Raw genomic sequence first — 72,089 nt, 5'->3', positions numbered from 1 at the left:
AATATAGTTTTTGACCTTGAGTCGACGTTCATAAAATTAGTAAAGTTTATCACATAAAAAATGTCATCTCTTGTATTTTTGTAAGAATAGATAATTATGAATATTGCATTTTTAACTACTTCAGTAACATATGTGTTTACCAAAAAAGTTCACCGGGCTATGTCAGTTGAGTTATGTTCTGCCTTATGTAATTGGAGCCGTCTCAAAACCAAGAGGCAACCCGGTGGGGTTGAGCCTTGGCAGAGGAGCGGCGATCATTGAGCTTGCCTCAATGTGGACATAGCTAACCGGCAAGTCATCAAAGCATGGTATAAAAATTCTTGTCTCATGTGTGCATCACTTTCTAGTTTTGATTAGTTTGTTCTTCAATTAATAGGGTAGAACTATTAGGACTTGTCACCTTGGGCTCGTAAAACATAGCTAGGTGTAGAATTATTAGGGTCTTTTTTGGGTCTAACACAATTTGCCTAGTGTTTGTAAGAGCCTATAGAATTTTAATTTAGACTATATTCACCTTTCTATCAAGACATCCAAACATCTATATATCGTGCTCTTCCCGACGGCTCATCACCGCTGGCAAACCCCCTTCCACCTTCGCTATAGGGCTAGTAGGAGCTCCACCGTTTTAGCGAGCTTCTCTTCCGTGTGCGCTCTCTTTCCACTTTGGGTCACGCCACTGACACCTCGACAAAATATGCACACACACCGCTATTTATCACGCCACACTAGCACGCTCACACTATGCCCCTATCATACACCCACTTATCTAGTTTATAAAAAGTAAGGCATTGAAAACGATTATTTTTTATGTACAATTTTCTTATATATAATAAAGAGGTATCTGTAACTTCTTTAACCTTATTTAAGAAAAACATGGCACACCTGATGTCACCATAAACAGATCCTTTGGAGTGTTTTTATTGGAAGACCAATCCGAAATGTGAAAAAAATATTGTTTTTGACCTTGAGTCGACGTTCATAAAATTAGTAAAGTTTATCACATAAAAAATGCCGTCTCTAGTATTTTTGTAAGAATAGATAATTCTGAATATTACATTTTTAACAACTTCAGTAACATATGTGTTTACCAAAAAAGTTCACCGGGCTATGTCTAGACAAATACCAGTTGAGTTATGTTCCATCTAATCGATTGAACTATGCTCACTCCATTATATATGTGTCATTCACTGCTTAAATTTACACACAAAAGAACCACACCTATCACTACGAACTTGTTTGGTGTGGCTCCCACACTGGCACCAGAGCAGGTGAAACCACACAAACCAGATTGCTAGGAGGATGGCTTCTGTCCTCCCATGTGCGAAGCTGTTTTGGTGCCGGGAGCTAGAGCATAAAAACGGAGTTGTACCTAATGGGTCCCATACTGATCTAGGATCTTTGAAGTGTCATCTACAACGAATTTGTTGTATGCTATGATACAAAGTAGCGAGGATCACGTACTTAAAAAATAGATCTGAATCATGATTAAGACGAAAATATATCAAATAACGAAGATGAAACATATGCAAGAGAAACTATACATGCTTGGTTAATAAAATAAAAATAGACGAGGGCGAATCCAAGCACTACTCTATTCCTCCTACCGTCGTGCGGATAATGGAACTCATTTAAGCCAGCAGCGGATCCAAGAAAAATTTTAGAGGAGGGGGCTGAACAACACATACCTCCGACTACTGCTCGATCTTATGTCTCAGCCCCACCTACACTATAGAATTTTGCCTAAAAAATCATGGGGGCTCCAGGGGTTCCACTGCTCCGGTATGGGTAGGGAGGCTTGAGCCCCCCCCCCCCCCCCCCCCGCCCCACCGTTGGATCCACCCCTGCTTTAAGTTGTTGTTTCCAGCTTCATCCTATGTTTTCAAGAGTTTTTTTAGAATTGCACGGTATAACGTAGACACCTACAACATGCACGCACATTCACTCCTATGAACACACGTACGTAAATACTACCCCTATGAGCATCTTCAAAGGACTGAGCCGGCAATCTCGAGATTTAAGAAGTCACCATAGGCGCCTCCACTGAAAAGCACGACGCCGTTAAATCTTGGAATAAGGACGTTGTCGGTGCAGAAAGTGACCAACAAGTAAATATTTATAGTTTTATCATACGTTGTGATCGGAGGTGACCTAGCACTCAATGACACAGGGTTTATACTGGTTCAGGTAACGTGCCCTACATCCAGTTTGAGTCGATCGGTGACTTTATTCCAGAGCCCAGGTGCTCGAAGTTTGCAGTGGGGTTACAAACGAGAAGAAGAAGGATGGGGGTACGAGAGGTCCGGTCGGACTCCTGTCGGAAGGGCCGAGAGTGACGGGAGCCCCGCTATGAACTAAGTGCTCGAGCGTGTGCTCATAGTTCGAACCTGGCGATTCTGTATTAGTGAACTTGATCGATGTAATGAATCTAGAATAACTTGAATCTGGGCATGTTAGGAGAGAGCGCATCTCATTTTTATAGATGAAGGGGATGGCCTTACAAGTGAGAGGGAGATAGTACGTATGCTTCTAATCCTTGTCGCCCACGCCGTCGGGTACAGGATGATGGTAGACGCCCACAACACTGTTGGATGTCAGATGCACGTGGGAGGTTACGTTGTCTTGTTTAGGTATGGCAGATGTCGGTACCTGCTATACTGTTGATGTCCAGAGACATGTGTGGAGTCCTACCATGTTCTCCTGATATGGTAAAAGCCGGCGCGCACAACATTGTTGATGCCCAGAGGCATGGGGGCCTTACCGTATGGGAGTTAATGGCACCTACAATACTGTAGGGGAAAACGTCGACGCCTACAACACTGTTTTAGGCTCTGTCGTGTCAGGGAGGTTACAGAGTATTGTTTTCGCAGGTGCTCATGGTATGGACCCTAGTATTGCGGTTTGACTTGTGCACCCTGCCTTGCTTTCTCCGTTCGTTCCCTAGTCCTTACCGAGTAGGCATCCCCTGTCGGTTGGTTCCAATCGATTCTGATCGTGCCAGTCAGAGAAGAGCAATGAGCAGAGGTTTGCCGTATCCCCGGTCGGAGACACGGGTCGGAGTCGGAAGCGGCGTTGGGCCAGGCCCTCCTATCGGAGAGACCGTCCAGAGGTGGGCTGAATACCGGAGCGGGTGCTCCGGTAGGAGAGGTGGGCCGGAGTAGGAAGACAGGTGTCGTTCCTCCTCGGCCAGTCCTTCTGGTCGGTGATTGGATTGCCCTTCTGGCATATCGTTTAGAACTCATGGGCCGACTCATGAGTTGCGCGTTTGTCTGTTTGGGCCGAGCCTCTGTTGGGAAGCCGGTCCGTGAGGGACCCGGGGTTTATGAACCCGACAGACGTCTTTGGTAGGGCTCCTACCCCGGGTAGCTCCGGCTCCGGATGGACTGTGCAGCACTGTATGTTTCTGTAGCAATGGCAAAAGGGCTCCGGCTCCTTGTCTCTGGAGCAGCTGCCATTGCCTGGCTCCTCCGGCTTTGTGCTACAGGGCACTACAGGAAGAGAGCAGGAGCCGGAGGAAGCCAGGCCAAACAGGCCCTAAATTTATGAAAATACGAGCACCGGTTCCAAGTCGAGGACTTGAACTCGAGTAGACAAGTTCCACCACAAGGAATCGAACCTAACCAACTGATCTATGATTATCTGTAAAGTTATGTGAAAGATTTTGACACAAAACAATTTTTTAAGTTATTGGAAAAGTTGTGCTGAATGGGCCGAATTTTTTCTTACTAAGTAGTACTAGCAACATAGGCCCGAATGGGCCTAGTTGACAACAAACTAACACATCATTTAATAATCCATTAAAAGATACATGATTGAATGAATATGAATATTGATTTTAGTTTTAACTACATTTATTAGTAGGGTACCATTGTGGTGGGGTGGTTGCGGGCTCGGCTTGCACCCACGCATGCGCGTCTCCAGCAGTGCCACTTTAACTAGTGCATGGTAATTCATGTCAGCACTTTTTTTACGTGAAAGAGAGAAGATAGAAAAGAGAAGAGAATATCAGCCTGTTCATTGGTTGGTTTCTAGACTGATAAGTTCGGCTGGTGCTAGTTTGTGTTGACGAAATATGGTCGGCAGTCTACCTAGGGGTATGCCCAAGGTAGTAGATTGTCGGCAGACAGATGCGCAAGCCACAAACAAGATGGTGACGCAAGACAGACACGAGGTTTTATCCAGGTTCGGCCACCAAGAAGGCGTAAAACCTACGTCCTGCGTCTGATTTGTATTGCTGTATGTCAATGAGAGATGTTTTTTAAAGGGATCCCCTGTCCGCCTTATATAGTCCGGGGGGCAGGGTTACAGATCTAGAAACTAATCCTAGTCAGTTACAATTGCCATATGTGGCCGGATAAGGATTTCTATTCTAACCGACTGGGATCCTGCTTGATCGCCAAATCCGCCTTGACTCCTTGCGCAGGACTCCAACCAGGTTGGCTGGGCCACACGTCGTCTTTCGGATGGACCGGACCCATCGATCCGGGCCGGCCCAAGCTTAGCCGTAAGGGTATAGGGGTTAATACCTCCACAGCTAGTCCCCGAGCACCATGTATTATGCTGCGACAAGCCATTTCGACCTTCTCCGAGAAGTAAGGCTAGAGTCCTTGACATCTCTTGACCACCGTCGTCGCTGGAGAAATAGGTTGTCCAAAGAATGTATGGTGCTCTTAAGAAAAAAGAAAGAGACTTCTGTCCTGGGAAATGTGCCCACTTGTATTTCTGAAGAGAAATGTAAGTGGTCCTAAAGCGTAGCGTCCTTGAACATCAGAGGCGTAGAGGTCGAAAAACAAACACATTCACCGCAAGGTGAAGTGTGCCCACTTAGTCCCCAAGCCTGGTAGTAGGTGATGTAGGCACGTAGTGCCAGGGTCTAAAAAGAATTCCCAGTTAAGTTGAGAACCCGATTGCTGTACAGGCAATACGAGATGCACCGACAGGTGCATCGTACCGATGTAGTCCCCGAGCTTGCTGGAAGGCGAAATATGAGCCTTGTAGCAAGGTCTAAATAAATGTCTCTCAACTGTATGTGAGTACAAATCACATGTAGCCGAGGAGAACGATTCTCCGAGCAGTGGTCGGGACAGTCCCCGAGCACAATAGCAATCCTTACAATCACTCAAAGCATAGGGGTCGATTAAAACACATTCACTGCAAGGTGAAGTGTGCCCACTTAGTCCATGAGCCTGGTAGTAGGTGACGCAGGCACGTGGTGCCAGGGTCTAAAAAAGAATTTCCACCGAAGTTAAAAATCCAATTGTTGTACAGGCGATACAAGATGCACCGGCAGGTGCATCGTACCGACGTAGTCCCCGAGCTTACCGAAAGGCGAAATTTGAGCCTTGTAGCAAGGTCTAAATAAATATCTCTCAACTGTATGTGAGTACAAATCACATGTAGCCGAGGAGAACCATTCTCCGAGCAGTGGTCGGGATAGTCCCCGAGCACATCAGTTGTCGGAGCAGTCCCCGAGCACGACAGTGGTCGGAGCAGTCCCCGAGCACGACAGTGGTCGAAGCAGTCCCCGAGCACATTAGTGGTCGGAGCAGTCCCTGAGCACGTTAGTGGTCTAGACAGTCCCCGAGCACGACAGTGGTTGGAGCAGTCCTCGAGCACATTAGTGGTTGGAGCAGTCCCCGAGCACGTTAGTGGTCTGGGCAGTCCTCAAGCGTTGTAAGAGTCTGATCCATCCTTGAGCGCAAAACAGGCATCAAAAATACGAACGCCATTGATGTATTTATTTGGTGTATTTATTTATCTCCATTCTCTGCCAAGTCCAGTCTGACACGCCTGGTCAAAAAAAGCAGATGGGTATAGTATGTCATTCTATCTTCTTACTCTTTTCTGACAAACAGTCGCTTGGCACCTGTATGGAGGTGCGTCAGTGTGGGCCCTCTTACACTATCAACGAAGAGGCGCGTACACTGGTAACGAAGGTGCGCGTTTATTGGCATAGATCTCGAGGTTGTGTGAACAACCGTCTGTGGCTTGTGCGCACATCTCCCAATAATCTCGGGCGGATGAAACGACGGAGCTCTTTGTTATATATAATGTAGATCTGGTAAGTTACTCACGCCGTTCCCCATTGTCATTCGCCGCCGCAACCTTCTTCTTCCTCTTGCCAAACCCTATTCCTCCGAAAATCATCGCCAACCCCCTCGCCACCGCATCCACCCCCTTAGTAAGGACAGGCTAATGGCGAAGAGAGACACCCAGAAGAAAGGCGGGGTCATAGCGAAGGAGTGGTGGAAGTCGCGGAGCAATGAGCAGACCATCGAAGACCTCGTCGCCATGGGAGTGCTCCACAACAAGGCACTCGCGGGATGGCATGTGCCGGAAGGAGAAAGCTTCCCCGATCCACAACCAGGTAAGATTGTGGTTTTCGAAGACTTCTTCAAACGGGGTTTTGGGATTCCAGTGCACCCTTTCCTTCAGGGTCTCTGCTTGTATTACAAGATTGGGATTTGCAATCTGCATCCCAACTCGATTCTTCTTGTCTCCACCTTCATCCATCTCTGCGAGGCTTATGGTGGCTTCCAGCCCCATTTCAACCTCTTTTGCCACCTGTTCTGTCTTCGGAAGAAAGGGAGCGGTGGCTCGAAGATAGCCGGAGGCGTCTACCTGAATCTGCGTGATGGCATGAAAGCCCAATACTTGCACTACCCCTAGAACACCTCGCTGGATGAGTGGTACAAGAAGTGGTTCTACATCCGTGAAGAGCCGAACACCATCACCCTGTGCGACGTGGGGCTGATTCTGGAGAAAAAGAATAGCTGGACAGAGAAGCCCGAGAACCTGGAGCAGATCGCCGAACTGCTCAGGATGATCCCATGGGGAAAGCTAGATGGCCCAAGTGTGGTCGGGAACTTCATCAGCCGAAGGATCCAGCCCTGCCAGAAGAGGGTTCATCCTGGCTTCGAGTACCAGGGGAGCGTAGATCCAACAAGGACCAAGAAAGAGGCACTCGACAAGATGGAAATCAAGGCCAGGATTGGGGAGCTATTCAACCTGGTCGATCCCAATTATGTCAGGATGAACGACATCAAGCACGCCTTCAAGCTGGCTCGACCTCCCCCAAAGGTAAATGGTGCTTCCTTTTAACTGTAGAGTTATGTTGTAACAAGAAATTGACTGTTGTCCCCATTTTGTGTATCAGTGTAATGGTCATGACCAGGCAGCAGTGTTCGTGTTGCCTCCCCCCAGTGTGGATTGGCCACAAGCTGCCGGCCCAGCCACCTAGACCAGCGCCAGGACCGACGACGTCCACTGGGCAGCACTCGAGGCTATGGAGGATGCATCGACCAGAGCTGTTGGCAAGCGTCCGGCTGCCAACAAACGACGCCAAGCCATCTTTCCCCCTGTCGAACAATGAAGCAGAGGATGCGGACATCTTCCAGCTCGTCCCTCGAAAGAGGAGAAGACAAATGGGGTCGATGGAGCAGGGTGGCTCCTCTGTGCCAGCAGTGATCGCATCACCGATCACTGCAACACAGAGGACAAGCGAGGGAGACATTGAGCATCAAACCCCGACGCCTGTACTGGAGGTGGAAAAAGTTCCAGTGGAACCTGTTGAGCACACAGAGTAGGGGCGGTCGAGGAGACGTTCCTTCGCCACATCATTCCGCGCTTCGAAGCTGTAAGTATCTATATCTTTGATGTAAGCTTGTAATTTGCATTGGATACTATTATCTTCTGAACTTGTCTCTGATATATTAGGTCAGTGTCCACCGAGAACCCCGACCAGCTAGCCAGGTGCGGCACAACTTCGCCAGCAATGGCGGAAAAAAACTACCCGGTAGCCAGCCGTGGAGGAGCCTATAGAAGGAACTCTGTCGGGACCTCAGCAGGCAGATGACCAGACATTAGTCCCCGAGCGGTTGGTCGAGAAGACAGTCGAGCAGAGTACCAGTGCTCCAAGCACAAAACCTGCTGAGGCGGATACCTTGGCACCAAGGGAGCCGAATCAAGCCAAGGAGCAGCAGCCGGAAGTGGCAGAGAGCACTCTTGCAGATGCAACAACTCGTGGAAAAGCCCTGGTGGTCGTGGAGACTGCAAACTCCAGACCAGCGCCACCCCCCGAACAGGAGGCTAAAGAGGACGAAGTAGAAGAGGTCCTGGGCTGTCCCCAAGATAAGCAACAACATGTATATGTGTTGCGCCGGCGGAACGACGAATGGGTTATGCACGAAGAAATCCCAGAGGTCGAAGAGACCCTAAGAGTCGAATGGGTGGCAAAGCGTCTAGTGACAGAAGTCCAGGTATGTTCGGCTTGACCACTTGACCCTGTTATGTAGTCGATCTATCTGACTTAGCTTATTTATGTGCAGGACTTGATGAAGACCGCGAGGTACCGAAAGAGGTGCTTCGATCAGATTGAGGGAATCATGGCGAATAATAAAGAACTGGTGGCCGAGGTGGAACACTTGCACCGCCAACTTGAAGCCGCCGACCAGAAGATGGCAGGGCTAGAGGCACAGAACCAGAACCTGGTCGGGGAGCTTAATAACAAAGAGCGGGAAAGAATAAGTAAGTTGTCACTTTATCACAGCAAGTGTGTAACACGTATTGTTGTGTTGTTGGTAGTGACAGCTGTAATGCAGGCTTAGAAGCTGAAGTAACCTGCCTCCAAGAGGGGAATAGCCACATGACCACAGAGTGTGGTCATCTGAAGGAAGGAAACGAGAAACTGGCACGCAGCCAGTCTCAACTCCAGGACCACACCACCAAAATGAAGGAGGAACTGAAAAGTAAGTATTCCAGACCACCTTTTGCATTCTGTTGTCCACCTTGTCTTGTCATGCAATAACATTTTGATGTCTCATATGGTGTTCAGTTTTGAAAGTCAATGCCAAGAAGCATTTGGAGGCAGTGATCAAAGAGCGTGACGGCTGGAAAGCACGATGCCTCGAGGCCACCGAGGAGCGGGGCACGTGGAAGAACCGGTGCCAAGAAGTGGCAACTGGCATTGTCCCCGTCCTCGACCTTATTGACCCGGCGCTCGCAGAGGAAGAGCCAAAGACGCCCCAGCTCAGGCTGGTCGAGAGATGCCGACAAGCGTGGGGATGGTTCCAAGAGTTTGTGAAGGAGGCGGGTGAGTACACGGGTGCCCATGTACTAAGTATGGTACATGCTCACTACCCCCTGATTGATCTCAAGCACCTGGAGGCTGGGTACCCGAAGGAGGTAGACCCAGACAAGGTGGAGGAGCTTTGGACGGCCTAGCTAGACTTGTCGTCAAAGATAATTGGCGACATTAACCTATGTGGAGGTGGGACAGCACCTGTATAGGGTACGCCATTGACAAGTCAGCTGGAAATGCCATTAGTTGCAAACCAACCAACGAAGCCTGCGGTCTCGACCAGCTACGCATCGACAGGGCCATCCCCTTCAGCTCGACCAGCACAAGAGTCCCCGAGACTCGAGTAGGATGTCGGAATCGGCGAGCAGTAAGTGCCACGTGCCCCGACCAGCCAATGTAATAGGCTTAGAGCTGTAGAAGGAGGACATAGTTGTGTTATTGTAAACTTGAGCCTCTTCAGCCAAGCTTGTAATAACGTAACTGTATATCACTATAAGCTTGTTTGCTTTGTATAAAACGTATTTAAGCTTGAAACTTTATGTTGGTGTAACTAAGTGAGAACATGTTAATGTTCTGTTTAGTTGTACCATTTTGCTCGACACATCATCCTAGAAGGTTTGTGCGGCCTTAATTTGCCATGTGGTTGGAGTGTGAGGTACGATGACCTATGCACACGTTGACGCGGACAAGTCAAACCAAGGGGGACCTACCGATCACCCGTAACGTAGAGAGCGGATCCCATGCACATGTTGGGAGGAACCGGAGACAAGGACTACTTCGAAAACCATAGAAGGAGTGGTGGTCGGCTTGTATTGGCTAAGTTAGAATAACCATAAAATTCGGAGTGACACATTAGAGTGGTCGGAGAAATCATAATTGCTTTATTGAAGTAAATCGAAAGTACAAGAGGAGTACATATCTCAGTAGTTAAGCGTAGAAACGTCTAAGCTTGTCAATGTGCCATGAGTTTGGTACGTCTATACCGTCCAGGTGAGCTAACCTATAAGACGTTGGTCGTGTGACTTCTTTGATCATGAAGGGTCCCTCCCATGGGGTTGCGAGTTTATGGACGCCAGCCTGGTTCGTCTTCCACTTTAGGACCAGGTCCCCGACCACGAAGAAACGCTCTTTAACGTTCTTGTTATAATACCTGCGCAAAACAGCAAGGTACTTGGTCGTACATACACAAGAGTCGAGCCTTTTCTCTTCTGCGTTGTTCACTTCTAGCTCCCGTACTTCATTGATTTTGCCTTCATCGAAGTTCTCTACCCGTGCTGATCTGAAAGCTATATCTGGTGGGAGGACTGCCTTAGCGCCGTAAACCATGAAGTATGGTGAGACGCCGGTGTTTTGACTGGGCTGAGTTCTGAGGCCCCAGACCACGGCTGGTAACTCTTTGAGCCATCTTCCGGGAGCTTTGTCATTTTCTCTGTACATCCTCTTCTTCAGTGCGTCCAAGATCATGCCATTTGCCTGCTCGACTTGTCCATTAGCTCTAGGGTGCGCCACCGAGACGTATTTTACTACTATACTCCTTTCATCGCAGAAGTCCCAAAAAGCGTTCCCGGTGAACTGAGTACCCAGATCGGTGATGATGCTGTTGGGTATGCCGAAACGGTGGATGACCTGGTCGAGGAACGTGACAGCCTTCTCTGAGGATGCCTGTACCAGAGGCATGTATTCTATCCACTTAGAAAATTTGTCAATCAGCACGAAGACACATGTAAATTTCCTAGGATTCGGTTTGAAAGGCTCGATCATATCCAGTCCCCAGCATGCAAAGGGCCAAGAGGCTGGAATCGTCTAGATCTCATGTGCTGGTATGTGGATTCTCTTGGTGAAGAACTGACAATCGTCACAGTGGTGGACTAGCTTCTCTGCGTCGGCTACTGCTGATGGCCAATAGAACCCTGCTCGGAAAGCCTTACCGACCAGTGTTCTTGAGGCCGCGTGGTTGCCACAGGAGGCAGAGTGGATTTGGTCTAGGAGATGTTCGCCTTCCTCCTGGGTTATACACTTCATCAAGATTTCCTCCTTTGTGTTTTTGCACCATAACTTGGCATCGACAAGCAGATATTGCTTACTACGATGCATAAGGCGCTCGTTTTCTGTCCGATCAGTATAACCGCTGCCGTCTATTAAGTACTTGATGAAAGGTACTCTCCAGTCAGGCTCATAAGTGGTCGGAGGCGGCTCAGTTGTGCTCGGCGCTGGAACCGTAGCCACCAATTGCTGGTCCGGAGCCTTGTCGACCGTGGAATCTTCCTCTGTGATGGAAGGCGTGAGCAGGTCTTGGACGAATACGCCATGCGGGATTTTGGCTCGGGATGATCCTAACTTTGACAATGCATCTGCTGCTTGGTTCTTGTCCTGGACCACGTGTATGTACATGATGCCGTAGAACCTGCCTTCCAGCTTTCTTATCGATTTGCAGTATGCGTCCATCTTTTCGCTGGTCGTGTCCTAGTCCTTGTTGAGTTGGTTAATGACTAGAGCCGAGTCTCCGTAGACATAGAGACATTTAACACCAAGCTCAACCGCAATGCGTAAACCATGCAGGCATGCTTCATATTCGACGGCGTTATTAGATGCCGGGAAATAAATCCTGAGGACGTATCGGAGCTGCTCCTTGGATGGTGATACGAAAAGAACCCCTGCTCCCGCACCGTCAATGTTGAGAGAGCCGTCGAAGTACATTGTCTAATATTCGTCGGATCCCACTGTTCGCCTAAACAGTCGTTTAGCCCGTTTAAACACCGTGTAAACGCTACACGGTGGTGCGCCGTTTCCGTTTAATCACCCGTTTATCCCGTTTAATTGGCCGTTTAGCCTGTTTAATGGGACGTTTTGCCTGAATAATGGCTAAACGGTAGGTGACCGACTGTTTACCGTTTAGCGTTTAGAAAAACACGGGATCCCGGAGAAGCAGGCGTGCTTAAGTCTGTCCACTCGACGATGAAATCGATGAGTGCCTGAGACTTGATTGTAGTACGGCTTGCAAATTCCAAGGAGAAGGGGCATAGCTCCATTGCCCATTTGACGATGCGCCCGTTCGCATCTTTATTGTGAATGATGTCCCCCAAAGGGTACTCTGTCATGACCACCACACGATATCCGTCGAAGTAATGTCTCAACTTTTGGGATGTTATCAGTATGGCGTAGAGTAATTTATGAATCTGTGGGTACCTGGTCTTGGATTCATTAAGTACCTCACTAATGAAATAAATTGGCCGATGTACCTTATAGGCGTGGCCTGGCTTGTCACGCTCGACCACCATGGTAGTGGAGACCACCCGATTGGTTGCTGCAATGTAAAGTAGGAGAGTTTCATCTTCTCTGGGAGCAGTGAGGACCGGAGGTGATGTAAGGTATTGTTTTAGCTATGTGAAGGCAGCGTCTGCTTCCTCCAACCACTCAAACTTCTTGGATGCTTTGAGCAGTTTGAAAAATGGTAGCCCTTTTTCTCCTAATCTTGATATGAAACGGCTGAGAGCAGCCATGCATCCGGTAAGTTTCTGGACATCCTTCACCTTTTTGGGGGGCTTCATGTCTAAGACAGCTTTGACTTTCTCTAGATTAGGGCGTATGCCATCGTAACTGACGACGTTGCCTAGCAATATACCAGAAGGAACACCGAAGATGCACTTCTTTGGGTTTAACTTCCATTGGAATGTATTGAGGGCCGCAAAGGTGCGTTTTAGGTTGTCAACAAGGGTATGTGCTTCCTTGGTTTTGACAACTACATCATCCACATAGGCCTCTACAAGGTCATCTTTTATCTTATCTGTGAGGCAGGCCTGAATGGCGCATTGGTATATAGCCCCGGCGTTCTTGAGCCCGAACGACATAGTCGTGTAGCAGTAGGCACCGAAAGGCGTGATGAAAGACGTCTTGATCTGATCGTCCTTTTTGAGAGCGATCTGGTGATAACCAGAGTAGCAATCGAGAAAAGAAAGGAGCTCGCAACCGGCGGTTGAATCTATGACCTTGTCTATACGAGGTAAGCCGAAGGGGTCCTTAGGGCAGTGTTTGTTGAGATCAGTGTAATCAACGCACATTCTCCATTCATTATTCTTTTTGCGTACAAGAACCGGGTTGGCTAACCACTCCGGACGATACACTTATTTGATAAATCCGGCTGCCAAAAGCCATGTCACTTCTACCCTAGTCGCCTCCTTTTTGTCGCGAGCGAACCGTCGTAGCTTCTGCTTGATAGGTTTAGCCTTGCTATTGACATTCAAGGAGTGCTCGATCAAGTTCCGAGGTACACCGGGCATGTCGGTAGGTTTCCATGCGAACACATCCACGTTGCTCCTCAAGAACCCGACGAGCGCATCTTCCTATTTGGGATCCAGGTTGGCCCTGATAAGGGCCATTTTGCTGGAGTCACCGTCGACCAGCTGGATCACCTTGTGCTCCTTTGACTTGATGTTCTTGCATGGAGCCTCGAGGTCTGGGATCTCCAGGTGGTCGGCTAAGGTCTTCTTAGCGTCGAGCACGGTCTGGGCCATGCGAATAGAGAGGTCGTGGGCCTCTGCTATTTTGAAACTATTGTCTTCGCAGGTGTAAGCAGTGTACATGTTACCTCGGAGGGTTAGGACTCCTTTCTCGGTAGGCATCTTGAGCACCAGATACCTGTAATGAGGTATGGCCATGAACTTGGTGAGTGACGATCGACCAAGAATAGCATGATAGGTGCCATCGAAGTCAGCGACCACAAAGTTGACGTAGTCGGTGCGGAAGTGGTCCGGGGTCCCAAACTGCACAGGTAGCGTGATCTGCCCAAGAGGTGTAGAGCTCTGTCTAGGGAGAACACCCTAGAACTGTGCCTCGTATGGCTTAAGATCCGCCTGAGCTATCTTTAGGGCAGGCAGACTATTCTTGAACAGTATATCGATGGAGCTGCCGCCGTCGATTAGTACTTTGTCAAACTGGACCTTGTTGATACAAGGATCGAGGACCAGGGGAAAATGTCCTGGCTCTGGTATTGCGGCCCATTGGTCCTTCCTACTGAAAGAGATTTCACGGTGAGACCACGGAGGGAGCCGCGGATCGGTGAGAAGGTTGTCGGTGTTTGCCACGTTTAAGCAAGCGCGAGCAAGCAGCTTGCATTCTTGTTTGGTCTCAATGGACACCTTGTCGCCGATGATGGTGTGCACGTGATCAGTTGGCTTGACGTATTTATGACGAGGGTCTGCATCGTCGTTATCCTCATTGCGCTGTTCCCCTGCGTCGTTAGGCTTGGCGGACGTATCCGGAGCCTGTTGACGCGTGTAGATAGTCTTGAGGATGCGGCAATTCTCTATGGTATGGTTTGACTTAGGATGGAGCTGGCAGGGCCCCTTCAATGCTTTGGCATAGTCGTCTTCATAGTTACAACGTTCGCCGCCCTTTTTAACAGTATTGACCTCACCGTCGTCTTCCCGAGCACGTTTGCTCCTGTAATCGTCATGGCGGTTACGCCGCTGATTACGTTGGTCACGGTGGTCGTGGCAGTCATTGCGCTGGTTGCGGCGGTCAAAATTGTTGTTTCGACCATGATTGCCGCGGTAATCGTCGCGGTGTGGGGGGTGGTCGAAACGTGGAACCCTTGCTGCTTCTTCAACAATTATCTTTTTAGCGTCGTCGGCATCCGCATATTTCTTAGCGGTGGCCAAGAGCGCTGTGACTGATTCAGGTCTCTTGCGGAGGAGCTTGTCCCTTAGGGCGTCGTGGAAGCAGAGGCCAGTGACGAAGGCCTCGATTGCCTCGTTGTCGGAGATTGATGGGACCTTGATGCGCATCTCCGAGAAGCGCCGGACGTACTCGCGTAGTGGCTCATCCTTTCGATCTCGAATCCGTTGCAGATCATATTTGTTGCCTGGCTATTCACAAGTAGCAATGAAGTTGTCGATGAAGGCTTGCTTGAGCTCCTGCCAAGAGTCAAAGTAGTTCACCGGCAAGCTGACCAGCCATTGGTGACCTGCATGGCCAACAGCGACTGGGAAATAGTTAGACATGACATGCTCATCAGCCATGGCTGATCTGCATGTAGTCTCGTAGAGCATGACCCATAATTCAGGGTTTTCCTTACCGTCGTACTTCTGAAGTTTTTCGAGCTTGAAATTTTTGGGCCATATGACTTGGCGAAGGTGTGGAGTAAACTGCTTCAAACTCGGTGGGCCGTGGGCAGTGTCATATTCCATACGGCGATAGCTTTCATGGGATGCATGATCGTTGGCTCTCTGGTTGATGCGAGCGCGTAGATCACATCAACCAAGGTAATGGCGGAGATCGTTATTGCCATCACGGCGATCTCGATTGCCATCTGGATTAGCCCTACGACCGTGGTTATCACGGCGATTGTCGCGGTTATCTCGGTGGTTCTCATCTCGAACGTCGTGGCGGTTATCCTCCCGGCGGCGGTTGTCGTCCCGACCACCATGACCACCGTTTCTGCCTTGACGGTTGTCCGATGGGTCTTTGTTGTGCGAGCCACGTTGGTTGAGTGGCTGTGAGAGACTTGAGTACTGGCGGCTGTGGCTTGATTCGACTGAAACGGATGGAGCCCGGGCTTGATTCACCATCTCTGCGGTCTAAGCCATAGCAGCCGTCAGATAAGCTTGTATGTCATCGCGAACTGCCTGGGTCTCGGGAGTGTTGGGTAGCCGCTGCATTGTCGCCATGGTGACGGCTACATTGGCGCTTGGAGTCTTGAAGACTTGTTTGTCCCCCACCCTGTCGAAAGCATTGTTGAGGTCACGTGGCTGGACCCCCTTATGCGTCGTGCCTCCTGGTCTGCTTTAGCTTCGATTTGTCGGCGATTAAACCGGTCAATATTGCGTGCTTCGCATGCAGTCCTTTCTTGTTCTGTTTTGCCAACTGCTGGCGGCTCGTCATTGCTGACAACATGGATCAAATCCCCTTGTCTTGGCGAGAAAGACGGAAATTGGGGGAAACCCGGGGCATGGTCTAGGAGATCCAGATCATATTTGACGCCTTTATCTTCGTGACGCTGAAGCTCGGTGTGGACAGATGCATTAGATGCGATGCCAGACGAGGAGCTAGAGTCACCCTCTCGGACTGTGTGGACGGATCCTTCTTGATAATCTTCAATCCGGACCATGTTGACGATGTTGCATGGCTTCGGCCGAGGTCGGTGTATAGGACACAGATCCAAGCGGCGTTGTAAGTTATACGCGTAGCCGGAGGCAGCGTTTCGTAGGCCGTAGGGCTGGGCCTAGTGGTTCTCCGTCGAGGCTTCGTACTCGGAGAGTCGAAGACCCATCGCGAAGACTGGCCGGCGACGAGCGGAGCGCCCCTCAGGAGTAGATATGACCATGAGGTCTGTACCAAGTCGTGTAGGACGACTGGCCCGAGCTGGTCGGGTAGACCTGTTGTGGGAAACGGTTACCTGCTCATTAGGTTGACTTTGAATCGTACTTACCAGAGATAGGGTTTCAGCGAGTTTGATGCCGACCCGATCGAGGGAATCGAGCAGGTCGGTGTTGTCGATCTGCTTCCCTTTGTAGCGGAGAAGAGGATGACGGGTTGTCAGCGTGGCTGAAGGCGATGTAGGCGTGGTCGGAGCCAGATGTACCATGGTCGGAGCCAGATGCATCGTGGTCAGAGCCAGATCCATCGTGGTCGGAGCCGTATCTGTCGTGGTCGGAGCCGTAGCCGATGCAGGGGAAGTAGTGGTCGGCGTAGACTGAATCCACACCTTCTCCGTGGTCATGGCGACGAAGTCGTCGGAGCCGGTGGTCCATGTGATCTGGCCGACGATGAACGTGAGGCCGCTTGGCGTAGCCATGGAGCCAGAGGAGATGACCATCTTGTTTGCTTGGAGAGCAGTACGCACACCTCCTACCTGGCGCGCCACTGTTGACGAAATATGGTCGGCAGTCTACCTAGGGGTATGCCCAAGGTAGTAGATTGTCGGCAGACAGATGCGCAAGCCACAAACAAAACGGTGACGCAAGACAGACATGAGGTTTTATCCAGGTTCGGCCGCCAAGAAGGCGTAAGACCTATGTCCTGCGTCTGATTTGTATTGTTGTATGTCAATGAGAGATGTTTTTTAGAGGGATCCCCTGCCCGCCTTATATAGTCCCGGGGGCAGGGTTACAGATCTGGAAACTAATTCTAGTCAGTTACAATTGCCATATGTGGCCGGATAAGGATTCCTATTCTAACCGACCGGGATCCTGCTTGATCGCCAAATCCGCCTTGACTCCTTGCGCGGGACTCCAACCAGGTTGGCTAGGGCCGCACGTCGTCTTTCGGATGGACCGGACCCATCGATCCGGGCCGGCCCAAGCATAGCCGTAAGGGTATAGGGGTTAATACCCCCACAGTTTGTTATGAGAGAAAAATAATGTACCATGGTTGATAAACCCTGGCTAAAACCATTAAACGAACATGCTGTATATCTCTTATCTCCACAACTATCTCGCTCAGAATACGAGCCCATTTGTGCTTGCTCATAAAGAAAGAGAGGAGGAAAGAAGACCAAAATAGTTGTGCAAGCATGCAAAGGCCACGAAAGTTCATTTGTTAGTTTTCTTTTTATCTCGGTAACAATAGCTTTCGGTGAACAAAATCTGCTCTGGGCATGTCGCCAGATGAGTTACAAAATCTAGTGCATGATCAATATACATACATGCATACCTCTACACCCTCCATACATGCATCATAAGCAACTAGACAGTCTGCAACCTAATTACAAATTCTATTGTAAGCAAAGATTACACATTTGTTAAATTCATGCATCATCAAATCTCTAATTTAACTAAACAAGCACCCATATGGGCCAATTTGTTGATTTGAGCATCTCCAAGGTTTGCTTCATCCATCTTCAAGATGATATGGTTCATGTCAGTTGAGTTTGAGCAGCCCTTTCAGTACTCTGCAACTTCACAGCTAGCATATAGAGGACTGAAGATTCTTTCAAGATTTCCTGCTCCGGGTTTCAACACAACTCCTTCATTGTTACAAATAATAACAAATCACCGACCATCTTGTTGGCTTGCATTACCATGGAAGGAGGCATACGTAGAGTTCTTTAGGTGGTGGGGTCCGACTAATCTTAAAATGATGTATTGTGGGGGTTTTTAGATTCTAAAGCTTCTCACAAACCTTCAAGTGATATATGTTAGAGCTGCAAATGTTAACTTCAGAGACCATTTTCTCCCATGTATTAACTTACTTCTCATTGACCATCGATGCCATACGAGATTTGCATTGTACAGGGAATTGGCGTATATCCTCAATATTTAGCGCCTGTCAGAGCAACCTCTTATTTTGCTGCACTTAAAAAAAAAGGTGGCCACAACCTTTGTTGCAGCGATTACATAATAGAAAAAATTGTATCTAGTTCAACACCCCTCGTTGCAAGATTTTGACGCAGTAGGAGGCTGCTCTGAGGTAGCCTCCAGGCGAACGTTCTGATCTTATTTGAAAGCTTATGTTGCCAAATCTGATGCCACTTGAACTCTCCGTTTGAATAAGAAAGACCCTGATGATTTTCGGGAGAAAATTGCCCCTGACTTGCACAATTAATTTATATTCCGCTTAACGGAGAACATGCCCTTGGAGCATTCATACAAAACTTTATTATCGGCGCTGATCAGTGTATGCAAACGCACCCAGACAGTTGTTCGGCTCATTGGTAATGCTAAGATCCTGTTGAAAAAATGTGCCTAAAATGTGTTTCAGATTTTATTTGGAGGAAAAACTCATAGATAAAGAATGATGCAAGCATATAAAACATGTAAACAGACAACATACTGACTAGAACAAGATTGTGCAAGGAAATTACTCAATGATCCCGTGCAAAACGTAGTCGAACGTGTTGAAGTAGATGTTGCAGATCACCAAGTGGTCGCGTATAGACGCTGCCTAAAAACCCGATTGCTGCCCCATGCAGAGTCTCGCGGCAATGGTTTCGGAGATCCCGCTATCTTCAAGTCCGGTGCACGCCGAACTCAAAGGTCGACGAGGCGCAGCAGCGAGAAGCTAAGCACAACGAGTGGGAAGGTGAACGTGTAATAGCGTACCATTCAACCAGAATGTCTCCTAGTTTTATAGGCCTTCATAGTGCAAAATGCGCGTGCATGTAGCAATAGTCTCTTTCTCTCTTATTTGCACATATTTTGCATAGAGATGAGACTCCCATATTTAAGCAAGGCAACCTCTCCTTGAATTAGCAATATAGGACTAAAGGTTGTGCATGCTTTAGAATTTTTCCGATTGGGCCAATCATGGGCCTAAATCCAATAGATCCTTGGCAGTTGCGGGCTAAAAATCAAACAGATTTGGAGTGTGCTAGGAAGTAAGGATGGCTAAATACCCCAAGATCAAGGAGACAATGATTCATTGCTATGTTTTTTAATGTAAACTAATGGCAAGCTATGTCTTGCTATTTGATCCAGTGGGGTTGGGAATCAGGGGCGTCTCAATAATTTTAAAGGCTCGTTCGGTTGGGGCATTAGGACGCCAGGAATTAATCTGGTCAGTGAATGCTTCTGTAAATTAAGTAAAGATACCTGTCTGGAATTCTTCCTGGGCTCATTCCCGGTCAAACGAACGGGGCCTAAGGGTTCTTAGGCAAGCAGTAAGGGTCTAGTAATATAACTTTTTTCGTATGAACTAATTGACTGTTCTTTTCGTCCTCCAGTAGCGCCACTGCGTTAGAGCAAGTATAATAGCAGGCTGTAAGCCGACTAAATGCTGAGATGGAGGAGAGAGAGGAGAAGCGGTCTATAAGCTTACAGCCGGCTTGGGCACAAAAACCAAGAAAGTCTGTGAGAGAGATAAGTAGGCCATGTATTAACTATAAAGATCTAACTACTATATGAGTGGGCTGAGAGAAGGCTATAAGAAACCTTACAGCCAGCAAGACAGCTGTATTATTAGCCTTGCTCTTAGCCCGTTAGCCCCTGCCGGCGATGACAAATACGGCAATGAAGATCATGCAACGAACAACCACAACAGATCACGCTCGAAGTCTGGAAGTTGTGAATACGAAGGGCCGCGAAGGGCGCACGCAGAGCCACAGACTCGTCGCCATGCGATCTGGACTAGACAGGGCCCTCGGCCGTCGCACTGCTTGTCGTCGGGAATGAATGTCTTGATGGGAGAGGTGAAGCTATACTAATATGGAGGCGGTGCTGATGTGCGAACTTAAAAAAATTGAAACCAATGATTAAGACTAAAATTTGACCATACATGATATAGGAGGTATGTATTTCTTTTGTCACATGCCCGCTCATCCGATTCAATTTACTCACAGTTTATCGAACCTACGAGACCTAGTGTCGGTGTTTCGAGTAAACACCTATGAGTAAATTTGTTTATTACGCGTCTGACTCAGATGGTGTGCTAAAAAAGACACAAGGTTTATACTGGTTCGGGCAGAATGTCCCTACGTCCAGTTGCTGACAGCTACTCATGTTATTAGCACTGAAAAGTTCATAGTATCGGTTACAAACGGGCGAGAGAGGGACATGTCCCAAGTCTCTAATGTAAAGGTCGAATGGATGCTGAGAGCTTGGTTGCTGCTCAGCTATGCGTGATGTGATGCGTCGTGTGTTTTTTCGATCCCTTAGTGGGGTGCCCTGACATCTCTTTTATAGGCTAAGGGAGAGCAGGAATTACAGATGGGAGAAAAAAGAAAAATCAGAGGCAAAGAAGGTCCTTTAAAGATATTGGGTCTTCCTTTTCCTTTGTGCGAGCCCCGCTGACATGGCAGGTGGTGCCAGAGATAGCCCCACGCTAGGAGCACGTCCGCTGGTCCTATGATGTCCTGGCGTGGTCAGCAAGTTGTCACGTCCCATCCCGCCCTGGCCGGCGACGCGATGGACCAGGGTGCTGATCCGCGGCTATACAGGGAGCAGACAGTGTAGAGACTGCACGTCCGTTACTATAGGTGATGCGAGTTTCCTCCTGGACCGTAGTGGTTGTTGTGAGCTTCCATCAGGATCCGCGCCCGAGGGCAAATGGCGGCGCCCACAACACTATAAGACAAATGTCGGCACCTACAACATTGTTCAGACTCTGACATGCCTAGAAGTGCTTAAAGTGCCAGTCTTATCACATCTTGACCGTACTTTCTTGCAGACGTGTAGGGTATGGTCCTCGGTATTGCGGTTGACTTGAGTGCCTTGCCTTATCTACGTGCGTAGGTATGAAGGAGCAGCGTGCAGACGTCGGGTGAGGCGGAGCCTACCCTCGGACATCGGGCGAGGCGGAGCCAACCCTCAGACGTTGGGCGAGGCGGAGTCAGTCCTCGAGGGTGCATTGAGACGGAGTTTGCCCTCAAACGTTGGGTGAGGTAGAGCCAGCCCTCAGACATCGGGTGAGGCAGAGCCAGCCCTCAAGGGTCAGGCGAGATGGAGTTTGCCCTTAGACATCGGGCGAGGCGGAGCCAGCCCTTGAACATCAGGCAAAACGGAGTCTGCAGCCTTGGTGGTTTGGGCGAGGCGGGACCTATTAGGAAATGTAGTTGTGTTCTTGATTGCTCTGATGAATTATTGTAGATGGGTATCAAGTCCTCTTCTTTGGGTACCCTACTTTTGGTCCTCAACAGTAGTCCTCGAAGCCCTCGAGCGATTCAAGTAGAATTGTCTAGGGGATGTTTTGACACACGAGCGCACCCGGTGGGTGTAGCCCCCGAGTCTGTGGAGGAGTAGAATACTTCTTTGGAGGTTTTTTTAACTTGCCAGTGGGTGCGCATAAGTGCACCCGGTGGGTGTAGCCCCTGAGCCTATGATGGAGTAGAATACTCCTTTAGAGGTTTTTTCAAAAGGGAGGACTCTACGGGCCTTGGCTTTCTCTTGTCACCCACGGCGTGCTCTGGGGATGGTGGTTCCCCTTTTGTTGAGGTCGGACCCTTCGTGGGTGTGATCGTGAGGTTTGATGGTTGTTTAGTTGGATAGTTCAATTGGGATCCTAGCATCCCATTCGCGGGGATTCGGCCAGGGTAAGCTTTACTGAGACTCAATCGTGAGCCGATATGCCCATGGCGCTCGTGCGCTTGGGTGCTGGCGGTTTACGGGGCTCATCTCTTTCCACCTTTGTAGGGGTGTTTAGAGCGGCTGTTGGACCTGCTGATAGGCCAACCATCGAACTCCTAGGCCTAGACGGGCCATAGATGCGCTTTTGATCTATATCCTTTTACTCGTAACGAGTCTCGGTCCGCCCGGGGAGGCGAAACATCCGGCCATTTTCCCGCAGGAAAGGATCGGGATTGCATGTGCATATCCCACGGTGTGACGTTGCGGCAAATCATGGTAGGCGCAGAGATCCAGGCGGATGGTTGGTTTCCTCGCATCCGTCGCCCCTATAAAACCAAAGGGTTCGCCCCTAGGGTTTCGTACTTTGCCTCCTTGTCTTCGCATCTACAACCTCCGCCGCCAATTGCCTAAGCCCCCCGCATCCACATCTTTGCCGCCATCGAGTTCGAATCCTCCCACCTCCATCTTACAATGGAGCCATGGTGCCGCTCTAACATCACCCTCTAGCGCATGGAAGGCCTTGTCCGCCACGGTCTTCTCTACGCGTGGACCTCCATCGAGGAGTGGCGGTTGCTCGGTGAGGAGGACATGCCATCGCCGCTCGATGGCTATGTCATGTCCTTCGCTCACTTCCATGAGCGGGGATTCACCACCCCCGCCCACAAGTTCGTTCGGGGGCTGCTGCACTACTACAAGGTAGAGCTACAGCACCTTAATCCCAACAGAATATAGCACATTATGATGTTCGTCGCCCTATGTGAGGGATTCCTGGGGATTAGTCCCCACTTCAACCCATGGCGGTACTTCTTTGCCGTCACCCTCCTAAAGAAGGGAGAGAAGAAGCAGGAGCTGAACACGCACGATGGGATGCATTGGCATCTAGCTCTACAACAACTAGGTCAATGAGTACCCACCGATGCGTCTGCCGACCTCCAACAAGGGGTGTCATTCGTATTGGTTCTACATCAAGAACGACACAGTCGCCCACTTGCCAAAGTTTATCGGGCGCCTCATCGAAGAGGTCCTGAACTCATGGAGGAAGTGGGGAGTCCTGGAGAAAGACAAGAAGAGAATCCGGGACCATCTCACCACCATCCGAATCCTAAAGGAGAAGGGCATGAAGGGGTTAGGGATCATTGGCACCTACCACATGAGGAGGGTGGTGCCACTAATGAGGCACGTGCTTCCCCTATATGCGATGGTGCCCGAGGCATCATTCGATGGGACGACGCTCGCTGAGGGAGCAATCTCCCCCTCTGAAGTAGCACAACACATCAAGGAGGCGATGGAGCCTCCATGGGACGACGCCGGTGCTCTCCTTGAGTTTGTGTATCCGGTGCTGGGGCACCCTCCGATGCGGCCAGAGCTAGGGTACATCGTCTTTGTAAGTTTCCTTTCCTCATGCCACATTTTTTACTGAACTCCCAACCCCTTAATGCTGATATTAAGATAGGGGGACTAACCGAGGAAACTCATCCTCATGGACCACCCGGCTCTGCTGCTGAAGGACCCATCCATGACAGCAGCAGAGGAAGGCGAAGGAGGATGAGAGGAGGAAGAAGCAACAGAAGCTGTGGGCGCGGGAGTGGGGGGAGGACATAGACAGTGATGATGACAAAAATGAGGTAGTTGCCGACATCGAGTGGGGTGACCTAGAGAGCGAGAATACGCTGACAGGTACCTACTCGTCCTTGTAGGGACCCTTCCTGTTTCATGCAGGGGGAGGCACGTCTATGAGGCCGGAGGATGCGGTTGGACCGTTGGCCCATCCTCACAACTAGCAGGGGCTGGCAGATCTACCGCCGGACCTGAGGTGCCAGCAGAGGGGGGTGGCCCCACTGCCGCACCTCAAGAGCCAGTAGGGGCAGGCGGATCTTCCACCACACCTGAGGTGCCGGTGGAGGGGGGTGGCATCGCTGCTACACCCCAAGAGCCAACCGGGGTGGTGGATTTGTCGCCGTGCTTGAGGTGCCAATGGAGCGCGATGGCTCTGCCGCCGTACCCCTAGATGCAAGGGAGGCGAGCCCCTCTACCCGAGAGCAGGGGCAGGCTCAAAATGCCTCGCCCCGATGAGGTGGAGCGAGGACCTGGGGGTTCATCCCCCAAACATATCCTCCACCCAATAGCACCGATGTAAGTCATTGGCTCCTCTGTTTTCTCTATTTTCAGCGTGACTTATGTCTTTTATTTCTTGCAGCATTTTGAGATGGGGGCAACTTTTTGGCGCTGGCGCCCAAGAAGAGCGTCGCCCTCCAAGCGAGGCGGCGACCGTCAGTCGACGTCGCACCTATTTTGGGCAGAAGCGGCGTCGACGTTACTACCTCATTGGGCGGTCAAGTGCCTCCCATGGTGACCCCCGTGCCCTTGGTGGGATAGGCAGACACGAGGGCTCGAAGGGCGCCCTCGGAAGTAGCTAAAGAACCGACGATAGTGGCGATGCAGCTACCGATGATGGGCCAATCAGAGCTTCCATGGCGGGCACCGACATAGGTAGATGAGGCCCTGCCGACGTAGGTAGAGGTGGCGGCGCCCGTGACAGGCGGGCCACAGTCGGATGCCTCTGTGGTGGCGCGTGAGGCCCAAATGACAGCGCTTGACATGGGCCGGATGGAGGGGGACATGGCTGAGGGGTCCTCGGGCATCGTGGCGGTGGTGGAGAGGACCAGTGGGGAGTCACCCCTAGCCCTGACATCAGGAGGCAGCCACTCACCCACGCGAGGCTAGCCTCTACTCTAGTCGATAGATCCGCAAGACCCAACATCGACACTCTTCTCCCTCGATGACGTCGTTGAGAGCATGGAGCGGGAGAGTCTCAATGAGGGGATTTAAGCTGTGCTGGAAGCTCTGAACTAGGCCAGGGGTGCCCTGCGCGATGTCATTGTTCCCACCAGCCGGGTATTCACTTAATCTTGCTTTTTTCTCTCTTCTTTCTTCATGTATTTTTGTGTTCTAACCATCATCTTTTTTAGTTCCTTATCGCTCATAGCAGGGAGAAATCCCAGTTCCTTCACGAGCAGAAGGAGAGCTAAGACTGCCCCCATCGAAGAGGCCCAGCTGCGTGGGGATGTGACCATCCAACTGGTTGCCGCCCAATAGAGGGTGGCAGAGCTAACTCCCCTGGCCAAGGAGGCGGCTAGTCTCCAGCTACGGGAGGCTGGGGCCTGTCGGCATGAGGAGGAAACCAAGAAGGCCTTCTAGGACCTATCACCGAGGGCACGGCAAGATGAGGAGGAGGCCGCTAGAGTCAGGAGGGAGCAGGACGAGCTTGAAAGCTCTAGTTTGGTTTTGGTTAATTGATGAAACCCTAAGTGCTAACCTAGTTTATCAAGATGATTATGAGATAGGTAGCACTACTCCAAGTGATGAAGCAATGGTGAAGATCATGACAATGGTGATGGCATGGTGATGATCAAATGCCTAAACTTGGAAAAGAAGAAAGAAAAAAAAGGCTCAAGGCAAAGGTATAAAATGTAGGAGTCATTTTGTTTTAGTGATCAAGACACTTAGTGAGTATGATCATATTTAAGATAGATAGCCATACTATTAAGAGGAGTGAAACTCATATCAAAATGTAGTTATCAAAGTGCCACTAGATGCTCTAATTCATTGCATGTGCATTTAGGATCTTGTGGAGTGCTAACACCCTTGAAAATATTTGTGAAAATATGCTAACACATGTGCACAAGGTGATACACTTGGTGGTTGGCACATTTGAGCAAGGGTGAAGAAGATAGAGTCAAAAGGGAGTTAGTTGCGCTGGTTACAGAGTGACCGGACGCGTCCGGTATTTTGGCGGCAGACTCAGCGACCGGACGTGTCCGGTCGCCACACCGGGTGCGTCCGGTGTGAATCAGAAAAGGCAGTAGATGGAAGAGCAGCCGATCGGACACTGGTAGCGTCCGGTCTGGTACCACCGGACATGTCTGGTCAAGCGTGGTTGCTTATTGTACTCCACCGGACACTACGGCTCAGCGTCTGGTCATTTGTGACTCTGCGTCCAGTGTGAGCGTCTGGTTGTTAGCAGGAGGGGCAGCAACGGCTAAGTTTAATTTGAACTAGACACATGGTAGTCTGGGGCTACCGGATACGTCTAATATGCCGACCAGACATGTTCGATATTCACGACCGGAGCGTCCGATGCTACGTCCAGTGCACTGTGACCGGAGCGTCCGGTCAATGCGTAGTCAGCCTGTTTTTTGAGCCAATGGCTCTATTTGATGGAGGCTTCTATTTAAAGCCCCTTGGCCGGCTCAAGCCACAACTCTTGCACATTTTCATTGACATAGCAACCTTGTGAGCTTAGCCAAAGCCCTCCCACTCATCTCCATCATTGATTCATCATCTTTGTGAGATTGGGAGAGAATCCAAGTGCATTGCTTGAGTGGTTGCATCTAGAGGCACTTGGCATTCGTGTTGCGCTACGGATTTCGCTTGTTACTCTTGGTGGTTGCCACCACCTAGACGGTTGGAGCAGCGGTGGAGGATTGGCACGAGTTGGTGATTGTTCGTGGCCATCTCCGGTGATTGTGAGGGGAGTTGTACCTTCCCCGGCGGAGTGTCAAAAGGTAACTCTAGTAAATTGCTCGTATCATTGAGTTACCTCACTTGTGGGTAGGTTCTTGCAGTGTCCAATCATGTGGACGAGGTTTGTGAAACACCTCTTAACCACCGAACTACCAAGTATTGGTCGACACAACAGGGACTAGCGTGTTGGCAAGCACGTGAACCTCGGGAGAAAAATCGATTGTATCTTGTCATTTGCATTCTCACGGTGATTGGCTTAATCTTCATCTTGTGATTGGTTCATCCCCTACACGGCGGTATAATCACCCTACTCACTTATTTACATTCTTGCAAACTAGTTGATACAAGCTCTTTAGTGTAATTAGAATTGAGAGCTTGCTTTACTATTTACATTTATCTAGTTGAGCTCTTTAGAGTTGCAAAATTGAGAGCTCTTAGTGAATAGTTACATAGCAAGTTTGGGTGCCTAAGTAATCATTACAACTAGAATTGTTGGATAGATAGCTTGCAACCCTTGTGGAGCTAGAGCAAGTTTACATTACGCTATTTGTCATACTAATCAAATTGCTCTAGTTGATTTGTAGATTTTTAAAAAGGCTATTCACCCCTCCTCTAGCCATATTAGGACCTTTCAAGTGGTATCAGAGCCGTGGTCACCATTTGATTGAAGGCTTAACAACCTCGGTGACAAATTATGGCTCAAGTTGTGTTCAACCATGTGGGGGGCAAACCACCGTTCTTTGATGGCACATGCTATGATTATTGGAAGAGAAAGATGAGGATATATCTTGGTTCAATCAATGATCAAGTATGGGAAGTGACCGAGAATGACTATGCTATCATTAATCCCGATGATCCAACCAACAAAGATAAGATCAACAAGCAATGCAATACAATGGCTCTCAACACCATATACAATGTCATTGATTCCAAGGTGTTTGAGCAAATCAAGGATTGTGAAAGAGCAAATGATGCGTGGAAGAGATTGGAGGAAACATATGAGGGCACACCGGCGGTGAAGAGTGCCAAGTTGTACATCCTCAAGGACAAGTTGACAAGTTTCAAGATGAAGGATGATGAGAGCATTCCAGAGATGTTCCATCGGCTACAAGTAATTGTCAATGACTTGAAGGCTTTGGGAGAAAAGATCAAGGATGATGATGTCTCCCATCGATTCTTGATGTGTTTACCTCCAAGATTTGAGATGTTGAGATTGCTCATTATAAGAGGAGGATTGAAGGATATTACCCCTAACCAAGTACTAGGTGATGTCATGACACAAGAGACATACCGTGTGGAAAGGGAGGGGATGACAAGGATGACAAGAAGGAAGAAGAAGACAACAAGAAGAAAATCATAGCATTCAAGGCTAGCTCATCATCATCAAAGAACAAGGGCAAGTCCAAGAAAGAATCAAGTGATGATGATGATATTAGTGATATTGATGATGAAGCTATGGCTCTCTTTGTGCGTAAGATGGGAAAATTCATGAAGAAGAAGGGCTATGGTGCAAGAAAGAGAAAAGATCACACCAAGAAGAAAGAGTATGTGAGAAGATGCTACAATTGCAAAAGCCTCGATCATGTAGTAGCAAATTGTCCATACAATAATGACAATGATGAGGATGAGAAGAAGAAGCACAAAGAGGATAAGAAAGAAAAGAAGGAGAAGAAGGAGAAGAGAATGACCTTCCAAAAGAAGAAGAAGGGTGGAGGCTATGTGGTCACATGGGATAGTGATGGCTCTTTGGATAGTGATAGCTCTAGTGATGATGACAAGAAATCTATCAAGAGAGCACTAGCAAGCATTGCCATCAACAACATGCCCTCCATCTTCGACACTCCATCGACATGCCTCATGGCAAAACCTACCAAGGTAAAATATGATGTGAGTGATGAATGTGAAAATGATGCTTGTAGGAGTGATGATGATGGTGATGAGTACTCCAAGGAGGAGCTCATGGACATGTGTGAGCTAGTGCATACTTGCTTTGAGATGAAGGGAAAGGAGTGCAAGGAATTGAACAAGAAAGTCAAATTTCTTAAGTAATCCCTTGATGAGCTCAATGCCACTCATGAGAGGCTAATGAAAGCCCATGAGAAGCTTGGTAAAGCTCACTTTAAGCTTGAAAAGGCTCACTCCTCTCTCATTGAGCAAGTCAAAGTGGAGGAAGCCAAGAAGGAGCAAGTGATCATATCATGTGATGTGGGACTAACATGTGATCTTATTGATGAATCTATTATTGTTGCTCCTACTAACACTTCTTGTAGCACAACCATTACCACTCCACCTATGAATAATACATCACTAATGGTGGAAAATGAAACCCTCAAGAAGGAGGTGAATGAGCTCACTCGTACCTTAGGCAATGCCTATGGTGGAGAATCCCACTTGCTAAAGTGCTTGGGTAGCTAAAGATTTTCTCTCAACAAAGAGGGATTAGGCTATACCCCCAAGAAGGGCAAAGTGGCTTTTGTCACTCTCAAAGCTAGCTTTGTGAAGGGCAATGGTCGGTTTTGCAATAGATGCAAGCAAGTTGGGCATATAGAGCAAATTTGCAAGACTAACAAGAACAAGCTACCTAATGTATCCTCAATCAAATTTGATTCTTGTTACATGCTTTATAAGGATGTCAATGGTGTGAAGGCTAAGTTTATTGGTACACCAATTATGGGCCCAAAGAAGAAGGCCATTTGGATACCAAAGTCCTTGGTGACTAACTTATAAAGACCCAAGCAAGTTTGGGTACCTAAAAAGATTTGATCTTCTTTTGTAGGTAAATTATAAAGCCGGAGAAATACATTGGGTGCTTGATAGTGGGTGCACACAACACATGACCGGTGATTCAAGAATGTTCAATTCAATCAATGAAAGCAAGAGCAATGGGATTGATAGTATCACATTTGGTGACAATAGCGAAGGCAAGGTCAAAGGGCTTGGTAAAATTATAATATCCAATGATTTGAGCATTTCCAATGTGCTACTTGTAGAGAGCTTGAACTTCAACCTATTGTCGATAGCTCAATTGTGTGATCTTGGTTTCAAGTGCATATTTTGTGTGGATGATGTAGAGATCATAAGTGTAGATGGCTCTAACTTGATATTCAAAGGATTTAGATATGAGAATCTATACTTAGTTGATTTCAATACTAAAGAAGCTCAATTGTCAACATATTTGATCGCTAAGTCTAGCATGGGTTGGTTATGGAATAGAAGGCTTGATCATGTTGGAATAAAACAATTGAACAAGTTGATTAAGCATGACTTAGTTAGAGGATTGAAAGATGTCACATTTGAGAAGGACAAACTATGTAGTACATGCCAAGCCAGAAAGCAAGATGGTAATACACATCCTAAGAAGAGCATGATGAGCACATCTAAGGCATTTGAGTTGATGCACATAGACTTGTTTGGACCAACCACATACACTAGCATTGGTGGAAACAAATATGGATTTATGATTGTGGATGATTTCACTAGATACACATGGGTATTCTTTCTTGGTGACAAGAGTGATGTGTTTGAAACATTCAAATCATTTGTCAAAGGCATTCACAATGAGTTTGAAACAACAATCAAGAAAGTTAGAAGTGACAATGGAAGCAAGTTCAAGAACACTAGAATTAATGAGTTATGTGATGAATTTGGAATTAAACATCAATTCTCGGCCAAGTATACTCCTCAATCAAATGGGTTAGTTGAAAGAAAGAATAGAACCTTGATTGATATGGCAAGATCAATGTTGAGTGAGTATAATGTGAGTCATTCATTTTGGACCGAAGCAATCAACACGGCTTGCTACTATAGCAACTGACTTTATTGTCACCCCATGATAGAAAAGACACCTTATGAGCTATTGAATGAAAGAAAGCCCAACATAGCATACTTTTGGGTTTTTGGTTGTAAATGCTATATATTAAAGAAAGGCACTAGATTGAGCAAGTTTGAAAAGAAATGTGATGAAGGTTTCTTGCTTGGTTACTCCACTACTAGCAAAGCTTATAGAGTTTGGAATTTGGCTAGTGGTACTCTTGAAGAGGTTCATGATATGGAGTTTGATGAAACAAATGATTCCCAAGAGGAAGATGAGAATCTAGATGATGTAAGATGCACTTAATTGGTCAATACAATGAAGAACATGGATATTGGTGAGTTAAGGCCTAGAGAGGTGATTGATGTTGAAGATGACAAGAATCAAGTGCTCTCTAACTCAAATGTACAAACTAATGGTTCTCATGATCAAATCCAAGTAAGCACTAGTAATGGCAATGTGCAAGATCAACAAATGGCTAGTTCATCATCTCAACCAAGTGATCAATCAAATGCTAGCAATCAAGTGCAAGTGCTTCAACCAACAAATGTTGCAAGAGATCATCTATTGGACACTATCATTGATGATATTTCAAGAGGTGTGCAAACAAGATCAAGATTGGCTTCATTTTGTGAGCATTACTCATTTGTGTCATCCATTGAACCTAAGAAGATAGATAAAGCTTTGAGGGATATTGATTGGATCAATGCTATGCATGAAGAGCTAAACAACTTCATAAGAAATCATGTATGGGATTTAGTTGAGAGGCCTAAGGATCATAATGTGATTGGAACTAAGTGGGTCTTTCGGAACAAGCAAGATCAAGATGGGATATTAATAAGGAATAAAGCAAGATTAGTGGCTCAAGGTTACACTCAAGTTGAAGGTCTTGACTTTGGGGAAACATATGCCCCAGTTGTAAGATTGGAAGCAATTAGGATCTTGCTAGCTTATGCTTGTGCCAACAACATTAAGTTATACCAAATGGATGTGAAAAGTGCATTTCTCAATGGGTACATAAATGAGCTTGTGTATGTTGAGCAACCTTCCGGTTTTGAGGATGAAAAGAAACCCAACCATATCTACAAGTTGAGAAAGGCTTTGTATGGATTGAAGCAAGCACCTAGAGCATGGTATGAGAGATTGAGGAATTTCTTACTCTCTAAGGGATTCAAGATGGAAAAGGTTGACACCACTCTCTTCACCAAGAAGCTTGGAAATGACTTGTTTGTAATGCAAATCTATATTGATGATATCATCTTTGGATCAATAAATCAAGAATTTTATGAGGAGTTTGGCAAGATGATGGCAAATGAGTTTGAGATGTCTATAATTGGAGAGCTTAGTTACTTCCTTGGTCTTCAAATCAAGCAAATGAAGAATAGCACATTTGTGAGTCAAGGCAAGTATATCAAGGACATGCTCAAGAAGTTTGAAATGGATGAGAGTAAAGCTATTAGTACACCAATGGGGACAAGTGGAAGCTTAGATAGTGATGCTAGTGGCAACATGGTGGATCAAAAGATGTATCGATCTATGATTAGAAGCCTACTCTATGTGACCGCATCAAGACCGGATGTGATGTTTAGTGTATGCATGTGTGCTAGATTTCAAGCCTCACCAAGAGAAAGTCATTTGAAGGCAACTAAGAGAATATTGAGGTACTTGAAGCATACACAACATGTTGGATTATGGTATCCCAAAGGAGCAAGATTTGAGTTGATTAGATATTTGAATTCTGATTATGCAGGATGCAAAGTTGAAAGAAAGAGCACATCGGGCACATGTCAACTATTGGGAAGATCACTTATATCTTGGTCATCAAAGAAGCAAAATAGTGTAGCACTTTCAACCGCCGAAGCGAAGTACATTTTGGCTGGTAGTTGTTGTGCTCAATTACTTTGGATGAAGGCTACCTTGAGTGACTTTGGAATCAAGTTCAAACAAGTGCCATTGCTATGTGATAATGAAAGTGCCGTAAAGCTCACCAACAATCCAGTTCAACACTCAAGAACAAAGCATATTGATGTCCGTCATCACTTCATAAGAGATCACTAACAAAAAGGGGACATTTGCATAGAGAGTGTGGGCATCGAAGATCAACTTGCCGACATATTCACCAAGCCACTTGATGAGAAGAGATTTTGCAAGCTAAGGAATGAATTGAACATACTTGACTTCTCAAATATGTGTTGATGCACCCCCACTATATGACATGCCTCTCCTTCAAGCAAAGCAAGGTAAAGTTGATTGACATGTCATCCATCCATTGCTAAGGACTTGTTTAGTGCATCTAGTCATTCATGTCATGTCCTAGGCTCATTCATGAAAATCAAATGAATTTGATGCTTGTATGGTACCACTATTGCTTGTATGTTTGAAATGATCTAGTGGTAGCATACGACATGTTTGTGGGCTTGTAAACCTAGTGTTTGATTTAGAAAATGAGCTATAAGTGTTTAACTCAACATGGTACAAGATAACCCTTATTTGGAGGTGTGAAGAAGCTTGTCCTTGGATCAAACTGAGTTAAATATCTTTTGCAAGTAATCTAGATTGAACCAAATTGGAAAATAATCCTTATTTCACATGGTTTCACCCCAACATATCTATAATTTGAGGCCACCTTTTGTGCAAATTGTTGACATTAATAATCCTACCCTATCTATACTTTAAGCCTTTATGGTCATTGATGACAAAGGGGGAGAAATAGTGTACAAAGATAGTGAAACAAAGGGGGAGAGATAATATATGACAAAGGAAGGGAATCAATTAAAATTTTGAGCATACAAATAGGGGGAGCAAGCTCATGAACTTATATGGTAAATTTGTATGTGCATTACATATGGTTGCTTGTATGGCATAAATCTTTAATATCCATGCTTGTGTGGTGTATGCTAGTTGTAGGTTTGAATGTTGAAATGAAAAACTAGCATGCATAGGCTAAAGTAACTAGACCTATGTTAATTCTATGGAAACTAGACCCTTATTTGTAATATTAATCTCATGGGGTATTCTAGTCTTTGTGTATGTCTAGTTACTAATGGTGCTAAGGATGGTATAATGGCGCACTCCAATTGGTATCACACTTTAAAGGTCCATCTCTTATACCTTAGCATCATTTGGTAGAAATTGACTCCTATATTTTCTATCTAAGCATATGTGCAAGCTTCAATCTAAACTCTTAGCACATATGTAGGAGGAGCAATTGCTATCATATGGAGTTCATGAAACTTGCCTATATCCTTTACATATGGTAAATATGCTTGGGCAAGCAACATGGATTCAAATGTACTTTAATTCATATCTTTGTATAAGGGTTATCATCAATTACCAAAAATGGGGAGATTGAAAGCTCTAGTTTGGTTTTGGTTAATTGATGAAACCCTAAGTGCTAACCTAGTTTATCAAGATGATTATGAGATAGGTAGCACTACTCCAAGTGATGAAACAATGGCAAAGATCATGACAATGGTGATGGCATGGTGATGATCAAAAGCCTAAACTTGAAAAAGAAAAAAGAGAAAAATAAAAGGCTCAAGGCAAAGGTATAAAATGTAGGAGCCATTTTGTTTTAGTGATCAAGACACTTAGTGAGTGTGATCACATTTAGGATAGATAGCCATACTATTAAGAGGAGTAAAACTCATATCGAAATGCGGTTATCAAAGTGCCACTAGATGCTCTAATTCATTGCATATGCATTTAGGATCTTATGGAGTGCTAACACCCTTGAAAATGTTTGTGAAAATATGCTAACACATGTGCATAAGGTGATACACTTGGTGGTTGGCACATATGAGCAAGGGTGAAGGAGATAGAGTCAAAAAGGAATTAGTTGCGCTGGTTACATAGTGACCGGACGTGTCCGGTATTTTGGCGACAGACTCAGCGATCAGACACGTCCGGTCGCCACACCGGACACGTCCGGTGTGAATCAGAAAAGGCAGCAGACGAAAGAGCAGCCGATCGGACGCTGGCAGCGTCCGGTCCGGTACCACCAGATGCATCCGGTCGGGCGTGGTTGCTTACTATACTCCATCGGACGCTACGGCTTAGCATTCGGTCATTTGTGACTCTACGTCCGGTGTGAGCGTTCGGTTATCAGCAGGAGGGGCAGCAATGGCTAAGTTTGATTTGAACTGGACACGTGGCAGTTTGGGGCTACCGGACATGTCTGGTATGCTCACCAAATGAGTCCGGTATTCACGACCGAAGCGTCCGGTGCTGCGTCCGGTGCAGTGTGACCGGAGCGTCCGGTCGACGCGCAGTCAGCCCGTTTTTTGAGCCAACGGCTCTATTTGATGGGGGCTTCTATTTAAAGCCCCTTGGCCGGCTCAAGCCACAACTCTTGCACATTTTCATTGACATAGCAACCTTGTGAGCTTAGCCAAAGCCCTCCCACTCATCTCCATCACTGATTCATCATCTTTGTGAGATTGGGAGAGAATCCAAGTGCATTGCTTGAGTGGTTGCATCTAGAGGCACTTGGTATTCGTGTTGCGCTGCGGATTTCACTTGTTACTCTTGGTGGTTGCCACCACCTAGACGGTTGGAGCAACGGTGGAGGATTGGCATGAGTTGGTGATTGTTCGTTGCCATCTCTGGTGATTGTGAGGGGAGTTGTACCTTCCCCGGTGGAGTGCCGAAAGGTAACTCTAGTAAATTGCTCATGTCATTGAGTTACCTCACTTGTGGGTAGGTTCTTGCGGTGTCCAATCGTGTGGACGAGGTTTGTGAAACACCTCTTAGCCACCGAACTACCAAGTGTTGGTCGACACAACGGGGACTAGCGTGTTGACAAGCACGTGAACCTCGGGAGAAAAATCGATTGTCTCTTGTCATTTGCATTCTCCCGGTGATTGGCTTAATCTTCATCTTGTGATTGGTTCATCCCCTACACGGCGGTATAATCACCCTACTCACTTATTTACATTCTTGCAAACTAGTTGATACAAGCTCTTTAGTATAATTAGAATTGAGAGCTTGCTTTACTATTTACATTCATCTAGTTGAGCTCTTTAGAGTTGCAAGATTGAGAGCTCTTAGTGAGTAGTTACATAGCAAGTTTGGGTGCCTAAGTAATCATTGCAACTAGAATTGTTGGATAGGTGGCTTGCAACCCTTGTAGAGCTAGAGCAAGTTCGCATTACGCTATTTGTAATACTAATCAAATTGCTCTAGTTGATTTGTAGATTTTTAAATAGGCTATTCACCCCCTCTAGCCATATTAGGACCTTTAAGAGCTGCTTCAAAGGGATGCTGTGGCTCACCAACGGATCTTCAACCTCCTAGCCGAGGCTGAGAAGGAGCAAGACCTAAAGTTAGTAGCCGAGGAGAAGCTCGCAGCCCTAGAGCGGAGGGCGAGTCAGGATGCTGAGATGGTTGCCCGGCTGCACAAGGAGCGAGATGAGCTGCTCCAGACCATGAGAAGGCTCTGCTCAGAGCATGGCATGGCCCACGAGGAGCGTGGCCAGATGGTCCAAGAGCGTGATGAGGCACAGTAAAGGATCGGCTCCTTCCAGGCCGAGCTCGGAACCACGATGACCCAAAGGGTGGAGGCCGAGGGTGTTTCTATTGGGCTAGCCACGGAGCTCGCCGAGGCATGGAGGAGCCTTTAGGCAGAGAGTGACGAGCATGGTCTCCTACGTGCTGCCCTCGGAGTGGTCTACGATGACCTAGAGCGGTTGGAGGGGACCAGCTCGCTTGCGGCCCATGCCATAGGTATCATGGCGCAGGTGCGCCAGCTCGAGAGGAAAGCTCTTTGCACTAAAATCACCTAAGCTTTTGCGATTGCTCGTTCGCATTATGCGGACAGCATCGACTTGGAGACGATGAGCCTCCGAGCTAGACGAGATAGAGACGACGGTGGCTCCTCTTGCGTGGGACCTGGTAGACAGAGTCAAAGACATAGTTCTTCCCCCTCCGAGGGGCTAGTTAGTCAAATAGATCGGATGAACACTTATTGTAATCTGTGTACAAGTGTCGATCCTTATGTATCATAAAAATAATTTCATTATTTTGTTTTGTTTGATTGAACTTGTTTTCTTCCCTTTTTGTATGTGAAAAGAAAAAGCTCATGTATTCCGACCCTTCTGTTTGTTTAGACTATAGGGCCCAAGGTGTAAAAGGAGAACTTCGATCCCACTGGTGAGCAAAGACACCGTAGCTATTGAGGCATAGGTTTTTTGCAATCCAACTAGACATGATCAATTATTCATTTCCACAAATCTTGCCGCTAGGCTTAGTGTGAAGAAGAGGTCTAACACGATGGCTGTTTTAGAAAAAGTGTACTTGTGCCTTTATCAGCCCCCGAGTGAGATCCGACCGTTTGCTGTTGCTGGGTCGGATGTCACTAAAAATCGAGGAAAGGATAGCAAAACTTAGTAGGAGAAAACATCTCTTGTATTTGTACGTACCCACTCCCTAGGATCTTAGCTATCATTCTGCGACCATACGTTTGGTCTCCTTGTAAGTCCAACCTTCCTCGAGCCCCCACGCGTAGCAGGGATTTGGTCGAGGGTCGGCTCATTTTTATGACTGATGCCCCATTCATAGTTTCCACAACCGAAGGGGTTGAGTTAACGTCACTTGCCTCGATGGCTCGAGTGACGCGCTCGGTGAGCTCGCTAACGGGCATGTTCAAACGGAATCCGGTTTCGTTGCTTGTGATGGGGTCAGCAAAGCCCTTGTGAGGCATTCCATTGCTCCTTAACCCGCCTTCCAACAGATTCCCCCTCAATGGGGATTCTATGGGCTCGGCTAGAGGTTTGGATTGAATCGAGAAGGTTGAGATGACCTTGTCCGCTTCTAGGTGGGACAGGCAAAGGCCACTAGGGCTCATCTGCATTTTCCCTTATGTGGCATTCCATTACTTCTTAACTCGCCTCCTGGCAGATGACCGAGCCATTCGATAGGCTCAGGTGTCCTGTTGGCCTCTCCTCGATGGAGATTCTATGGGCTTGGCTCGAGGTTATAATCGAACGAGAAAGGTCGAGATGTCCCTATCCACTTCTGAGCGGGGTCAGGCAAGGCCACTGGGGCTGATCTCGGTTTTTCTCCCCTGGCTCTGTTTGACATGAGGTGGCCTCGGGCCCTTCGTGGGCTAGCCTTCGAACCTCGGTCGGTTGCCACTCAAATCGAATGAGACAACTACCGCTCTGTGATGCGATGCGAAGTGTTGTGATGCATCAATCGCATATGCGATGCTTGGATGTGTGAGATGAATGTATGAATGATCATATAAAGAAATAGTGGGGGTCGGTAATGTTACCTCAAAGACACGAGTGATGGGTTCTGGGAGTTCTTATCGGATGTGTCCATGCGAGGTTCGGGTCCGACGTTCGTGACAGGGCCGGTGTAACCTGCATGAGCCTCCCATTCTTTCATATCTATCATTCGGTAGCGGCTCAAGCCGTTTGATTGACTTGGGCGACCTGGCAGCCTCTCCTTGATGGAGATTTCATAGGTAGGCCCCTCCATACCCTTGCCGAGAAGGTGGAGGTTAAGGTTTGGAGTGCGGAGACAAGGACTCTAATCGTGCTAGTGGGTAAAAACACCATAGCCAACGGGGCGTAGGGTCCTAGCGGTTCGACCAGGTTTACTCAAAGTTTTACGCCCGCACATCGTGCCTCTAGTTTTTAAATGTAAGGAGGGGTTGGGCAAAGAGAATGTCTAGTGAATAGACACTCTCGTCAGCCCCGAGCGATGTCTGACCCCCTGCCATTGCTGGGTCAGAGGCTCGGTATCGAAATTTAATACGTAAAGTAAGTAAGGGTGCTTGTCTCTCGGCGGTGGCTTGGAGCCGTTCGATCAACCTGGGCACCGGGTTTACCTCAATGGTAAGAGTGATGGGTTTGGAAAACCTCCACCGGATATGAGCGTGATCCAGTCTGCTCCATACCCGTTTCTTGTTAGTGGCCATGTCGTCCAATCGACTCGTGTTACCTGTTGAGACAAGTTATTCCTACGAAAAATGTTTTCCGGATAGATATGCTCATATCAGCCCCTGAGTGAGATCTAACCCCTCGCCATTGCTGGGGTCAGACATCATCAAAAAAATTAGGGAGTTGGATAACAAAACTGATAAGAGAAAATGTGTGTTTATGAAGAGTAAAAGCAACGTAGTTGCTCAATGTTCTAGGCATTGGTGAAGACCTCACTGTTGATGGCCTTCAGCTTATAGGTGCCTGGCCAGAGCACCTCCATGACAACGTATGGTCCCTCCCATGGTGGGGAGAGCTTGTGGTAGTCCTTGTTGCTCTATACGAGGTGGAGGACCAGGTCCCCTATGTTGAAGGCTCGACCCCGCACTCATCGGTTGTGGTACTGTCGTAACGCCTGTTGGTACTTGGCTGAGCAGAGGAGGGCGACGTTGCGCGCTTCATCCAGCTGGTCCATGGCGTCCTCGTGGGACGCCTTCCCTGTTTGTCGTGTGCCCTGATCCTTGGCGCTCCATAGTCAAGGTCGATTGGGTGGATGGCCTCAGAACCATAGACCATGAAGAAGGGTGTGTTGCCGGTGGCTTGACTAGGGGTTGTCCTTACACTCCAGAGTACTGAAGGAAGCTCGACGACCCAGCGCGCGCCAAATTTGTTCAACCAGTTGAAGATCCTAGGCTTGAGGTCTTTTAGGACCATGTCGTTTGCATGTTTGACCTGCTGAAAGGTCCTAATAGCTAGAGGGGGGTGAATAGCCTATCAAAAAATTTCTACAACAACACTTAACAAACCGGTTAGATAATTATGAGGCAAAACAAGTATTGCGCTGGCCTACTAAAATAGCAATCCACCTACCATAATTCTAGTTTATATAGTTTCTATCCACACAAAAGCTATGACACTACACTAAGTTAATGTGCTCTCAAAGGCAAACTAAAAAGTCACACTAACCAAACTAATAAGCTCTCACAACTAGCTACACTAAAGAGCTTGACAACTAGTTTGTGGTAAAGTAAAGAGAGTGAGCAATTTATTTATACCACCGTATCGAGGAAGGAGCCAATCAATCACAAGAATGAATACCAATGAAGACCAATCACCTCGGAATCAAATGATGAACACAATGATTTTTATCGAGGTTCACTTGCTAGCCGGCAAGCTACTCCTCGTTGTGGCGATTCACTCACTTGGAGGTTCACGCGCTAATTGGCTTCACACGCCAAACCCTCAATAGGGTGCCGCACAACCAACACAAGATGAGGATCACACAAGCCATGAGCAATCCACCAGATTACCTTTTGGCTTTCCACCGAGGAAAGGTCAAGAACCCCTCATAATCACCATGATCGGAGCCAGAGACAATCATCACCCTTCGCTCGATGATCCTCGCTGCTCCAAGCCATCTAGGTGACGGCAACCACTAAGAGTAACAAGCAAATCCTGCAGTGAAACACGAACATCAGATGCCTCTAGATGCAAACACTTAAGCAATGCACTTGGATTCTCTTCCAATCTTACAAAGATGATGAATCAATGATGGAGATGAGTGGGAGGGCTTTGGCTAAGCTCACAAGATTGCTATGTTAATGCAAATAGCCAAGAGAGTGAGCTTGAGTCGACCATAGGGCTTAAATAAAAGCCCCCACGAAATAAAGCCATTGCACCCCTTCACTGGGCACAACAGGGAGTGACTGGACGCTCCGGTCATATCGACCGGACGCTGAACCACAACATCCGGTCACGTGATGCGTGCCACGTGTCTCCTCTCTTCAAATACTGAGCGCTCGATCTCAACGGTCATGTGATGACCGGACGCAGCAGCTCAAAGTGACCGGACGCTGAACCCCAACGTTTGGTCGTTTTCAGTAAGCATCTAGAAACGATTTTCACGATCGGATGTGTCCGGTCATGCTCGACCGGACTCACCCAGTGTCCGGTCACTTGGCATTTCCCTGTGCATGACCATGTCAGTGTGACCGGACGTAGCCAGCCAACGTCCGGTCGTTTCAGCGCCAGCGTTCGGTCGACGACCGATGCTGCGCTTCTTTTGCTGCTACTGACTAGACGGGCCGGTCCTTTAGAGACCAGCGTCCGGTCACTTACAGTGACCATGTTCACCTGAGTTTAGGGCGCCGGTGGCACCGTCGGACTGTCCGCACTCTACGGGCGGACACTCTGCCGGTGAAGTTTCTAACCCTTGCTCAAATGTGCCAACCACCAAGGTTTATACTGGTTCTAGCATAATGTCCCTACATCCAGTTGGTGGCTGTTGCTCGTGTTATTAGCACTGAAAAAGTTTGTAGTATGGGTTACAAACAGGCGAGAGAGGGATATGTCCCAAGTCTCTAATGTAAAGGTCGAATGGATGCTGAGAGCTTGGTTGCTGCTCAGCTATGCGTGATGTGATGCGTCGTGTGTTTTTTCGATCCCTTAGTGGGGTGCCCTGACATCCCTTTTACAGGCTAAGGGAGAGCAGGAATTACAGATGGGAGAAAAAAGAAAAATCAGAGGCAAAGAAGGTCCTTCAAAGATATTGGGTCTTCCTTTCCCTTTGTGCGAGCCCCGTTGACATGGCAGGTGGTGCCAGAGATAGCCCCACGCTGGGAGCACGTCCGCTGATCCTGTGATGTCCTGGCGTGGTCAGCAAGTTGTCACGTCCCATCCCGCCCCGGCCGGCGGCGCGACGGATTAGGGTGCTGATCCACGGCTATACAGGGAGCAGATAGCGTAGAGACCGCACGTCCGTTACTATAGGTGATGCGAGTTTCCTCCTAGACCGTAGTGGTTGTTGTGAGCTTCCGTCAGGATCCGCGCCCGAGGGCAAATGGCGGCGCCCACAACACTGTAAGACAAATATCGGCACCTACAACACTGTTCGGACTCTGACATGCCTAGAAGGGCTTAAAGTGCCCGTCTTGTCACATCATGATGGTACTTTCTTGCAGACGTGTAGGGTATGGTTCTCGGTATTGCGGTTGACTTGAGTGCCATGCCTTATCTACGCGTTTAGTTATGAAGGAGCAGCGCGCAGACGTCGAGCGAGGCGGAGCCTGCCCTCGGACGTCGGGCGAGGCAGAGCTAGCCCTCAAACGTCAGGCGAGGTGGAGCCAGCCCTCGGGGGTCGGTCGAGACGGAGTTTGTCCTCAGACGTTGGGCGAGGCAGAGCCATCCCTCGGGGGTCGGGCGAGGCGAAGTTTGTCGTTAGATGTCGGGCGAGGCGGAGCCCGCAACCTTGGCGGTTTGGACGAGGCGGGACCTACTGGGAAATGTAGTTGCGTTTTTTATCGCTCTGATGAATTAGCGTTGATGGGTATCAATTTCTCTTCTTTGGGTACCCTACTTTTGGTCCCCGACACCTAGTTTACTCACCAAACACTTGCTCCTTCCTTGAACAAGCTTACGAGGGTTTAGATCCGCCAAGAAAGTGTAACGCCTGCATCGGCAAGGAAATTGGCCTGCTTGGTTGACGTCCAAGATTTGCCTTGCCAAAGATTCGACAAGCCAAAAGTTTGGCAAACAATTACCGTAGATTTGGCAAGGCCAAATGTGAGAATTTAATAAGTTTTAGTAGAAAAAAAAATACTAGCTAAAATGCCAAATCTTTAGCGTGACCCGTTTCAGAAGCGAACCAGCAGGCCTTGTTTCTCCTCGGAGGCCTTCAATAGAGACGGGTGGTGGTACGCAGTTTCCCTATGCCAGGACGGTGCGCAGGCCACCAGCATGCCATATGCAAAGCCATCGACCCGGACACTGCTCACTGGTCACTGCCAGTGGCGCTACTCGTTGCAAGGGGGTACTACACCAGTAGCGTCCACTGCTGGCTGCCCCCTGTCCCGTGCAAAGATGGCGGGAGGCAGCGTCGGTCGGCAGCCATCCGATCCGACCCTGCACGCGCGCTCTGCTCCCGCCATCGGCCACCCCACTCCGTCGGGCGTAGTCCCCGCCGTCTCCTCCCACCGCTCCCTGACACCCAAGGCCCACCGACGCCCCTGCCCCACTCGCAGGGACACGCACCGCTCCCTCCCCGCGTAACCACCCCCGACCCACCCACTCCTTCCCGCGGCCACCTTATTACAGTTGCCGCAGCCGCCACGCGTCGCGGCGCGGTTGGCCCGCACCCACCCACCCACCCCTTTATTCACCCCTCGCTTTCCCCTCCTTCTCTCATTCCCACTACATTCCGCCTCCTCTCGCCTCGGGGGCGTAGGGAATTTCGGCTAGGGTTTCGCGGATCGAGGGAGGGGAGAGGGTCGGCGGCGGCTAGGGTTTCCGCGGGCGGGCCCCGCATGGCCTCGCCAGCGGCGGCGGCCGCGAAGGGGAAGGACGGGGAGGACGGGCCCGTCACGGGGGACATGGTCAGCGCGGGCTTCGCGGAGCTGGAGCGGCAGCAGCAGCTGCTCGCCACCTGCACGCGCCTCTACCAGCAGCTGGCCGACCACTTCGGCTCGCTCGAGCGCGGGCTCGCGGCCCGCTCCGAGCAGCTCCGCGCCCGCCGCAGGGTCTTCGACGCCCGCACCCACCGCGCGCTCGACTCGCTCCACCGCCGCGAGGCCTCCATCGACGCCTCCGTCTCGCGCGCGCTCGACCACCTCCACTCCATCTCCGCCTCTGCCTCCAAGGAGACGGCGGCGCCGACCCCCACCCCCTCCGACTCCGCCAAGGAGGAAGGCCTCGCGGAGAGCCTGCGCGCGCTGTGCTTGCGGATGGACTCGGCGGCGTTCCTGGACTTCGTGGTGGCGCGCCGCAAGGAGGCGGACGCGCTGCGGGCCGAGATGCCTCCCGCGCTCAAGCTCTGCGTGGATCCGGCCAAGTTCGTCATGGACGCCGTGGCCGACGTCTTCCCCGTGGACCGCCGCGAGGTGCCCCGGAACCCGGCCGACCTGGCCTGGGCGTGCGTGCTCATCCTCGAGGCCGCCGTGCCGGCGCTCGCCGATCCGGACCCGGACATCGGCGCCGCGCGCCCGCTCGTGCCCCTGGCGGCGCGCGAGCGCGCAAGGGGCATGGCCAGGGAGTGGAAGGAGGCTGTCGAGAAGAAGGGGGGCGTGGAGGGGGCCAAGCCGCCCGACGCGCACGCGTTCCTGCAGCACGTCGCCACGTTTGCCGTCGCGGAGAGGGAGGACAGGCCGCTCTACCGCAGGATTGTCGTCAGCTTCTCCTGGCGCAGGCAGATGCCACGCCTCGCGCTCACACTCGGCCTCGAGGAAGAAATGGCTGGTATATACATACGCTTGTTTCCTGCTTGCTGCTGCCTGCATTTCCATTTTGTTGCACAGATTTTTTTTTTTGGGGTACTACTACCATAATAATAGTTCTTTGAGGTAGGTGTTTGTGCGCCAAGTGCTGAAGTGGTGAACCTTGAGGGTTCAGATGGTTGATTTTGGGTTGACCAAGTGTGCAGTGGGTATAAATCTGCATAGATCTAGCATTGAATTGGGGTAAAAAGAAAACCACCCAGGCAAAATGAGTTGAAAAGTTCCTTCTTTGTTTTCCCTGACTACTGGTGCACCACTGCTAATTACTGTACTGTGCAAGGGTATGATAGTAGTAGTATGATTCGATTGGAGTATTTGTCTTTTTAGAGCATGGCCCGTCTTCCTGCCCTGGGTGGTCTCTGTCATAGCCATGTGCTGGAAAAAGGTGATCTAGTGTTTTATCAAGTGCTCAGGATAACTGTGTCTTCTGTACATGATGGCCATCATGCGCTTGTCTTGGGGGCCCTTGGCTTTAGCCTTTAGATGTCGTCAGATTTTTGTGTCTACAGTACCGTTGCCTTAGAGTGAAAGGCAATTCAGTGTTGCAGTGTCGTTAATAGCAAGTTTCTGGACTCTCTCTTGTTGCAATGCTGCACACCCTCACTGCAATGCTAGGAAGTGCCAAACAGCCTTCTTTTCCTTTCCAAATTCCAATGCACAGTACTACATTATCTTATTAGTATAAATAAACTATGCTGCTACAACAACCACAATTTCGTGCCTTTTTGCTGCCAAATTCATGTCAGTTTGGTTTTGCCTTCCAGAGTACCCTCACTGCTGCATGGATGATGCCTTTGTATGGACTGTTTCTATTTCTTGGGTCATATATTTGTGTGTTTTCTGAGTGACTGATAGTCTTTCATGGTCTCGTTCAGACTTGAGCAGATTAGTCACTACATGTTAATACCTTTTCTTTTGCAGATATCATTGAGGAACTAATTGCTAAGAGGCAGCAGCTTGATGCTGTGAATTTCGCTTATGAGGCTGGGCTTCAGGAGAAGTTCCCTCCAGTTCCTCTTTTGAAGTCCTACCTGGAAGACTCTAAGAAGACATCAACCGCTGCTTCAGATAATTCAAGCACTAGCAGCGGCCAGTCAGGGGTTAGTATAAGTATAAATATAACAGCAGTTCTAACGTATCTCTTGAATTTCTTAATTGAAATGGTGCTCCTGCTCACTGTTCAACAAAAAAAAAAAGTATCTCTTGAACTCAGGATTGACTTTTGAGTTTTATTTATGTGCCTAGTGCTATTATCCTCTTTTAGCTACATATAATTTCAGTTATCTATCACCTCCCTTGTTGGGCTGGCACTGTTTTTATGCCTCTTTGTTTGATGGTACTCTTATGGGATCTGATGTTATTTATCCTGCAGAGCAACGCGAACAAGAAAGAGCAGTCTGCACTGCGAGCTGTCATTAAGTGTGTTGAGGACCGTAAACTAGAAGCTGAGTTTCCACTGGAGGATCTTCGGAAGCAACTTGAAGAACTGGAGAAAGCCAAAACCGAGAAGAAAAAGGCAGCATCAAGCGCTACCAGTGGCGGCAGCAGCGGCCCTGCAACCAAGCGCATCCGTGCAAGCAATGGAGGCCCAATGCCTCCTGCCAAGGCAGGTCGTCTCACTAACAATGCTTGTGTGTCTTCTTTCCCAGCTCCCACCACATTTACCCAGTCTCCCTCCCACACATCATATGCCACGACCTCCCCTTCCCATACCGCATACGCCACGACCTCCCCTTCCCACACCGCATACGCCACGACCTCCCCTTCCCACACCGCATACGCCACAGCCTCCCCTTCCCACCCATCATACGCCACAGCCTCCCCTTCCCACCCATCATACGCCACACCCTCTCCTTACCCTTATGACAGGCCGGTTGGACATGGCCTCTACTGCAACCGGAGCCCGCCGGTGATCAGGGAGCCGTATGTTTACCCAGCTGAGGAGGTAGCCAGTGTCAATGTCGGCATTCCCATGCCATACTCCACCCCACCCATGAGCTACCCTGCCCCCTATGGCGGTTATGGCAATGGGATGGCAGCTTACACCAATGGAATGGCTCCTGCCTTCCACCAGGCTTACTACCGGTAGGTTCAGTCAGGAAACAAAAAAAGTCGCTGATGAATGACATGACAACAACTGATGATGCCAACGACTCAGAATCGCACAATGGCCCTATTTTGTAGTGACTGACTACAACGGTAGGTTGGGTATCTCATCTTATATGTCCTTACCACTACTACTAGATGTGTTGTGTTTAGCTCTCGTCTCATCTTAGACCACTACCTTTTTTTACTACTAAGGAACCTGGATGTAAATTATGTATGGTATCAGCGAGCCTGTCGTCGCATCCTTGTGTAATTCTATTCAGAACTTTGAAAAACTAAAAAAAAATCAGCATGTAATCCTTAAGTACTGAATGTACCATGAACTTAATTAAAAGTGTTTTTAGTTTACTTGTGTAGTGTTGATGTGTGGGATGGTCTTGGTACCTCATTTCTTGAGATTTGATTGTGTTTGGTGTCCATGCTCATTGTTTGTTTGTCTTATGTTCAACTGCTGTGGTCAGCCAGAGTTGGTTGAGCCGGTAAGGTTTGCCTGTGAACTGGAAGCTGATGGTCATGTTAGATCATAATGATGTGGGGTTGTGGTGGTCACATGGCTCTGCCTAGCCGATTTGGTACCAGTGTAGTGCCAAGAGCCGGCAGGCTAGCAGATACATCATGCATGCATGTTCTTGTTGTGTAGCTTTTATTCTTTCGCTAATAGCATTTCATTTCATTCGATGACATCACTTATACTTTGCTGGCCATTTTGAGCCGGCGTTGGCCCCTCGCCGCCTTGCAATAGGAGCTGAGACACCTTGTCTAGTGTCGCTACACTAATACAAGTTTTATTTTGTCCATGAACATAGTTATGTTTATCAGATTTGTAGGTGATAGCTGATGATAATGCGACTGTTTTGCTGCTGCTGATTGCCATTCCTGATGTAATGGTCATATGATCGCTACTCAGTACTAGTATGAGTTGGCTCCTTTTGTTTTTCTGGAGTCATGTCTAAAAATTCTGTACATAAGCTCAACCATGGTTATGATTATAGAATTTGTCTGGGTTTACAATGGTCCGATAGACAGGAGTCTGTCCATAACAATGTATGGCAAAGATGCTTTAGCTCCTCACTAGTCATCACCCCAACACATGCTTCGTGGAATGATGAACGACCTGCTCTCTCTGATTCATGTTCCCTAGTGGCCGAGCCTTGCTCTGTTGAGTTGGCAGGCACGTACCGGGCTACCGGCATACCGCAGAATAATTGTTTGGTTGATAAATGATGTTGCGGTTTTTTTATATATATATAGCTCTTTTGCTATGTGTGTAGCAAAAACTATGTACTAAAAAAAAATAGAACGACTTACAGTTTAGAACAGTAAAAATAACAAACTTTGCCACACTTTGTTGCCTTAGGCTGCTAAGATCAGTCTTGCCACACTTTTATGGCAAGAAAATCGATGGCCTGATCTTAGAAAAAATTGAGCAAGAAAACTTTTACTATGACAAGCGTGGTAATTGACAAAGAAGTTAGACTAAATCATGGTAGCAACTAAAACACTGTCCAGTAAATTGTGGATGAAAATTGACCACCGTAGACAAAATTGTGCAAGAAAACTAGGGCAATCGACTAAGAAGTTAGATAGACAGAGTAAATCGTGGTAGCAACTAAGGTCCCGTTCGTTTTGCTGAAAAGCTATGGTTGAAAGTATTGTTCGCTGATTTATTGTGAGAGAAAAACACTGTTCGTTCGTTGAAATGGTACGGCTCATAAGATAAGCGAACAGAGCCTAAAACACTGTCTAAAACTATAGTTACCTAAGTTTAGTCATGGCAACCTTAATTAGGCTGCAAATCAAACACGGATAGTAACGACACGAACTCAAACACACAAAAAAACATGAAGTCAACATTCTCAGTCCTTCATCACGTCCTCGGTGAAAAGAAAAAAAAAATCTGCTCCCGCCGGCCGGATGCAAGACGCCTGGGGCCTGGACTTTACTCGGTGTAAAAATCAGACATTCTACTCCAGGTAAGTAATTCAAGATCCTCATCAGCGTCTACGGCGCGACTTGGAGAAAGCAACGTGCATTACCTTGTTGCCCTTTTCATTATTCCACACTATCAGTATCAAGGTCTGGTCCATGGTGGTATCTCGAATGATTATACGTGAACTGGTATTCTCAATGCAATATTCTGTTGAACTTTGCACGACGAAACAATATTTCCTAACACTATCACAAATCTTGTACCTAAATAAACTTCACGAAATATAAATGCGTGTCACAAAAAAATAAATCTGAACTAAGGTAGAGGGGAAAGGAAATTTAAACTGAAGGATTCTGATCTGCAGAGGCAATTAACTAATTTTGATTGTATCTGCAAGAGATCACGTCCTACAGAAAGACCGTAGCCTCTTCCTTAAAAGTTAACTAGTGTCTGAACGTCCGATCCGATCCAGATGCTGCTGACACAGGGAGCAAACAAGCGCTCAACATGTCGGGCTCGCAACGGAGCGCATCAGTAGACAGTAGTGGTCCTACGCCGCTGAAAGCTCTAGTTTGATTTTGGTTAATTGATGAAACCCTAAGTGCTAACCTAGTTTGATGAAGATCATGATGATGGTGATAGCATGGTGATGATCAAATACTTGAACTTAGAAAAGAAGAAACAAAAGGCTAAAGGCTAAGGTATAAATAGTAGGAGTCATTTTGTTTTAATAATCGAGACATTTAGTGAGTGTGATCACATTTAGGATCGATAGCCGTACTATTAAGAGAGGTGAAACTCATATCGAAATACGGTTATCAAAGTGCCACTAGATGCTCTAACTCATTGCATATGCATTTATGATTTAGTGGAGTGCTAACACCCTTGAAAATGTTTGTGAAAATATGCTAACACACATGTGCACAAGGTGATACACTTGGTGGTTGGCACATTTGAGCAAGGGTAAGAAACTTCACCGGCGGAGTGCCATCGACGCCCTATACAGAAAAGACGGAGGTCACTGTAAGTGACCGGACGCTGGTCTCGGTTGGACCGGCGCGTCCGGTCAGTAGCAGCAGAGGACGCGCTACTTCGGTCTCATGACCGGACGCTAGCGCAAAAACTGACCGGACGCTCAGGGCCTGAGTACGGTCAGTCTGACATATGATGACATGTGACCGGACGCTGGGCGTGTCCGGTCGAGCATGACCGGACGCGTCCGGTCGTGATTTTTGCGTGAATGGAACCTTACTGGAAACGACCGGACGCTGAGGTCCAGCGTCCGATCACTTCGCAGCAGCGCGTTCGGTCATCACTTGACTGTTGAGATCGGGCGGCTCCGGTTGAACGCAGAGAGACACGTGGCATGCATCGTGTGAGCGTCCGGTCACCCCGTGTTGTGCCCAGTGAAGGACTACAACGGCTCTATTTCGAGGGGGCTTCTATTTAAGCCCCATGGCCGGCTCAAGCTCACTCTCTTGGCCATTTGCATTGACATATTAACCTTGTGAGCTTAGCCAAAGCCCCCCCCACTCATCTCCATCATTGATTCATCATCTTTGTGAGATTGGGAGAGAATCCAAGTGCATTGCTTGAGTGATTGCATCTAGAGGTACTTGGTGTTCGTGTTTTGCTGCGGGATTCGCTTGTTGCTCTTGGTGGTTGCCACCACCTAGACGGCTTGGAGCAGTAGAGGAGGATTGACACGAGTTGGTGATTGTTCGTGGCTATCTCCGGTGATTGTGAGGGGGTTTGTACCTTCCCCGATGAAGCGCCGAAAGGTAACTCTAGTGGATTGCTCGTGTCATTGAGTTACCTCACTTATGGGTAGGTTCTTATGGTGTCCAATTGTGTGGACGAGGTTCTTGCAACACCTCTTAGCCGCCGAACCACCAAGTGTTGGTCGACACAAACGGAGACGTAGCGTGTTGGCAAGCACGTGAACCTCGAGAGAAAATTGATTGTCTCTTGCCATTTGGTATTCTCCCGGTGATTGATAAAGTATTCATCTTATGATTGGTTCACTCCTCTACACGGCGGTATAATCACCTCACTTACTCATTTATATTTCCGCAAACTAGCTATAACAAGCACTTTAGTGTAGCTAGAATTGAGAGCTTGCTTTGTGGATTAAGTTCATCTAGTGGGGCTCTTTAGTGTAGCAATTGTAAGAGCTCTTAGTGAGTAGTGACCTAGTAAATTGTGCGCCTAGTGATCATAACAACTATAATTGTTGGATATGTGGCTTGCAACCTTTGTAGAGTTAGAGCAAGTTTGCATTTCGCTATTTGTTATACTAATTAAATTGCTCTAGTCGGTTTGTAAATTTTTAAATAGGCTATTCACCCCCTCTAGCCATATTAGGACCTTTCAGCCACTCCGGACATCGCCCATGCTGCCCCGGATGTGGTCCGCGTCGCCGACCACTTCCCATGCGCATCCCATGTACAACACCCGATCTATTTTTGAAACATCCAGATGCAAATAGTTGCAACATGCAAAAGAAGACAAATAAAATACTTGAAACAAGGGTCTGAAACACTTGCGAAAACGCCTGAAAAACATTTGAAATCATTGTAAACATATGCAATATGAAACACCTGAAATACTTGAAACATATACTTACAATATGCATGTATATGCAACTTCTAGATCTACTTTTGCAACATCCAGATAAAAACACTTGCAATGTTCATCTATAACAGATGAAACATTTAAAACATACACTTGAAACATACGTATATAGCCATTACAACATGTGCAACATCCCGATCTACTTTTGCAACATCAATATATAACACTTGCAACATACCTCGGAAAACATCTGAAACACTTAAAATATACTACTGCAACATGTGCTTTCAGCATGGCATCCACTTGCTGCTGACGAATAGAGGCTCATCAACGCGGAGCTCAAAGCCACGGAGTGGCGTGGAGATCGCCGGTGTGGAGCTCGGCGCCGGCACGAACCTCGGCGTGGACGAGTGCAGGTCCATCCGGATAGACAGACGCCCTACAAGGAGATGCCCTAGGGTTTTCGAAAGTTAAAAGGTCCGGTCTGTACATTTGTCCAGTAAGTACTACTCCCTCCGTCCCAGAACAAGTGATGTTCTGAGATTTTTTAGACAGATTAGTGAAGAAGAGAAATGTTCTTAATACCCTTAGTATTTCACACCTGATTCCCTTAAAAGAAGGGATGTCGCGCGGTTTACTTCCTAATTAAGATACGATACATCCAAGCATGCAGAGATACGAGACAGGCAACAATCGGTAGCGCATCTCAATTGGTAATTTGGCGTTAGATTTGTGGGCCAACGTGTCTAAAACTCATAACGTTATTTTTTTAGATAAATTTTAAATCACATAACATTACTTTTTTTTGAACAGAGGGAGTACTATTCTGATGCAAATGTTGGACTAGCTTTTAAGTGCTATATACAATAAGATATGGAGCCTACACTTCAAAAAAAAATGTACGAGGTCTAGAGTAAATATGACACGTGTCATTTTGTTTTATCCTTATATACCATCATGAAGTCGGTAAAATATGAGTTTACTGTTCACGTGAGTAGATCAACCGTGCGGAATAGGTCTGGTCATATTCACACCCCAGGTTGGGCCTGATTCAGATCGGGCCAGAAGAAACCCGACGCTTTTTTTCCCATGACCCGTGCCCGACCCGACCCAGCATCATCATTCCCGGTCTTCACCTCATGCATGTCCTCATTGATGAAAAAAAAAACCTGCTCCTGGCGGATGTGAGACGCCCGGACTTTAGTCGGTGTAAAAATCAGGCATTCTAGTCCAAGTAATTCAGACTTCAGTTGTAAAAATCAGGTATTCTAGTCCAGGTAATTCAAGATTCTCTAGGGCATCTACGGCGACTAGGGAAAGCAACTCACGTCACTTTCCTCCCAGTCCCAGGTGATGACACGAAATTCTCTCGCCTTTTCAGCTTTGAGACGCAACTGCAAGGCATCTCTTCGTCGTCTCGCACCAAAAGTTGCACCAGCAGATGGATGTGGTGCAGACGCAGAGACGCTAGACGTTTCTCTGAAATTTTTGGGTAAAAGATGTAGGAGAACAAGTGAAATCTCACTAGTGGTTACAGAAAAGAAGAAGGGAGAACGGCGATGGGTATCTTCATTGCAAATGCTTTAGCAGTTGCACAGTGCCAACGAGGTAAGAGCATGACAACGGGAAACAGAAACAGCGTAAAAACTAAAAGCCGGATCAATTGAACTTGCGCGGAATAAACAGTCAGGCCACCCTGTTGGAACAAAGGAATTTTGCAAAAAATTTCCAGCAGAATTCACTGAAAGGCATTCTGCAAGAATTCCAGCGTAATTCATGGGGAAGAAAAATCCAGTGTTTAACAGGAAATCGAAAAGAAATGACAGCTCCAACTTAATCAAAATTGTGTTACCACAGCACCAGAATGAGCTAAACAATAGCTCATCCTCCTAGGATAAGTTCATTCTTTTTCCTAGGATAAGTTCATCCTCCTAGGAAAAAGAATGCGCAAAAATAATCCTCAAAGGGGGGAAAATAAACAAACTCCAAAGGGGCTGAACTAGTGGAAAGGTATATTTGGAGCACCAGAAAGCCTAGTTAGCAGTTACTTTTCACAAAAATGGTCCAATCGCCTAAATGAAAGGGATTCAGGAGGGGTTAAGACTCAAGTAGAGGTTAGCAAGTTTGACAAGCAAGCTGAGCATCTTCGGAAAGCAAAAGATGTGATAAAAAGGCAGTGAATACAAACTAGGATAAAGTTGACAAGGAAATCTAGACCAATATATATATATGCTCAATAGTTTTGATTGGATGCGCGCTGTATGGCCCCTGAGGATGCAATTATTGCATGTTGTATGGAACATAAGAATATTTCTGTTATGGTGCGTGCAAAACAAACTCTACTCCTAGGTCTTGTTCAGATGAGTGTTACGAATCAGTATTTGACATTATAGCATTTTCGTTTGTATTTAACAATTATTGTCTAATTATGGTCTAACTAGGCTCAAAATATTCATCTCGTAATTTACAATCAAACTGTGTAATTAGTTATTTTTTTATCTACATTTAATACTCCATGCATGTGTCCAAAGATTTGATGTGATGAAGAGAGAGTGAAAAAACTTGGAATCTAAGGCCTTGTTTAGATTGCAAATTTTTGCAATCTGGATATTGTAGCACGTTTCGTTTGTATTTGACAAACTTTGTCCGATCATAGACTAACTAGGCTCAAAAGATTCATCTCGTGATTTACAACAAAACTGTGCAATTAGTTTTTTTTTTACCTACATTTAATGCTCCATGCATGCGTCCAAAAATTGATGTGATGGAAAAAGAACGAAAAAACTTGGAATTTGGAGGTGATCTAAACAAGGCTCTAGATGTGTTCTTTGAGTGGATTGGTGATTGACTGACAGGCATCACCAAAGAGAATTTATTGTGACCTAAGCGCCCAGGCTTGAGATACAGACAGGGGATAATAACAAAAATGAAACTTGATTGAATAAACCAGTGACCTCTTACCCTCCAAATCACAACACAACTATGTCCATCCATCCATTCAGTGCAGCAGATGCATGATTAATCCTGCTACACAAGTAGCACCAAACACACTAGTACAAATCATATATGCATCTCTGTCTCCCAGATGATGCCATGAGATTGAAAATTCGCTGAGGGACTCCAGGCTGCATTGAGCGCTACAGAGTCAGACTCAGTACCAAAACCATTTGCTACCGAAAATCTCTAGTTGCAAAGACCACTCTTGATCTCACATGAAACCACAACCACCTCACCAAACAGATCTACGGTTTCTTATAAAATATGATCAACGGACTGTGCAGTGGAATTTCATGCTGAAAATGTTACCAAGCGCCCCAATTGCAACAGTCTAATCACTAATGATTCATAAGCAAGAGTTGAACTGTATGCTACAAATGTTTTGGAGAAACTACTGACAAAGTGCACAATCAGATGAGAAGTTTCGACAGAGAATTAGCGGCAAAGGCGGATCCACAGGCATTATTATTACTCTAATAACTGCTCTGTTTATCACCATCATCATCTCGCGTGATATAAATATTGATATTAGTAGTAGAAACGGAAACAGGCGAATCAGCAAAAACAGTGGAGTCATGGATGGGATATATAAATTTACTATACAAGCACGAGGACGCGGTCCGTGCCACCGAGGACAGCGGCCGCATCGCCGTCGCCGTCGTCGGGGCCGGCGCCCTTGGGGACGGTGACGACGAGCTCGCCCTGGGCGTAGGTGGCGGTGGCCATGGCGGGGCGCGTGCAGGGCGGGAGGCGGAAGCGCCAGCGGTCGAGCTCGAAGGCGGCGGCGGCCCCGTCGTCGTCGTCGTCGCCGTCGCCGTGAGGGCCGCCGTGGGAGGAGGAGAGGCCCCGGACGACGACCTTGGTGACCCCCGGGTGGATCTCGACGGCGTGCGCGCGGGCGCCGCCCGCGGGGAAGAACCCGTCGACGGCGGCGGCGACGAACCGCAGCGCGGCCGCGTCCTCCTCCACGGACACGTCCGCGTCGGCCGCGAAGGGCAGCTCCAGCACCTTGGCGAAGATGTGCGGCAGGCGGCGCAGCTTCTTCCCGCCTAGCGCGCCCGCCGCCGCCGTGGCGCAGCGCTGCACGGCGATGGTGCGCTTCCGCGGGGCCGGGTGGACCCTCATGGCGTCGGCTCGCCGCGTCGGGGGCGCCGGAAGAGGACGGCGGCAAACGCTAGTGGCGGACGCGCGCACGGTAGGGAGGGACGAGCGGATCGAGTGGGGGCCTCGGAACTCGCGCTCGTGGGGTGCGGGGATCCGTCCGTGCTCGTCTGGTTCTGGGGCTTCTAGCGCTTGCGGGGGTGCGTTGGGGAATAATTGGAGGAGACAACCGGAGGCGGAGGCGGAGGCGGACAAGGAGAAAGGGAATCGGAAGCGCTGGGGTCTGCGGAAAACCGTGGGCAGGGATGAAAATGGTAACAATATTTTCCGACCGTATTCGAGATCGAATCATTTAGAGGAGTTTAGATATGTTCATATTCGAATCCAGGTATTCAACATTTGGCACCATATCCATATCTGAATACTCAAATTGCATATTTACGATGTTGATATTAAATCATATCCTATCCGATATGGTTAACACTATCCATATTCGAATCCGAATCCGGACAGAAATATAAAAATAAATATAATATCAGTGATATCCGTCCGTATCTGATCCGTTTTCATCTCTAACCGTAGGGCCCAGATTTTGTTTTGGCTCTTTTTTTTTGTGCTTGTAATAAAAAGGCGGAAGCCTCTTGATAGGGGTTAGGATTTGGAGAGTTGATTAATGAAACGTGATTAGGATCAGGACCAGGACCAGGACCAGGATTAGGATTAGGCTTACGCTTGCATCGCTGTTATTCGGTTGAATCGAACCGTTTTCATCTACGACCTGGATGCAAGGTCTAGGTACGGATAAGTAGATAAGCTTCGCCGGAACACGACATGGGAGAGAGGCCGTTGCGCACAGTGACTGCCGATATTTTGGCCGGCCGTACAGGTCATCTGCCGCCGTGGGGTAACGGACGGGTTGGGTCTAGGTCAGGTTTGGGACGGACAGGGGCATTAAGGCTGCGTTTAGTTCGCGAAATGAAAATTTTTGAATGTCACATTGGATGTTTTAAGATGTCGGAAGAGGTTTTCGGATACTAATAAAAAAACTAATTACATAGCTCATCTCGAAACTGCGAGACGAATTTATTAAGCCTAATTAATTCATCATTAGCGTATGTTAGTTACTGTGGCACTTATGGCTAATCATGGACTAATTAGTCTTAAAACATTCGTCTCACGATTTCCAACCAAACTGTGCAATTAGTTTTTTTCGTCTATATTTAATACTCTATGCATGTGCCGCAAGATTCGATGTGATAGTTTGGGGTGAAAATTTTTGGGAAACTAAACCAGGCCTGAATGTCTAAAATGAAGTTTTCTCTCTCCTTAACTAGATGTAACCGGGCCGCGATGTCCTGTGACTTAATTTCAACGAATCAGAGTGTCTTCTAGCAAAATGTTCTAAAGTGGATGTCCGCCAATAAAGCACCGTCACTTTGGATGTCCAACGGACAATTATCCAGTATAGGGGATTTTAGGGTTAGCATTTACATGCAAGGCTGTCACTAGAGCATCTCCAATAATTTGGTAAAATCAGTTAGAGCAACTCTTAGAGGCTCTCTATATCCTTTCTAATTAAAAATAAATATTTTGGTAAAAAATACACTCGAACAACTTCTTTAATTGAGCAAGATACAGAAAAGATGTTAGAGAGTAGAAAGATATAGAAAACGATTTTTATTCAAAAATGGATCAACAAATAATAGTTTAGGGAGTGAGTTTTAGAAAACTTGTGGAGATACTCTTACCATCTTAAATTTTTGACAAGATAAAATGATATTTCTCCAACAATTTACTATCCTAACTCCATACGTGAATGGAAAAAATAGAGGCATCCGCACGTAAAGATATATGGATGACCGCTACTCCCAGTTGATTTTTTTTCGATACTTCGCCGTTGCATGGAGTGGGGGTTCACTAGAATTGAATCTCCGGACATTGTATTTTTAGATCTAAAAATGCTAAGAAGTAGAGCAGGCAATGAAGATTTTGTTTTGTAGGTTTCTCACTACCACCTAGGGGTTCATCAAAAATTAGATCTTGGACTACTATTTTTAGATACGAGAATAGTAGAACGAACAATGGATATTTCACTTTGGAGGTTCTGGGAGTGAGGTAGGTGCAAGGGATGGTCATCTGTGGGATGGATGGTGGTGGCGGTGGCGTGGCAATGGCCGGCGATAGAAAATCTTCAATGAGCCTACTTTTTGATTTTTTTGAACAAATTATTGAGAGATATTGATGATGAAGATGTTTTTTTTCCTTTTCAACATTTATTAGAAAGATCGAAAAATATTTTTTAGATTATTTTTTGGGTGATGCTCTTAAAGTCAAATAACTCAAATATGGTAATCACAATATCTCCCAATGATTACATGTGCTGTTTGCTAGACCTTCATAATATTGTCTTCGAATTCCTAAAGTAACAAGATGGAGGGAGTACAAAATGAGGAAGATACTAGATCCTTGAAAAGGGTAAATAATTAACTCATGCTTGCTTACACCTACACAATGGGATCCTATCTCTTGACCAATGGTACACGCCAAAAGATTGATTCTAAAAGATCAAATTTCTTTTGATAGGGAGCTAAATATAAATTTAGATATCATATGGCTAAGTGGAAAATAGTTTGTTTGGATCCGGTCCCTATCACATCGAATGTTTGGATGTCTAGGAGAACTAAACATGAGGTAATTATAAAACTAATTGCATAAGCCATGACTAATTCGCGAGATAAATTTATTAAGCCTAATTAATCCATCATCACATTTGCTAATTGTAGACTAATTAAGCTTAATAGATTTGTCCTGCAAATTAGATGACTTATGCAGTTAGTTTTATAATTAGTCTAAATTTAATACTCTTGATTAGTATTCAAACATATGACGTGGCATGGACTAAATTTTAGTCACCTGTATCCAAACACCCCTTTACTAGACCTAAAGACCAATGAGGTTTAGGAGTGATTAATCATATACTCTTATAAAGCTAAACCCCACTAGAGATTTCTCTCAATATTCAAGCTAGCCACATCAACAATCCACTGGAACTTGTAGTTATAGCCAACTAGCCCATGTAATTATCATAATTATCTCTTCATCCACTAACATGCATTTAGCTGTCCACATCAATGTGTCATACCATTCAACAAAATTAATTTAAGACAGTTTCATTCATATAGCTATAAAAGATAAATAGTCTATTTTTTAAAATTATCTAGAATCCCCACAGCAATGCTTGGGGTATTCTCCTAGTTCTAAGAAAACGAATGAGTGTTTTCTTATTAAATGGATTTAGAAATTGTGAATGAATCAGAAGATACTTGGTAAAAAATTCTCCACGCTAAATACATGCAGCATGGGAACTTTTCGCTTCCAAACTAAGGGGGTGTTTGGTTCTTTAGTGGCTTCTAAAATTTATGTCACATCGAATATTTAGATACTAATAAAGAGCATTAAATATAGATTAATTACAAAATCAATTACATAGATGAAGACTAATTTGCGAGATGATTTTTTTAAGCATAATTAATCTGTTATCAACACATGTTTACTGTAGCACCACGTTGTCAAAATATGGACTAATTAGGCTTAAAAGATTCGTCTCGTAAATTAGTCGCAAGTTGTGTAATTAGTTTTGTAATTAGTCTATATTTAATGCTCTATGTATGTGTCCAAATATTCGATGTGACAGGAATTTTAGGTGTCCCTGTAGAAACCAAAAAAAAAACCCTAACTCAAAGGCACGTCCCAGTTCTGGCAAGGTCTACACAAAATTAAGCATCTGTTCAAATGAGGAACTATATTCAAGGTGAAGGATCGAACCAAAACCTTTTTTCTGGAATGATGATTGGATTTATATTGTCCCTTTAAAAATTAAAATTAAATTCTACGAATTATTTAGAATTTGTGACATCATCAAGCTATATGTTGGTGGTGGCCGGTATTCCGAACTTGAGCTTCAGATCTTTGACTACTGATGAATAGTTAGGTTGGGAAAAACTGCTCTCTAAACTCGGAAGCTACCAGCTTGAGCTAGGATCTCATAATATTGCTGGCTTGAAGCTGGAACAGTAAAAATGTTTACTACCAGATCATCAGTAAAATATATCCCTGTATTTGGAAAGTACACTTCCAATGGAAATAAATGTGTTTTTGTGGTAAACCTTGAACAACAAATAAACTGCAAGCAGCAACTGTGCTTGTAAAGAGAGGATGGAAAAGGGAACACCAAATGTTGCCTATGTGGAGAACCAAAAAATATTATCATATTTTTTTTCAGATGCCACTAATTAATTAGCAAGACTAGCATGGTGCATCCTCAGAGCTGGCTTCATGGCAAGTTGGCTATCGTGGAAGCTGTATTTCCCACAACATATATATCCATTTTTTTTGTTTACAAGGTTGACTTGGGCCTTGTGGAACCAATGTAGCGTTTGGTTGGGAGACAAGGTGGGGTGAGATGGTCCCAACCCTGGTTCGTGGGATGGGATGACTCTATTTTCTGTTTGGTTGACGAGAGATGGGGCCATTCTATTTTTTGTTTGGTGTGGAGACCTCAAAAGTGGGATCTGTCACTGACAAATGGGACCCATTTATAATTTTTCCTTTTTTTCTTTTTTCTTCCTCCCTCTCCCTTTATCCTCCTGTCCCAACAGCCGCTCGCACCAGGCCGCAACCCGCCTCCACCGCGAGCCTCGCCGACGACGCGAGCTCAGCCGCGCGCCACCCCGTCGACGAGCCTGGCCGCGAGCCGCCCGGCGCCTCCTCCTCCGCGACGGCAGGGCTGGCCCCAGAGCTCGCGCGCCTGCCGGGGGCGGAGCTCGCCGGGGCCATGCACGATGGCGCCAGGGGCGGAGCTCGCCAGGGCTGGGCACGCCGGCGCCAGGGGCGGAGCTCGCCGGGGCCGACCACGACGGTGCAGGGGCGGAGCTCTGCTCCCATGGCCGCGCGCGGTGCCTGTGAATCTCTGTCTCGCTGGATCTCCACCTCCGAAGCTCGCCGGACCTCAGTCGCCCATGGACCTCCACCCCTGCCGGCCTCCACCGCGCCCGACCATGACCTTCTCTCTTCTCTTCTCCGCGTCGCTCTTCTTTCCGACAGCGCGCGCTCGCGGCTCGTCCCACCTGGGGCGTCCCCGTCCATGAAATTTCTGGGGACGGGTGAAAGGATCAAGATGCCCAAGAGGGGGTGGATTGGGCTAATTCTAAATTTTTTTGCAATAATTAAATTCTATGGTTAGCCCAATTAACCCCTTATGCCTAGAAAGTGTTTCTAATTGTTCTACCGCACAAAAGACTTGCAACTTAAGTTCCAATCCTACTCTAGCATGGCAATTCTATGAATGTAAAGACAAGAATTGAATTGCTCAAAGTAAATGCTCAAAGAAAATAGAGAAGGAGGAACACGGCGATGTTTTGCCGAGGTATCAGAGAGTCACCACTCCCCACTAGTCCTCGTTGGAGCACCTGCGCAAGGGTGTAGCTTCCCCTTGATCCGTGTAAGGATCAAGTGCTCTCTACGGGTTGATTCTTCGACACTCCGCCATGGTGAATCACCCACAAACCGCTCACAACTTGAGTTGGGTCATCCACAAGCTCTCCAGATGATCACCAAGCTCTCAATCACCACCAAGCCATCTAGGTGATGGTAATCACTAAGAGTAACAAGCACGAACTCTCACTTGACCACAACAAGCCTAATGAGAACGGTGGATGCACACTTTGCTACTCTTGATCTCACTAATGAGGGCTCTCTTTGGGATTCTCAAATCTCAATCACCTCACTAGGACCTTGCTCTTCTTGGCACTCTCTAAGGTATTTCTCAGCTGTTGGAATGAGCAAAAGTACCCCCACACACGAGCAGAGGTTGTATTTATAACACCAGCTGAAAAACAAACCGTTATGTGCCTTTGCAGGGTGACCAAACGCTCTGGTCATGTTGACCGGATGCACCGGTCAGTACACCCCGAACTCCAGTGGTTAAGAGTTGACCGGACGCGTCCGGTTATGTTTTCCCTTCACTGGAACCTTACTGATGTCGATTGGATGCTGGACCGCCAGAGTCCAGTCACTTACCGAGCAGCGTTCAGTCAGTAGCCGGAACCTGATCAGCGTCCGGTCAGCATTGACCGGACGCGTCCGATCAGGATTCTCCCTCTCTAGGACCTTACTGGAGTCGACCGAACGCTGATCCTCAGCGTCCGGTGACTTGACCTCGCAGCATCCGGTCACTTCTAGACGCTTTTACCTTGGTCAAATGAACTGATCGGACCCTAAGCCAGCGTCCGATCACTCCGGAGCCAGCGTCCGGTCAGTATTTGACCCTCTATTCACTTCTAGCTCTCGATCATATGTGAATGAAGTTTGCTCCATTGGATTAAAGGGCTGTTATGGAGCTACCTAGTGCTAGTTTTAACAAGTGTGCACCACACCTAACTCACTAGACTCACCTAGGTCAAGCTATCCATTCATACCTCCCTTAATAGTACGGCCAAAGGGAAAACAAAGTCCTAAACTAATCTTAGTGTCTCTCCAACTCCAATCGACACTTAGAACTAGTCTATCCTTAACCTTGTCATCCATCCTTTGAAAACCGAAACGATTTCTATCGTAGGGGCATGACAACCTTGATTGCCCATTCGATCTACATTACCGTGACCTAACTTAATTGTTTATGCAAAACACACATTAGTCACAGTAATCATGTATTGTCATTAATCACCGAAACCCAATTAGGGGCCTAGATGCTTTCAATCTCCCCTTTTTGGTGATTGATGACAATACTACCTCGAGTATGTGAAAGAGATGAGGTTTTTAATATGCTTGGTTAATATAAGCTTTTGGCAATAAGAACAAAAGTGTTAGGCAAGCTTATATGACCCAAGCCGACATGATGTACTCAAAAGATATGAAATAAGCATGAGTACTTGTAATAAAGCTCATTTGCATCAGAGTAAAATGCGGAAGCAAAAGCAAATGAGCATAGCACAAGTGATATGACATATAAAGAATTGAAAGTAGAGAGCACACATGTCATATATCACAACCACGTAGATAGCACTATCACATAAATATAGTAGTAAACATGAATGCATAATATATCACACACACAAATGCATAATAGTGTATCTCACATATAAAAACTCCAAATGTAATAAATAAGCTAATATAATAACTAAGCTCCCCCTAGATATGTCGCTCCCCCTAAGGCTAACATACTCGAACCCTCTCCCCTTTGGTGTCAAACTCCAAAACCTAAGGGTCGGTCGGTGGGGCTACAGCGGACGAGCCGGGCGCTGAGGTACGAGGAGCGAGGTGAAACTGGGTGCCTTCATTATCTGATCCTAAGCTCTGGGTTGTCTGACCCTCTATAGCTGGTAGTGATGCTAAAGTAGTCTGGGTCGAATCAGGAACTGGTGTTGCTGTAGGCTGTGCTGGTATAACTAAAGCAGCTGGCTCTGATGATGCCACTAAGGAGGGGAGCGTCTCTGTAGTCGCTGTGATAGGTGTAGCTGTAGAAGGACCTGGAACATGTAGGTATGGAGGAGTGGGTTGCCCTATCAACTCACTGAAGGAGGCTCCAAGACTCATGGAGACTGAAGTGTTTGGCACTATCAGCGACAACGTCTGTGCCGATATGAAGCCCGTCTAAAGAGATGCGAACTGTGGGGTTATCACTGGCGAAGCGAACCATTGGGACACCTGCTCTATTGGTGAAGCATACTATGCTGGTGGCTGTCCCTGACTCTGAAGCCCACTAGGCTATAACGCTGGAGTCATCAAAGTGGTGGCAGGCTGACCAAGCTGGAGCGAAGCCTGTGGCAGTGGGGCCCCAATCGCTGTCACTACATGCTGCATGAATCCGAGAAGCTACTGCTACATAAGGATCTACTACTAATGCATGGCCTGGTGCTGCTTCTGTAGAGCATGTGTCTGCTGCTAAATAACTAGCTGCTGTCGCTGGAACTCGTCCTACCGAGTCTAGAACTGAGCAAATGTAGCAGCTGTCTCCTGAGCCTATCGTGCCTAGTCCTGCCTCATCCGCTCAAGTATAGCAAAATGGGAGATTGAAAGCTCTAGTTTGGTTTTGGTGAATTGATGAAACCCTAAGTGCTAACCTAGTTCATCAAGTGATCATGAGATAGGTAGCACACTTCAAGTAGAGAAGCAAATGAAGATCATAAAATGACAATGGTGATAGCATGGAGATAATCAAGGGCTTAAACTTGAAGAGAAGAAAGAGAAAAACAAAAAGCTTAAGGCAAAGGTATAACTTGTAGAAGCTATTTTGTTTTGGTGATCAAGACACTTAGAGAGTGTGATCACATTTAGATTTGATAGCCGTACTATTAAGAGGGGTGAAACTTGTATCAGAATGCGGTTATCAAAGTGCCACTAGATGCTCTAACTCATTGCATATGCATTTAGGATCTAGTGGAGTGCTATCACCCTTGATAATATTTGTGAAGATATGCTAACACATGTGCACAAGGTGTTTGCTCGGTGGGATTCGGCGCTTTTGGGAAAATAGAATGCCTATTTTCTATTGCGTCGGGTGCAAATTCTTGGTGGTTGGCACATTGGAGCAAGGGTGGAGAAGATAGAAGTGAGAACAGAGTTGATGCTAGCGTCGGTCCAGTGACCGAACGCTGGATCCAGAAGCACTGGACGCTGACTGCCTACGTCCAGTCGCGTTGACTGTCGGTACAGTGGCTAGGGTTTACCACCGGATGCTGGGCTGTGTCTGGTCGAGGAAAACTAGGTTTTGACCCTTACTGTACTTGACCGGACGCTGAGGTTCCAGCATCCGGTCAGTTTTAACCGGAGCGTCCGGTCAGCTTCATAGCCATTGGAATCTGACGAACATCGTTTGAAGCTAATGACACGTGGCGTCCATCTGTGGATCGGACGCTGAGTCCAGGGTCTGGTCAAGTGGACCGGAGCGTCCGGTCAGAGCGCAGAGTACCCAGTGAAGGGGTACAATGGCTCTATTTCATGGGGGGTTCTATTTAAGCCCCATGGCTGGCCGTGGCTCACATCTTTGGCCATTTTCATTGATATAGCAACCTTGTGAGCTAAGCCAAAGTACTCCCACTCATCTACATCATTGATTCATCATCATAGTGAGATTAGGAGTGATCCAAGTGCATTGCTTAAGTGATTGCATCTAGAGGCACTTAGTGATCGTGTTTCACTATGGATTTCGCTTGTTACTCTTGGTGGTTGCCACCACCTAGACGGCTTGGAGCAGCGAGGATCGTCAAGCGGAGGTGATGATTGTCTCCGGCTCCGATCGTGGTGATTGTGAGGGGTTCTTGACCTTTTCCCAGCGGAGAGCCAAAAGGTACTCTAGTGGATTGCTCGTGGCTTGTGTGATCCTCATCTTGTGTTGGTTGTGTGGCACCCTATTGAGGATTTAGCATGTGAAGCCAATTAGCGCGTGAACCTCCAAGTGAGTGAATCGCCACAACGAGGACTAGCTTGCCGGCAAGCAAGTAAACCTTGGTAAAAATCATTGTGTTCATCATTGATTCCGAGGTGATTGGTCTTCATTGTTATTCATCTTTGTGATTAATTGGTACTTCATCTACATGGTGGTATAACTATCCTAATCACTCTCTTTACTTTACCACAAACTAGTTGACAAGCTCTTTAGTGCAGCTAGTTGTGAGAGCTTGCTTGGTTGGTTAGTGTGGCTCTTTAGTTAGTCTTTGAGAGCACACTAACATAGGATAGTGTCTTTGCTATTATGTGAATAGACACTATCTAAACTAGAATTGTGGTAGGTGGCTTGCATTTTAAGTAGGCTAGCGTAACACTCGATTCGCCTCATAATTGTCTAACCACTTTGTTAAGTGTTGTTGTAGAATTTTTATTAGGCTATTCACCCCCCTCTAGCCATTAGGACCTTTCAATGGGGTCTATCTGTGGGGCAGGTGGCACTAAACTGGAGCTACTGGCCTCAACATCATGTTGTCGTGGAGGCATCTGAGGAATGGGCTGGTAGTCATCATTAGAACTATCACTGGGCTCGCTAGTGACCAACCCCTCCTACTGAGCAATCTCCTCCTCCTCTGTGGCTGCAATACCTCTGATAATATCATCCTGCTGGGCTACAGTCTCTGGCACCTCTGGACGACAGCACGACTGGCTAGGTGCCTATGGTGTACTGTGGCGTATCATCTGAGTCAGGTTATAAGCAGGAAACTCTGTAGTGGCACCACTGTACTCAGTTAGCATCTCAGGCGACCTAACTGTAACTGCTATGTGGATAAGGAATGTGACCTAGTGAGCATAGGGTAGCTGCCTGTGACCTCTAAAGCCCTCAGCTATAGTATCCTCCATCTCTGACAAAAGAAGATCCCAAATATCAAAAACTATCTACTACATCAAAGAGTTGAGAAGCCATAGCTGTATATGAGTCAACCCCTCTCTATATCCCATCCTCGGAAGTAAAGTCCTCCTCATGATAGCCTCAATCATGCGAGCAGTGGGAGTGAGATCACTAGGGTTCCTCCTCGACCCTTCGCCAAAGGGCTCTATGAAACAGTGACCAACCGAGTCCGTAGGAGGCACCATACCACCATGAGGATGTCTGGGGGTGTGGTCTATCCATAGCACACCTCATGAAGCCTGACTGGCTGCTCCTAAAGCCTGAGTATCTCCTTGACCCTAGTACTCGTCAGCGGGTAGTCTCTGTCTCTGAATGCAAAGTGTATAAACCTATGCTATGGGTCAATCCAAAGTGAGGCATAGAACTGTCGAACCCAAGATGGAATATATAGCCCTGTCCATCCAATAAGATCTGTCAGCCTTAGTAAATAGTATAGATACGGGCGAATGTGCTCTCTAGCTGCTGCTACTATAGACTCTATGTTGCACACTCTCTATGATCTAAAGACTGCTCCACTGTTGAGATAGGCATTATAAAAGTCCTCCTGCAAGGGTGTATAGAATCCCTCTGAAGCTCTCTCATCCCTCCTGGGTGGAAACCACACCTCAAAGTCCATGAACCTCAGTTGCTGCACCTGCTTCGCCGTGGTGGCCCTTAGGTCAAGATGGGTCACTGGAGGCGGACCCTATGGTCGAGGCGGTGGACGAGAACCCCTTCGCTGAGTGTCTGGCCTCGGTGTAACTAGAGCACGGGTACGACCAGAGCGGAGAAACTGTGGCTATGGTGTTGACTCTGTCTCCTCAGCCTGCTCAGCCTGCTCATCATCCTGAGACTGCTGTGCTGGCTATGGTTACTGTTGTGGCTCCCCCTGAGGCTGAACCTCATCAATGGCAACATGTCGTCCTCCAATCATGAGGGTCCCAGCTAGACCACCACGAAGGCGCTCAACTCGCTCAAGTGAAGCCCTCGCTTCTGGTGAAAGCTGATCTGCAATCCGGACTCCACTACGAACACCTCCTCTCTCGGTATGCTCTATAGCCTCTACAACTGTGGCAGCTCTCGCTGTATCTGCATATGGATACTTGTGCTTCCTTACTGCCAACTTCTTTGTCTCCTTGCCTTTCGGATCTGTAGGCTGGCAAGGCAGGGGCCTCGGATCCTCATCACCGGGACCACCTCCGACATTCTTCATACGAGTCATCTGATGGATCTAAGATGAATCAACTACCGCTGACAAAGAAACAACTGCCTCTGATAAAGATCAACTATCGCTGACACTTTCGATGCTTGGCATCGATCCTTACTCATGAGCTTGGCCCCGAGTTGTCTAACAACTGCCACTGAGACCTCAACGGCACCAACTCGCTACATGATGGAATAGATAGGATATACAAATAAATTGAAATAGAGGCTTGCTACCTGACGAACCGGCGACACGATGAGACAAGGAAAGGATCGAGGAACCACCAGGTTGGCAACGAAGCTAGGGTTCTAGCTCGACAAAGATCGGCGATCAAGCAAAACAATGAGAGCACTCGAGCTTGGCTACAGCGAGGGTGGAGCAAGGGTGGAGCTAGGATTATGGCACTCGGTGGCTCTCCGGTGGTGGATGGCATAGCACGGCGACGCTAGGGCTTGCTGCTGACATGAGCGAGGATGGCGTGGGGCGGCACTTCGGTGGTGGCTGGCAACACAGGACGGTAGCACGAGCAGGCGGCGGCTGGTGGCGGCGCTGCGGCAGCATGGGCTTGGCGTGTGGTGGCACGGGGGCGGCTCAGGAAGGTGTTGTGGTGGACGACGCACAGGCACGTGGGTGGATGCAGTGGCGTAGGAACCTACAGGAACGGCCCTCGGGAGCTGCAGCGGTGGTGTGAGCTTGGCGTGTGGCGGTGAGGGAAGACGGCAGCTAGGGTACGACTCAGCGGTGTGGATGCAGGTCAAGGTACACGGCGACGCTCGACATATAAAGGGGTCCCCCGCAGGATGAAATAGGAAACGAAAAAAGAGTCCTAAAACCGCACGCTATCTATTGACCGGACGCTTCGGTGGGAGCGATCGGACGCTGCCACCCAGCATCCGGTCGATTCTAGAGAGGTCCAATTCCTCTAGAATCACGACTAGACACGTTCGGTGGACACCGACTAGACGTAGCCAGAGTCCGATCAATACAGTCTTCGTCTTCTTCCACACGACCGGACGCTGAAAGCCAGAGTCCGGTCACTCCTTCGCAACAAGTTCACCTCCTGTGAACTGACCGGATGCTAGACTCCAGAGTCCGGTGCAGCGTCTGGTCACTCTTTCTTCAGCAAATCTTCAAAGTCCTTCGTGCTGCCTGTTTCCAATCAAGTCCCAACTCAAATAAGATCCAAATAAACACCAATTGAGACTGATGAGTGACCTCTCTAAAATCCTCAAGTTTTTCAAAATATTTTGCCTTAGGCTATAATTCTTTTTAAGAAAATAGGCAATAAGAGGGCAATTTGAAGACAAACTATAAAACAACATTTATACATATGCAATGCAATACCTGTAATTAAATCTAGTTGCTTGTCAAGTTTGATCCAAGGTTAAGCTTCTTCACACGCTTTTCGGCGGTTATCTTAACCATGTTAGACAAGCCCTATATGCATTATAAAACATTAAACATGTTGTATATTACAATGCAATACAAGGGATAACACAAGCTCATTTTTAGTGAAGTTACTAAAATCAAGCACATTGAGCTCATTCCGCAATATACAAAAAGTTGCCTCATCTAACGGTTTAGTGAAGATATCCGCTAATTGATCCTCGGTCCTTACACCTTCTAGTGATATATTATTTTTAGCAACATGATCTCTAAGAAAGTGATGGCGGATAGTGTTGAACCAGATTATTTACAAGTTTTACCGCACTTTCATTGTCACACAAAAGAGATACTTTATCTAGAACTACACCATAGTCTAGCAAAGTTTATTTTATGTAAAGTATTTGTGCACAACAAGCACCCATGACAATGTATTCTGCTTCGGTGGTGGACAAAGCCACACTATTTTGTTTCTTGGAGGACCAAGACACAAGTGATCTACCAAGCAAATGGCACCCTCCGGATGTGCTTTTCTATCAACTTTGCATCCGGCATAATCTGAATCAAAATAGCCAACTAATTTAAATATAGCTCATTTGGGATACCAAAGGCTAATGCTTGATGTGTGCTTAAGATACCTAAGGATTCTTTTTACAGCAATTAAATGAGTTTCCTTAGGATTAGCTTAAAATCTAGCACACATACACATACTAAACATGATGTCGGGCCTAGATACAGTTAAGTATAACAAGCTACCAATCATAGAGCAGTAGAGAGTTTGATCAACTGGGTTACCTTCCTCATCTAGGTTGAGATGTCCATTAGTTGGCATTGGTGTCTTGATTGGCTTACATTCATCTATCTTGAATCTCTTAAGAAGATCATTTGTATATTTATCTTGAGAGATGAAGATTCCTTCTCTCATTTGCTTGACTTGAAAACCAAGAAAGAATGTAAGCTCTTCAATCATTGACATCTCAAACTCCTTCGACATCAATTCACCAAACTCTTTGCATGAATTTTCATTTGATGATCCAAAGATGATATCATCAACATATATTTGACAAATAAAGATATGTCCATCAAGCTTCTTGGTGAATAGTGTGGTGTCGATCTTTCCAATAGTGAAGCCCTTCTCAATGAGGAAGTCTCGAAGGCGCTCATACCAAGCTCTTGGGGCTTGCTTAAGCCCATATAATGCCTTAGACAACCTATAAATATGATTAGGATATCTAGGGTCTTTAAACCCGAGAGGTTGATCAACATAGACTAGTTCATTAATAAAGCCATTTAAAAATACACTTTTCACATCCATTTGATAAAGTTTTATTTCATGATGTGATGCATATGCAAGGCGGATACGGATGGCTTCTAATCTTGCAACCGGTGCAAAGGTCTCTCCAAAATCCAAACCTTCAACTTGAGAGAACCCCTTTGCCACTAGTCTTGCCTTGTTCCTCACAACAACGCCTTGATCATCTTGCTTGTTTTGGAACACCCACTTTGTTCTAATAACTCTTGCACCTTTTGGCCGCTCTTCAAGAGTCCAAACTTCATTGCGGGTGAAGTTGTTCAACTCTTCATGCATCGCATTTATCCAATCCGGATGTTGAAGAGCTTCTTCTACCTTAGTAGGCTCAAAGCAAGAGACAAAAGAGTGATGAGCAATAAATAAAGCAAGTTTTTGTGATCGAGTCATTACACCCTTTGATGGACTCCGTATAATGAGATCTTATGGATGATCTTGAAGTAGAGGTGTATTTCTTCTATTGACCACTTGAGGGAGAGGTTGTGGAGTATCAACATCTTGTGCTTGTACCACCATTTGTTCATGGGAGATATGAGTATCTTCATTTTCTACTCTCCTATCTTTTTCACCATCTTGTGGCACACTTGATGAAGAAGGTGGATCAATCACTTGTACATCATCTTCATCATCTTTAGGCTTGATGTCTCCAACCGGAATGTTCTTCATAGCCTCCCTCAATGGTTCATCACCTATATCATCAAGATTCTCATGTGCTCCTTAGGAGCCGTTAGATTCATCAAATTCCATATCATATGTTTCTTCAACCAAGCCGGTGGCATGATTAAATACTCTATATGCTTTGGACTTTGATGAATAACCAACAAGAAAACCAATATCACAACATCTTTGAAACTTCCCTAGGTGTTGCCGCTTCTTATAGATGTAGCATTTGCAACCAAACACCCTAAAGAAGGAGACGTCTGACTTCTTCCCATTGAGCAACTCATAAGGTGTCTTGCCAAAGAACTTTTGAAGGAATAGGCAGTTGGATGCATAGCATACGGTGTTGATTGCTTCCACCCATGGAGCTTTGGGGGTATTGTACTCATCTAGCATTGTTCTTGCAAGAGTGATCAATATTCGGTTCTTTCTCTTAGCTACACCATTTTGTTGAGTATATGTTGCGGAGACTTCATGCTTGATCCTAACTTCATCACAATAGGCTTCTATGTTTGTGTTGTCAAATTCCTTTCCATTGTCACTTCTAATTTTTTTGAGCTTCACTTCGAATTCATTTTGTGTTCTCTTGGCAAACTTCTTGAAGTAAGATGCAACTTTGGATTTGTCATGAAGGAAGAATACCCATATATACCTTGAATAGTCATCAACAATCACAAGACAATAAAGATTTCCTCCCAAACTCTTGTATGTTGTTGGTCCAAATAAATCTATGTGAAGGAGTTCTAGCACTCTTGCGGTTGACATAAAAGCTTTTGTTGGATGGGTATTTGCAACTTGCTTGCCGGCTTAACATGCACTACAAAGCTTGTCCTTCTCAAACTTCACATCCTTCAACCCTCTCACCAAATTATTCTTCATTAGCTTCTTGAGTGAGCTCATCCCAATATGAGCAAGTCTTCTATTCCATAGCCACCCAAGTGTTATTTTGGTGAATAGACATGTCTTTAAGTTTGCATCTTCGGAGGTGAAGTCCACTAGATATAGGTTGTTGTGTCTTAATCCTTTGAATATCACATGATCATCATCCTTCTTAAATACAACAACTTCCTTCTCGGTGAACAAGCATTGGAAGCCAAGATCACACAATTATCCAACGGATAGCAAGTTAAAACTTAATGAAGCAACATATAGCACATTGAAGATGGAATGATCATTTAATATAGCCACTTTACCTAATCCTTTGACCTTGCCCTTTGAGTTATCTCCAAATGTGATTCTTTCTTGTCCATCTACTTCTTCATCTAGTGAGGTGAACATATGAGGATCACCGGTCATATGTTGTGTGCAACCACTATCAATAACCCAATGACTTTCACCGGTCTTGTAGTTTACCTACACACAAGAGATCAAGCTTTAGGAACCCAAACTTATTGAGGGCCCTTCACCTTCTTAACAAGTGACTTTGCAACCCAATTTTTCTTAGGCCTATTCTTGTTGAGAGAACCTAAGAACATGACTTTCATCTTTCTACTAGAATCCTTTCTAAGCATGTAGTGAGTATTGAAGGCAAAAGGTCTAGCATGCTTGGGCAAGGGTTGTGGTGGTGGAGTTTAACACTCATGAGCTAAGTGGCCTTCTTGTCCACACTCAAAACACATCTTTGGCTTTGGATTTTATTGTTGTTGAGCTTGAGCCTTCTTCTCTTTGTTTGCCATGTACCCAATGCCACTTCTATCCATCTTCATGATGGTGTTCATTAGTAGCTCACTTTAAAGATGCTTGCCTCTAGTGAACTTGCTCAATCCAATCTTAAGATGGTCTTTCTCTAACTTGAGCTTCTTGTTTTCTTCCTTAAGGGCATTATTGTTTTTCTCTTCCTTGAGCTTCTTGTTCTCATCTTTGAGCTTCTCATTCTCAAGGATCAAACCATCATCATGAACATTAGTTTCTAGCACAATAGACTTGGTGATTTTGAGTTCTTCAAGATCTTTCTTGAGCTTTTTATTGTCACTCTTGAGCTTGACAAACTCATCATAATCATCGACTTTAACCACTTGCTTGCCCTTGCTACTAGAACTTTGCTCAATGCTCTCAATAATCAAGTCATCACATGATGTAACTATATCAATCTTAACAATATCGTTAGTAGCATCATGTGGCTCATTGAATAAGAATTCTTGAGCAATAACAAGAGTATCATGATTAACCTTAAGAGTGGTATATTCTTCTCTTAGCTTGTTATGGCTAGTGATGAGCTCATTATGTGTCCTCTAAAGTTTATCATGTTTATCTTTAAGCTCTTTCTTAGAAGATTTGAGCTCCTTGAGTTTAGATAATATAGCATCATTTGCTTCTCTAAGCTCAACACTAGCCTTTTCGGCTATATCACATTTTGCTAAAAGTGAATCATTTTTAGCCTCTAGCTTTTCATTCTTAGCTCTAGTTTTTATAATGATCTTAGTGTATTGTTTTAGCAATCTAGCAAGATCATCATAAGAAGGTGATTCATATTCATCATCATCACTATTGCTATCATCATCACTAGCATGCTCATCATCACTACTATCATCATTGTTAGATACCTTGCAATCACCCTTGGCCATAAGGCATAGGTGTGTAGAGGATGATGGCGGTGGTGGCGATGAAGATGATGAAGAGTTGATAACAATTGCGGCCACCTTCTCATTGTCACTATCATCATCGGATGAGGCACTAGATGAATCAATGTCCGTGAGCCAATCACCGACAATGTATGTCTTTCCACTCTTCTTCTTATGGAAGTCCCTCTTCTTGCCATCTCTTTTCTTGTATGTCTTGTTCTTCTTCTTCTCTTCTTCTTCTTCATTACTTGAGTCATCTTTCTTGCCCTTGTATTTGTTCTTGAACTTATC

At 46.8% G+C, this 72,089-nt stretch overlaps 2 protein-coding genes across 2 annotated transcripts; one reads left to right on the top strand and one right to left on the bottom strand.

Annotated features, from left to right (window-relative positions):
- Positions 1–42,515: 42,515 nt before the first annotated feature.
- On the top strand, positions 42,516–46,052 carry LOC136549439 (FRIGIDA-like protein 4a). The gene is made up of 3 exons (XM_066540715.1): positions 42,516–43,560; positions 44,520–44,698; positions 44,971–46,052. Exons 1-3 carry the CDS (start codon positions 42,633–42,635, stop codon positions 45,685–45,687), a joined length of 1,824 nt encoding a protein of 607 aa, XP_066396812.1. The 5' UTR covers positions 42,516–42,632; the 3' UTR covers positions 45,688–46,052.
- A 7,588-nt stretch (positions 46,053–53,640) lies between these two features.
- On the bottom strand, positions 53,641–54,574 carry LOC136550952 (uncharacterized). The gene has a single exon (XM_066542534.1). It carries the CDS (start codon positions 54,328–54,330, stop codon positions 53,803–53,805), a length of 528 nt encoding a protein of 175 aa, XP_066398631.1. The 5' UTR covers positions 54,331–54,574; the 3' UTR covers positions 53,641–53,802.
- Between the last annotated feature and the right edge of the window lie 17,515 nt (positions 54,575–72,089).

This window comes from Miscanthus floridulus, chromosome 4, assembly GCF_019320115.1.
Source record: "Miscanthus floridulus cultivar M001 chromosome 4, ASM1932011v1, whole genome shotgun sequence".
Lineage (NCBI taxonomy): Eukaryota > Viridiplantae > Streptophyta > Magnoliopsida > Poales > Poaceae > Miscanthus > Miscanthus floridulus.
The sequence above is the reverse complement of the archived record's forward strand: the minus strand, read 5'-3'. Positions and strand labels throughout refer to the sequence as shown.

What these genes read in the sequence shown, in the direction of transcription:
- LOC136550952 (XM_066542534.1), bottom strand. Translation starts at nt 54,330, where the DNA reads ATGAGGGTCCACCCGGCCCCGCGGAAGCGCACCATCGCCGTGCAGCGC.
- LOC136549439 (XM_066540715.1), top strand. Translation starts at nt 42,633, where the DNA reads ATGGCCTCGCCAGCGGCGGCGGCCGCGAAGGGGAAGGACGGGGAGGAC. An exon ending in CCTCGAGGAAGAAATGGCTG is followed by an intron (nt 43,561 to 44,519) that starts GTATATACATAC and finishes TTTCTTTTGCAG; the next exon opens with ATATCATTGAGGAACTAATT. An exon ending in CTAGCAGCGGCCAGTCAGGG is followed by an intron (nt 44,699 to 44,970) that starts GTTAGTATAAGT and finishes TTTATCCTGCAG; the next exon opens with AGCAACGCGAACAAGAAAGA.